At 39.3% G+C, this 53,333-nt stretch overlaps 3 protein-coding genes across 10 annotated transcripts in view; 2 read left to right on the top strand and 1 right to left on the bottom strand.

Moving 5' to 3' along the window:
- The first annotated feature begins 3,348 nt into the window (after nucleotides 1-3,348).
- Nucleotides 3,349-30,278, top strand: PLGRKT (plasminogen receptor with a C-terminal lysine). 2 transcript variants are annotated; one of them, XM_017808343.1, is made up of 5 exons: nucleotides 3,349-3,485; nucleotides 22,977-23,107; nucleotides 24,070-24,179; nucleotides 27,908-27,987; nucleotides 28,434-28,547. In XM_017808343.1, the coding sequence occupies exons 1-4, from the start codon at nucleotides 3,417-3,419 to the stop codon at nucleotides 27,985-27,987; spliced, it is 390 nt and encodes a 129-aa protein (XP_017663832.1). In that variant the 5' UTR covers nucleotides 3,349-3,416; the 3' UTR covers nucleotides 28,434-28,547. The 2 variants fall into 2 exon arrangements, with proteins under 2 accessions (XP_017663832.1, XP_017663831.1); XM_017808342.1 differs by lacking the exon at nucleotides 27,908-27,987 and having other exon boundaries at nucleotides 28,434-30,278.
- Nucleotides 30,279-35,366: 5,088 nt separating this feature from the next.
- Nucleotides 35,367-38,288, top strand: LOC108494040 (relaxin-3-like). The gene is made up of 2 exons (XM_017808108.1): nucleotides 35,367-35,598; nucleotides 37,788-38,288. The coding sequence occupies exons 1-2, from the start codon at nucleotides 35,382-35,384 to the stop codon at nucleotides 38,153-38,155; spliced, it is 585 nt and encodes a 194-aa protein (XP_017663597.1). The 5' UTR covers nucleotides 35,367-35,381; the 3' UTR covers nucleotides 38,156-38,288.
- An 11,855-nt stretch (nucleotides 38,289-50,143) lies between these two features.
- JAK2 (Janus kinase 2) overlaps nucleotides 50,144-53,333 on the bottom strand; it is an 85,704-nt gene continuing 82,514 nt past the window's right edge. For all 7 annotated transcript variants that reach the window (XM_017808225.1, XM_017808224.1, XM_017808223.1 and 4 more), the window contains one exon: nucleotides 50,144-53,333. This exon is cut by the window's right edge and continues 1,072 nt beyond it. The gene's annotated coding sequence lies outside the window, so the exon portion shown is untranslated.

Below are 53,333 nucleotides of genomic sequence, written 5' to 3'. Positions count from 1 at the left end.
ACAGGTGTAACCTATTTTCCATATTTTAATTCTACAGGCTATCTCTAGCATGATACTCTCTCTTCTTAATATGGATTTTGAAACTGAAGCACTTAATGAATTGTCTTATACCTAAATCATTATGGTAAAATTCAAACTGATGCATCCAAGTGTACTACATATAAAGATAAGAGAAAGAGTGCTTGTTTTCTTTCAAACATTTCTTCTGGTTCTTATTCTATGTTCCTTTTTCTTTCTCGTAATGTAAAAATCACATTTAACTTATCCAATAGACACCTGCATTGGCACAAATTATAATTATTTCCATTTTCAGTTTACTCTACTTTTTTTGGTTAAGTGCCACATCCAAAATTTTCAGGACTTATTTATTTTTGGACAAACTTCTGTGGAGAAAATACATCTTATAATTTAAGTATTTTTTAAAAGGATGGCAAGAACAAAGGAGACATGACTGCCTGGCTAATGGCTGCCAGCTTGGCATTAGTACAAAATGTCTTTACGACTGCACATGGGTCTTCTGTAAGGGCAGCACTACCTACAGCTTTCTGAAGTAATGAAATACTGCTTGCCTTCAGAAATACCAGCAATTTAACAGCACCATGTGTGCAGCAATATGTGATGCTGTCTGATTTTTTTCTGTAATCTCCATATTATGACCTGACCAACTGGGAACTGGAACAGGACAGGCAATGTTCCGCAGTGTGGTGCCATGAATATTTACAACATAAGTGAAACCAGTAACTCAGTTCATGTCTGAAGCAGCAAGTGAGTATCAGCAAGGAGAGACAAGACCTGCAGCCCCTGTTGCAGATGGACTCCTCCCCAGTGTCTGTAGTCTGGTGCAGCTCAAACCTGTCTTCCTTCTACATGCATAAACCACAGTAGCTTCTTATGCCCCATCGAAACTAGTTTCCATTCTCCTATGCTACTTCTTAAGTCCTTAATCCTTTCTCAAGAAACCAGTCCCATTTCCCTAGCAATTAGCCACAGTTCCTGCCCCCTCACTCCCCCTTCTCTATTCTTGTATTATTGAAATCTTCTGCCCCATTATCACAGAATATGCTGAGTTGGAAGGGACCCAAAAGGATCATCAAGTCCAACTCCTAGCACTACAACCATCCCCAGGAATCATACCCTGTGCCCTAGAGTATCATCCAAATGCTTCTCGAATTCTGTCAGGCTTGGTGCTGTGACCACTTCCCCGATGAGCCTGTTCCAGTGCCCAATCACCCTCTAGGGGAAGTGGTCATAGCACCAAGCCTGACAGAGTTCAAGAAGCATTTGGAATATACTCCCAGGCACATGGTGTGACTTTTGGGAATGGCTGCAGGGCAAAGAGTTGAACTCGGTGATCTTTTTGGGTCCCTTCCAACTCAGTATATTCTGTGATTTCTGTGATTCTGTAAAGAAATATCTGTCAGCGGCTGCCAGTGCAGTACTGCCATCTTACGCGGAACGGGAGTATAGCAAGAAATTTCTCCCCTGGAACTCTGCTGCATGAGAGACCCATGGAGAAATTAAATTCTTTTTCAATACTGTAAAAAGTCACAGGCATTTTCAAAATATCACTAAAAAAGTTCAAGTTCTTGGAAAGACTTGAAGTAAAAATGTTCAGAAATTTTCCACAATAGAAAAACTATTACTTTTTCCTTACTTTTCTCTCACTTTTGCTGTGCTGGTGAAAAAAAAAAAAAAGGGAAAAAAAATAGGGAAAATGGGAAGATGGCTGTCTTCTCAGTCTCTCTTTTTTTTTTTTTTTCAAACCCAGAACTTTTTCAAAAATTTGCATTTAGAAAATAAGTATTAACAAGAACAATATTTGGAGGTCAAGACATCAGCAGATATAAGTATTTAAGTCATACTCACTACATCTGAATCTTGAACGAGAAGACATTGTTTCTGGAAAAACATTCATTCTTGTGGTAAGGTGAGATGTCAGATTTCTATATGAGGTGGTATTTGAGGTTCCATATGTCTTCATAGATTCGTGTTTGAAACTTTAATACGACACTCTTTCATCATCATGGCGAGGCTTCGCGAACGAAGATTTGGGAAGGCTCTATCCACATTTGCTGCAGGCACGCTGGTGGCTTATGAGGCCAATACGTGACAGACATAAACGATTGCAAAAGGCACAGCAGAAAGACTCCTTAGGTGGTGTATTCTGCAATTTACGGTTCTTTCTGCGCTGCCTTTTTTCTTCGAGAGTGATCCTGCGTGTGTTCTCGAAGGAGACAGCTGCGTTATAGATGGTGTGTCTCCAGGCCTCCCGATTTGAGGCCAGAGTAGACCAGTTATGGTGATCAATATGGCCAAGGCTGAGATGTTGTTTCAGGGAGTCCTTGTATCTTTTCTTCGGGGCTCCTCTCATGCGGCAGCCAGTGGCAAGTTCACCATAGAGCAGGATCTTAGGGAGGCGGTGGTCCTTCATCCTTGAGACGTGCCCTGCCCATTGCAGCTGTGTTCTCAGTAACATGGCCTCAATACTTGTGACAGCTGCTTGCTCTAGAACAGAAGTATTGGTCACATAATCTGACCAGTGGATGTTTAAGATTGAACGGAGGCAGCGTTGATGGAAGCGTTCTAGGAGACGCAGGTGGTGGCGGTAGATTCCAGGATTGCTGGAAAAATCCTGGCAAGAATACTCTTGAACAGACTAATACCCACTATTGCAGAAGGAATCCTTCCTGAAAGTCAGTGTGGCTTCAGAGCCAACAGGAGCACCACAGACATGATATTTGTCCTCAGACAACTGCAAGAGAAGTGTAGGGAACAGAACAAAGGTCTCTATGTAACCTTTGTTGACCTCACCAAGGCTTTTGATACTGTGAGCAGAAAAGGTCTGTGGCAGATTTTGGAACGTTTAGGTTGTCCCCCCAAGTTCCTTAAAATGATCATCTCACGACACTCTTTAGTGCCAAAAGAATTCTGCAAATTCTATCCCTTATTTGTATCACTGCTTTAGAGTCAATTGACAGAGCATAATTTCTGATTCAACACTTTTACATTATGAAAATTTAATTTCTTCGGATATCAAACCCAGCCTTTAGTTATGGATGATGATGCCATGAAAACATTCTGACACATGATGAAAGGCAGAGCAAGATAAGAAGCGTGCCAAAGGCATTTTCAATTCCTCTCCTTGCTGATTTATACTTAGTACCCGGATGCATCACTCCCGCGTTGTGAGCCTGTCAGAGCCTGTGTGTACATTTATGTGGAAAGAACTCCTCCACTTTCTTGAGACAGTCTGTGTACACACGAAAAAAAAAAGGGAAGAAAAAAAAAAAAGGGCCCGGTGCCCGCAGGGCGGGACCTGGGGAAGGCTCCTCCCGGGAGAGTCTTTCCCCCGCCTCCCTCGCCTTTCCCGGCACACTGGCGTCATCTGTGCGGTGTCTGTTCCGCTCCAGGGCACCATGGGGTTCATCTTCTCGAAGGCCATGAACGACAGCCTGAAAGGGCAGCAGGAGTTTATGCGGCTGCAGGTAACAGAGAGGCCGGCGGCGGTGCGGGGGAAGGTCAGGAAGGTCACCGCGGCTCGCTGCCTGCGCGGAGCCGGGCTTGCAGCTTCGCCGGCTGAGCTTTGCTCTCCTGCCAGGGTTCAGGGTGCTCCAGTTCCGGTGTGGTTACCTAATGCAGCAGGTTCAGGTGTGTAAAACGCCTGTTCTCTGGATCCAACAACTTCCTCAGCAGTCTCTGTTAACAAATTGTAGAAGTGGAAACTATCCTTATGGTAACCACATCCTAAAAACACAGTTTTGGAAACCTACTTTGAAAAGTACACTTACACTGAAATTGTGCTTACGCTGAAGCACAGTTGGGCTACTCAGTTTTAAGCAACATGTAGATGTTAAAGTGAATCAGTAACAATGTGGTTACTAAAACATAGATACTATACTCTTAAAATATATGTTTCAGCTCTTCCACTATGAAAAAAAATCTTTCAAACAGCTCTTTCTTTAGGTTCAGTTGGCTAACTGGAGCTATTTGTTGTTCTAGAAGCCTCACACTAAATGGAGCATAGGGGATGTTTTATTCTCTGTCATAAAATAATAAAATATCAGCAGAGAAGAAGGAAGACCAATTCGACTAAGGTTCAGAAAGTTGCACTGACTAGTCATAGCTTTCTGATTAGTTCATAGGTATCTTGTGATTTGTAACTTATTTGTAACATTTATATAGTAAATGCTGGAATGCAATCTGAAGGATTTAGCTCGAATTTGTCCCTTTGGTGATGGATGAACTTCCAATTTATTAAATTGCCGCTAGATGTCATATTCTAGTTTTCAAAGCAGCATGCAGATGGTAGGTTTTGTAGGATCACATGTAAAGTGAACTCTGGAGGTGAGCCTGGAAATGTCTAAGAAGGAGAAAGATAGCATAAGGAAAGATTATATAATAAAATACTGGATAGCTCTTCACTGTTTAAAGAAAAGCAATGTTTTGCAAGGTTTGTAGACATCGTTTGCTGGGTTATATGTTTCTCAGACGCAACCACAAATTTGTGTACAAGCCTTTTTATTTTTTCCCCCATGCACAGAAGTGCTCCTCCCGTCCCCAGAGTTTTTGGAAATGCAGATGACAGGAAGGTTTTCAATAATGAACTTAAAGCAATCTGCTTCTCTCTTGTGCAGAAAGGAAGACAGAGCTGAGGAAACAGCTTGGATTCAGGCTAGCATTTGTAGGCTGCTGCAGACTTTGAATGGCAGCCTTTAGCTTGGTGCCAGATGCCTAATAGCTCTAGTTCTAACCCAAATGCTCAGGCATTTCTAAAAAATAAACTTTGAGGGCAGTAACACAAAAGCCCTTTCATAATTGCATATAAAATTTTTGCAAGTTGCTTTGTTGTATTTCTTCTTTTTGACAATAGTACATTTCTTTCTAACACTACAAACACCTGATCATATCTTATTCCTACTGTATTTGCAGAAATACCTGCCATGTTAGAAACCCCCCATCTTTTAAAAGTGCATAGTGTGCCCAGTTATGTCAGGTGTAAAAGATGCAGTGCGGGCAAGGGCATGACTAAATTTTAATCTGCACTGTGCCATGACCCTCTACCTTTTGCTTCTTATCACTGTAACACTACATATAGAGTATAAAATGTTAGTTTAGTATTTTTTATATTATTTGAAGACAACGTACTTGTATTATGCACTAATCAAAGTTCAGCTGGTCTCAGCACAATAAGGTCTTTAGCAAGCATCACAGTGTGTGAAGTCAGTCAGTTTCCTATTAAGAAAACACCCTGTTGGTCAAGGAACGTCACCGTCTAGAAATATTTTTTTAAAAGTTATATTTAAAGAGTTCTAATCCATACTGAGGAAAGAATAATTAGCCACAAACATGCCTGCATTCCTAGTTGCTAGCTTTTTTCAGGTTACCTTTTACATCTTAAAATGGCTTTCTTAGTAAACAGTTATTGAAATAGCTTTCTCAAGGTGTACATTTGGATTGTTTTAAAAAATGGCAAGGAATAAAAGTCTAACCAGAATAGAAAGTACAGAACACAGCACATCAACAAAAGAACTACATGAAATTTCTGCATTTGTGTTAAGAGCACCCACAGAGCTCATGAAATAAACTAGAGCTTGTTTAGAGGGGACAGGTCTTTTCACCTTGTCTGTTATTCACCACACATCCTGCTTTTCTAGGGAAGGAGCAAAATTTCACACTTCCTACCAACCACTCAGGAATTCAAACACTGTCATTTTAGATGTTAGGATTCAGTTACAGAATCTAAAACTATAGAGAGAGAGATAGATACAGATATATATGACTTCTGAGTGTTCTTTCAGAGTGCCTATGATTAAAATGTTGAAGGAATAGGTTACAATTGCTACTCCAAAGCCAATTCATGTGGGTCAAGAAGTCATCAAGATTGTTTCTCCTAGAATGCCTTCCCTACTAACAATGGTGGTATGACACTGCTGAGAAATAGACTAGTAAGTCTTTGGATTGACCTGGAACAGAACACAGCAGGTGTTGGTCACCTGTGAAGGCTTCTCCTGCTCTTTTTAGATGAGGAGGAGTAATAAAATTACTATAAAGTGCTTGGAACATGATTTTTGTGCTATCCATTTCCATGACAGAATACTTTTTTTTTAAGTAAAAAAAAATAGGTGTATGCTCTCCTCTGAATAGAGAGAAGATACAGAGCTGTTTAGTGATTGACTTATGCCCTGTGGAGGATTGTAGGTTGGAAAGAGACTATTGCAAAAATAGGAAGGCAATATCATGACAGAAGTTGATAAAGACCTCCAAATCCCAAACCTTGGTGCATGCTAAAGCTCAGTCACTTTAGAGTCACTCTGGTGTGTGCTGGACAGCCAAACCAGATCGACTACTTCAGAATAAGAAAATGTTAAAAGATGTTTTAAAGTTGTGTGCATATTTCTTTTTCTTTACAGCTTTCTTAAGATAACTCTGAAAAAAAGAGATTGTGACCTTGTAAACTATACCTTATTGTGTTTTTGGAAGAGTAATAAAAACTCAACTGTTTGCCTTGATGTTGAAGGACTTGCCAATTGTTTGTATTGTCTTGGTATGGCTCCAGAATGAAATACCAGTCTGTGTCAAGTGGAGACTGTTTATGGTAGAAGTTTGTTGAGGCTTCATTTTTATCATGAGCCTGCTCCTTAAAGTGTAGCTTGCAAATTCTTTCCAAACACGTAATATATCAGATCTACAGCTGAAGCCTACTATATGGCCTTGCTAAGCACTTTTAGTGCAGCTGAATGGGTTAGAGAAGGTCTCTGCTCCAGGTCACACACAGCAGTTATAGCTTCTCTAGTGCAAAGTTAGTAAGTTTTGCTTTATGTATTCCTAGAATCAAATTCCAAACATCCCCCTCTTCCTCCTTCTTCCCCCCACTTTATGTACTGAGCATGATGTCATATGGTCTGGAATATCCCTTTGGTCAGTGTGGGTCACCTGTCCCAGCTGTGTCTTCTCCCAACCTCCCATGCACCCCCAACTTCCTCGCCAGTGTGGCAGTATGAAAAGCAGAAAAGGCCTTGGCTCTGTGCAAGCACTGCTCAGCAATAACAGAAACATCTCTATATTATCAAATTGGTGTTCAGCACGAATTCAAAACACAGCCCCATTCCAGCCACTGTGAAGGAAGTTAACTCTACCCCAGCCAAAACCAGCACACATTTAAAATCTATCATAACTGTTTCCTGTTATATCTTTACCTAAAAGGTGTTTTTCATTGGAACTCCACAAATAATGGGTGATACACTGAATCCTTGAATGACTAACCTTTTTACTCTTTCATATATTAGCTTGCAACATCATTAATAATGAGATCTGAATCGATGACTAGTTTATAGTTCTTTTTTTTTCTAACATGAGATGACCAAAATTTGAAGGCAGTATCTGACTGATTTGTTTGTGGTATTTTTACATATAACATTCATATCTAAGGGATTAAGTCCTTCTCTTGATGTTGTCTAGCTATTGAAGTTTTCTCCTAGATATATTTCTGGGAAAACTGTAAAAAAAAACAACCACCAAAAAAACCAGTGAGAAGAGAGAGAAACACTGATATTGGTCAGAGATGGAAAAGTGTGTTGTATAGCAGCCTGGCTAGTGAAATGAAGTAAATGGGGCAAGTCAGCTCAAAAAAGTGACAATGGTGTATCCAGAGACTAAGCCACGTGGAAAAGATCAATTCCAAGCTTTATTGAATTGCTAAATGTGATACCAAACAAGTTCTAAACAATTAACTTCTTTCTCCAATAGTTTAGAGCATAAGGAATTCTCTAAGCTATTACAGAGAATTTTACTCTGCTTTTGAAAAAAGTGCCCCAAAACCCAGAAAACCATAAAATTAAAACCCTTTGTGTTTTCTCCAAAAAAACATTCTGCCATCCTAAAAAAAAGTTGTTCCTACGAAAGCGGCACAGTAGGAGCCTTTTGCTGTTGTAGCAGATGTTAAGTAAACAAGTCTAGACCTGGTCCTTGCAAAAGCTTTTATGAGACAATGTGCTGGGAGTTTCTGCAGTGGTGATGGTTCTGGAGGCAAGAGGCCTGTATGTGCTCAGACATACATGTATACAGCCTGAGAAACCAGCAAGAAAAAAAGAGCTGTTTCTAGTCACGAAACTGCAACGTCATGGGAATGACAGATGTGGTACGACAGCTCATGCGACTGGAAATCTATAATGGAAAGATACAAGCTCTTCAGGAAAGACAGGTAGGAAAGAAAAGGAGTAGGGATACATATGATGTTAAGGTGTAGCTTGTGGGTTAAAGTCAAAGAAGCCATGACACTGTGGTGGGAATATGCTGCAGATCACTGATTGGAGTGACAGAGTATATGAAGCCTTTAAACAACTGCAGAAAGCCTCTGGATTACTGACTGATTCTCATGAGACTGTAGGCTCCCTAACATCTGCTGGAAGTGCCATAAATAGGATATAAGCAATTGAGTATATTTCTGCAAAATGTCAGCAATAACTGTTTGATACAGGTAGGTACTAGGTGGGCCATCCAGGGCTCATGCACAGCAGAATTTGTTACTTAAAAATAGGGAAGAACTCATTTGGGGATGTAATATCAAAGGCAGACTTGGTTATAGCAAAATCAGTTGCAGGTGCTGAACACTGGGAGAGCAGATTTTGTCTTATTTGAGGGAACTGGAGGCAGGTCTGGAGGATAAAGTAGTTTAGGAAAGCTGACATGATCTAAGTGTCAGCTGAGTGTCCCTGGCAACAACACAGGCTGGGAGCTGACAACTGGGGAGCAATTCTGTAGAGCTGAAGGGGACACTGGAAGACAGCAACCAGAGTGTAAGTCAGCACTGTGCCCTGATGGAAGAGAAAGTCAAAAGGACCAACGTAGGTTTTATAAGCAGTAGTGAACCCAGCAGGTTGGCAAAAATTACTGTTGTCTTCTGCTCAGTGCTTTGTTAAATGCATTTAAATACTGCGTCCAGGTTTCCCCCCCCCTTCTCCTCCCACAGTGCAAGAAAAATGTAGATGAAAAAGAGCATCTTTGCAGCAGACCATCAAGATGCTCAAGGACTGGAGCACTTCTTGAAAGGAGGCCAAGTGAGCTGTACTTACTTAGTCTGGAGAAGGATGCCTTCTGGGGTGCAGGATCCAATAGCAGCCCCCCAGCAACTGTGAGTAGGTTATCAAGAAAGCAGAGCCAGAGTGTTCACAGTGGTGGATTGCAGGAAGCCAAGATGTAATGGGTATACATTGAAGCAGGATAGGGGAAGCAATTCAGCCTGAATGTAGGGAGAAGCCTTTTCCCCTGCAAGGATGATCCAGCAGTGGAGCAGAGACCCAGTGGAGCCTCTATCTTTGAAGGTTTTCAAGACCTGATAGGATAAAGCCCTCAGCAGCCTGGTCTGATCACATAGCTGACCCTGTTCTGAACAGGAGCTGCTGAGGTTCAACCCCAGTTATTTTATGATGCTCTGACCCCCATGGAAGCAGACACAGCCCACTGTATTTTGTAGATCCTATGAGGTAGTATTTCCTCACATCTGTTTCTTCACAGACTAGGGATTATGAAGAGTTACTTCTTGATGTCTGCACCCCTGCTGAGCACCGCACACGCAGCAGTGTCTGTTGAAATGAGGTGTGACCTGGTCTAACTTTTAACTGACAGTGGCCAGATAGACTTTAGGTATGTGTGAGTGATAATGGTGCAGAAGTAACATCACAAGGAAGGGAATTGATAATAAAAGCCTCAGTGTGCCCTGCATGTCAGATTGCAAAACCAAAGCAAAAATCTTGTATGTGGGAATAATTTACCTGAAAAGAATTGTGCAGTCTCCTGTATATTTTGAAAGTTTTCATAGAATCATAGAATCAGCTGGGTTGGAAGGGACCTTTGAGGTCATCAAGTCCAACCCTTGATCCACTACCGCTGCAGTTACTAGACCATGGCGCTAAGTGCCACATCCAGTCTCATCTTAAAAACCTCCAGGGACGGAGAATCCACCACTTCCCTGGGCAGCCCATTCCAGTGTCTGACCACCCTCTCTGTAAAGAAATTCTTTCTAATATCTAACCTAAACCTCCCCTGGCACAACTTGAGACCATGCCCTCTTGTCTTGCTGATAGTTGCCTGGGAAAAGAGACCAACCCCCACCTGGCTCCCCCCTCCTTTCAGGGAGTTGTAGAGAGTGATGAGGTCTCCCCTGAGCCTCCTCTTCTCCAGGCTGAACAACCCCAGCTCCCTCAGCCTCTCCTCACAGGACTTGTGCTCCAGGTCCCTTCACCAGCCTTGTTGCCCTCCTCTGGACCTGCTTCAGCACCTCAATATCCTTCCTGAACAGAGGGGCCCAGAACTGGACACAGCACTCGAGGTGTGGCCTCATCAGCACTGAGTACAGGGGAAGAATCACTTCCCTGGTCCTGCTTGCCACACTGTTCCTGATCCAGGCCAGGATGCCATTGGCCTTCTTGGCCACCTGGGCACACTGCTGGCTCATGTTCAGCTGCTGTCATTCAGTATCCCCAGGTCCCTTTCTGCCTGGCTGCTCTCCAGCCACTCTGTGCCCAGCCTGTAGCACTGCAGGGGGTTGTTGTGGCCAAAGTGCAGAACCCGGTACTTGGCCTTGTTGAACCTCATCCCATTGGAATCAGCCCAACTCTCCAACCTATCCAGGTCCCTCTGCAGAGCCCTCCTGCCTTCTAGCTGATCGACACTCCCTCCCAGCTTAGTGTCATCTGCAGATTTGCTGATGATGGACTCAATTCCCTCATCTGTAAAGATATTAAACAGAACTGGGCCCAACACTGATCCCTGGGGGACACCACTAGTGAGCAGCTGCCAACTGGATGCAGCACCGTTCACCACCACCCTTTGGGCCCAGCCCTCCAAGCAGTTCCTAACCCAGCACAGAGTGCCCCTGTCCAAGCCGTGGGCTGCCAGCTTTTTCAGGAGAATGCTGTGGGAGACGGTGTCAAAGGCTTTGCTGAAGTCCAGGTAGACACATTCACAGCCTTCCCCTCAATGACCAGGTGGGTCACCTGAGAGGTCAGAGAGGACCTGCCCCTCCTAAACCTGTGCTGGCTGGGTCTGAGCCCTTGTCCATCCTGTAGGTGCTGTGCGATTGCACCCAGGATGATCTGCTCCATTACCTTGCCAGGCACCAAGGTCAGGCTGACAGGCCTGTAGTTTCCGGGTCCTCCTTCCGGCCCTTTTTGTGGATCGGTGTGACATTCGCCAACTTCCAATCATCTGGGACTTCCCCAGTGAGCCAGGACTGTTGGTAGATGATGAAGAGACGCTTGGTGAGCTCTTCTGCCAGCTCCCTCATCACCCTTGGGTGGATCCCATCTGGTCCCACAGACTTTGAGGATCCAAGCAGCTCAGTAGGTCACTGTTTCCTTCTGGATTACAGGGGGGCTGTTCAGATTCTTGTCTCTTTCTACAAGCTCCAGAAGCCAGCTGTCCTCAGGACAACCTGTCTTACTGTTGAAAACTGGGACAAAGAAGGTGTTAAATACCTCAGCCTTTTCCTCATCTTTGATAACTATATTCCCGCCCATGTCCAGTAAAGAGTGGAGATTTTCCTTGCCCCTCCTTTTGCTATTGATGTATCTGTAGAAGGACTTTTTGTTATATATATATATAACTTTTGAAATATATATGACTTCTGAAATATATATTGCTGTATTCACAGTTAAGTTTCTCCTACACTGCTTAGCATTATTGTATCCAGCACTAGCACATACATAAGTCATGCAAAATTAGCAATTTTGATAAAAAGCTATAACCACTATTTAAGCAAAACTAGTTGCAAAAGTCTTGCTTTAAGATTAGAGCAGGTTGGCTCTGCCAGCCTTTCTGGGTCAGATCAGACTGAAAAAGTGGAAGACTAGAGGACTGAAATTCTTGAAAAATGTAAGTTTTACGAACAAGTTGTACAGGAGGAGTTAAAAATCACTGAAAATACTGGAAAGAAAAGAGACTAGTTAGTGCTTAGGGCATATAATTGTTTTCTGTGGCTAACAGGTTTTTTTGTTGTTGTTTTGGAATAGCAGCTCAGAGTGATTTCAAGGGGTTTTTTTTTAGACTTTTGGGTTGATTTTTTTTTTCCCCAGCAAGAGGATTCCTTATCAGACAAAAGGATAATCTTCTCAGTAGGAAAGCATAATTGCTTTCAGGAGTCATAGATATTCCTTCAAATTAATCTTTGGTGGGAGTTACTTAACCTTTAAGAAAATAAACAGGCTAGGAAAATAATATAGTTCTGACAGATTTTGTATTTACCAATCATAAAAATGTTTTATTTTAACCTGTATGCAATATGAATGTCTGGATAGTTTCATTCCCATTCTGTTGCCATCCTACTCTCTTCCTATTTTATTATGTCAGACTCTAAAGTGCATTCTTCTCCCCAGGTAATGTTGGATAGCAGATCCAATATCAGGAAAAAGCCATACATCTGCTTTCATAGTAGTTAGTCTTTGAGAGTTTATAGACTTGTCCGCTGTATGCTCCCTGTGTGGACATGGAAAAGGTTCTATACTCCTTGGTAAGAAGAAAAGTCAAGATCAAGTAAAGCTGAAAAAGTAAGGGGCTCTTTTTCTATTCTGGACAATGCAGTGCAAGTACTTTTTTTTTTCCTTGAAAACTTGCCAACTTTTCCTTGTTTTTGAAATATTTTCCTTCTTTTTGGGTCCTAAACATGATCTACGTTTATTTTGAGCCATGAGAAAACTACATTATCCTATTCCAATGAGGGCCAGATACTGATGTGAAAGATCCTCTGCAGCTTTGTACCTAAATGGATACTTTTATGCTTGCTTTCTTTCTCTTTTGTTTTTTTTCCCCTAAGTGGTCCTTTTTTTTTTTTTTTCTTGCTTTGTTTAAACAGCTAATTTGGGCAGTGGTGCAAATTAATAAGGGAAATACAAACCAGAGCATTTTTCCCTAATTAGTAAAAATTGTTGAGTAACTGGGCAGATAGTATAAACTATAGCTAGGGAAACTCAGTGCAATAATGCATAGTCTGCCTTTTCAGAGATGAAAAATAAAATAGCAGTTTCTTTTGTAAGAAAAATTCTTTTGACACAACACAGAAATGCCAGAAACATATTTGTCTCTAGCAGAAAAAATATCTTATTTAGTTCATTCAAATTATAAATCACAAGATTTCTACTTCTGAACAGGACTTTCAAGTGTTCTGCGCTTTTATCTGTTCTCCAGCTCTTGCCTATGGAGAAATGTGTGCATTTTACACTGTATGTAGAAGCTATGAGACAGGCATTCACAAAGCAGCAGTTGAATATTTTCCATATCCACAAATGGCTCTAAAGCTCTCAGTTTCATAACAAAATGCTTTGAAATGTTATTTCGTCATATATGGTAATGTATAAATATTAATTTAATGTGACTGTAATTTGATGTTACAAAAGATGTGTAACAAAAGTATCAGTATCTAGAAAAAAACTATCAAAAACTTACTGAAAATATGGATAAATACAACTTAATATCATATATTTTCTTTCCTTTACATTGTCGGTTCTTGGTTAGAGGCAAACCATAGCATGATTGTATTCCTTTCCTGCCAGGATTGTATTGCCTTAAGCGTTTTGTATTGAATGGTAATAAATGAAAGTAAAAAGGCAGTTTTCTCTTCATGTTCAACAATTTGTCCTTAAATCTGAAACGAAAGTATAGAAGTATCCTGTAGCATGCTTATTAATTGACCATATCCTATGACCAAATTATATTGGGATTTCTTTCTGAATTAAAGAAATAATAACAGTAAAAAAATAAAGTGAGACCTATTATAACAGATGGAAAAGGACTATAACATTTCAGTTTATATTCAGACACTCATGTGTTTTTTAAAAAAAAATCTGTCCATAATTCAGTGAAATGTTGTTTTTGTAAAATGTTATATTAGAGGCTTGGTTTAATATTCTGAATGTCTTGGTGAATTGGTTAATGCCTGAAGTAATAGGCAACGGTGCATAATAGGTATATCTGGCCTTGCACCTCATAAGCTTATCATTTGTTCTTGCTGGGGACTTAGTATCTTACACTTGTCCCAGCCCTTTATCTCAGGATGCTTTTTGAGCAATGAGCTAAAATTAGGAATGGAAAAGAGAGTATAAGAAAGCATTAGTAAGGGCAGGGGAAGATGACCTCTTTTATTTTTTGAAGATGATTATATTTACTAATACAATTTTGGAATTCTGTTGTTTTTTCTTATTAAATTCAATTAACTCATTACTCAGTCAAAATAGTACTGATTGTTTATCAGTTGATCTTAAAATGAAATGGTGTTTGAAAGGCATATGTGTGCTATGTTTTGACTCTTGGCAGGAAGAATGGCTAATGTTAATATGCCAAGGAGTTTCTGAACAAGTAAACTTTTTTCATGGTTTTTCACTTTCATTGACAAAAAAAGAAAGTACTGACACAGTCTTCTGCATAGGCTGATTTCTATAGAGTCCTTCCTGTGCCTGAGGAAAATTTTTTGTGATGACATTTTCTCCATTTACAGATTTGTCACCTTATCTTTTTTAGTAAAAGATCAACCACCTCCATGACGATACCTGAAAAATTTAATTTTTCTTAATGTCTCAGACACTGAGTCATTTTGGCAGGGTTTTGTAAGTCCCTAACCTTTTCCTCTCTAAAGTTTTCACTGAGATATAGTCAAAAGGATTTTTTTAAAAGTTCTGTTGAAACGAAAACAATTGTTCCCTTTTTTTCTTGTGAAGTAAAATGTAAGCAAGCTTTGCCTTTCCTGACTACTACCATCTTTTTCCCTGTGGGGAGGGAAACAGCTAGATTTGTTTTCTATAGACAAGATACTAGTAGCGCTTATGACATCTCTAATGCATTTGTCTTGAAGCATTACAAAAATTGTTTTGTCCCTTAGGTGATCTGGGCTTAATTCGGGAAATAAATGCTCTCTGGTGACAATTCTATATCTTTATTAGTTTCTGTGCATCAAATGGAACAGGACAAGATGAATGCCATTTGTACTGAGGAAGATTAGAACCATCTATCTTGCAGGAAAAAAACCAGTTTGGTTGGTATTAGCTGAGAAACTGTATACTCTGCCTGATCACTGTAAAGAAATAAATACTGTGGTTTACAAAGAACAGCTTTTAATAGCTATTTCTAACATGCAATGACTACCAGCAGAAAATGTAAAACAGACTGGGTGCTGCACTAGTAGTGAGACAAATATTAATTCAATTTGTGCAATTGTAGCAGTCCTTTTGCTGGAGAGTATCTGTGACTAGTACATACGGTTGTGAATGCAACTTGCAACTTTGGTCTTGTTTGGAGGTGCACCCTCAGCTTACCCTCACATGTTTGGTCTCAGTTTGTTGGGGGAATTTAATTGACTGCAAAGAGAAAACATCTTCTGAATCTCATAGCATTACTCCTGTAACACTATGAATTTTCTATAATTCCTTCCTCCTTAGCAGAGCAAACCTACCATTTCAGTCTTCTGTGGAGTCCATTGAAGTGAAATTTGGCCTTTTTACTTGTTTTCTATGAAATACTGTTTCCTGAATGCTAAGTTTAAAAAAAAAAATAGAAAGGGGGGGAAGGGGGAAAGCTCTGTGTTGAGTAGAACTCATAAATGCCCAGGAGGTACAATGGATATGTCAAGAAAACTTAACTTATTTTAATTCCGTAATAAAAATGGTGTAAAGAGAGATGCAGTAATTTTTCAAGTCAGAATCTGAAACAGAGAGGAAGAAATATTGTATTTGCAGATTTTATTGATATTATGACAGCTTTTAACTCCATAGTATAATTTTACAGTTATTTCTTGTGCGTTTCATTTTTTATGTAGCGGTAGAAGTCCTTTTTTGTTTGTTTGTTTTTCAAAAAACCCCAGGCTTTTGAGGCATATGAGGCATACAAGGAACATACATAGAGGCATTAGTGGGGGATAGAAATAACAAGTTGAATAGTTCTTATTCCATTATTAGTCAGATTTCAAAATTACTTGATATAGTAATGTTAACTCTTTGTCTTACACTTCTTGATCTATTTTACTATTTCTACCACATGGATACCTGTTTTTTACGTAACTGGCTGTCCAGTGACTTTGGTTGGTCTTTATAGAGCTTGTATAAAACTCTTGAGAATTCTGAACACTGTTAATAGTACCTTAAAACTTTGCTTACTCTTATAGGTAACTTTATTAAATGCAGGGGATGGACACCCTTCTTCACTCTGCTGCATGTCCATTGCTTAAAGGCTATACAGCAGAATCACAGGAATGCTTGGTTACTGCCAAGAAATGTTACTTTCATGCTTTTGTCTGTTGGATCAAATCTCTCCTCTTCACACCTCAAAATGGCACATGGATTTTGATAGGTGCTTTTGATATTATTTTCTTTTCATATGGCATGTAATTCCAGTAAGTTATTGACAACAACACGAATATAAAGGGTATGATGCTGATAAACATGAAGGTCACAGGTTCGATCCCCAATAGGCCATTCACTGAGGAGCTGGACTTGATCTTTGTGATCCCTTCCAACTCAGAATATTCTGTGATTCTGTGTGACTTTTTCAGTACAGTTTACATTCTGACTTGTAGCTAATACTGTGAGACTCTTTTTATGATAGCACTATGTTTGTAAATAATTTTCAATCTATCTTTGCAGGGAAGGTTTAAAAAACTAATTTTCTTTTTAAGGAGTGTATTTTCATGCAGTGCTAATAATTTTAATTGCTCTGTGTACTTGGTGGGAAAAATATTTGCAAACAAGCTTTGCAAACCAGCTTAAAGCATTTAGGTCTTATTTATTTTAACCATTTGATCTAGAGGCCCATTTCCTGACACATCTATGTTCATGCTGGTCATAGAACCAAGCAGACACCACATAATTATTACAGGTTATCATCTCTGAATTGCAATATGGTGGCTTACAATGGAGGTGCAAACATAGGTATCACTGTTCTGTTTTCCATTTGTTTTTACCAAACAACCATTTGCAGCACCTTCTGGTTTTGCCCATTGATTAGGAAGGATGACACCCAGGATAGGTCACATAAGCCTTTAATCTCTTGTCTGACTGTGAAATGCCAGGTGCATTGCTGCTGCAAGGGGTTTGTGCAGTTATGTAACTCTACTACCTGCACACCAACTTGCATGTGTTTTGTAAGTGATTTGCAGATTTTTGTATGTGTGATTTTCACATTTTTTGAAAACCTAAGCCGTATTTTTCATTGCAGCTCTGAGTGCTCAGAAGTTAGAAGTTAGTAGTTGTTTAAAGAACACTTTCAGAATCTCTGACCACTGAAAAACTGTAAGTGAAAATAACCTTGTATTATGCGCCCTATAACAGATGTGTTAGCCTGTGACAAAACTAGAGACTCTTTTAACATGAACGTAAGGGTATTCCAACAGTTTCTTCAAGTTTCGCTTTTCCTAGGTTTAGATACTGAGTTTCAGACCTTAAGCAGTGATGGTGTTCAGCTGATCATTCCTTATAAGGTAGATAATTCCTTTCCTGTCTGAATATCTGTTTTCCAGGCTGTCAGTGTAATTATATCTTAATGATGGTGTCATGAAATACCATTCTCTATATAGGTTACTGGCATGACTGATCTCAAGGTAAGGTTTGTCCTACCCACTGTTTTTAACAGATTGGGGGAAAGAGCATTTCTCCCAGGAGAGCCATTAAATATATAGGGTTGCAGATTGAAAAGGACTGGTTTCTGTGTCTTTGTCCCCCTAGATACGTCTCAACTTGTACAAAATACACCAAAAAATTTGTGTTTAATACACGGGGACAATGAAGAAAAGAGCATTTTGCACTGGCTCTACTTTCCATTTCTGTTGAGCCTTTTTACATCATCTTGCATCTCATTTAGGGGTACAAAACCAAAGTAGCATTTCCACCTACAGCATCTGAACATGAAATAGAAAGGCAGAAGAAAGAGAGAAAAAAAGCTAAGAGTTTAAAGTATGACAAATTTCCAGTCTATCTACCAGTGAAGATGTGGTGTGTAGTCCAGAGAGGACTGGATTTTTTTTTTCAAGTTGTCAAAGTTGATTAAATTATTTCAGATGAGAATTTTCTCCCACTGGATTTTAATCAATGAAATGATGGTATAAATGCTCTTTTATGTGGTTTGACATCATTGTGGCAGTCTGAAGAACAGAAATGATAAGGATGGTTACCACTGACTAGTTTATTAGCATTATCAGTTTCACAGTAACTGACCTTTTCCCTCTCCGCCTCACTTCTCTTCATCTGTCATGATTCATTTTGTAACATTGATTTCCTTTTACTGTATGAGTTTGTATGTGACAGACTTCAAATCCCAGTTTTCTCAGCCTTACAGTGTCTCACACAGTGTTGAGAAACTACTGGCTGTATTTAAAGAAAAATGGGAAAGTTATTTCTAATTGAGTCCTCCTGAGAGTGTTATAAAATATAAAATGTTACTTACTACTAATAACCATTTTGAAATACTAAACTTAAATTTTAAAATTATGCAATCAATATTTTTTACCAATTTATAAGTTGCTACTGTCACTTAAAAAATCTGTTTGTTATGGAATTGAACTCCCAGAATTCTACGTAAATTCTTTTTTTATATTATTATATTAACTGTGTCTCTAAAACATGGTCTGATTGTTATAGGACACGATTTCTTAACAGTAATAGAAAAGCATGCTTGGATGTGTACCCATGCATTCACATCGGAGTTTCAGTTCTCTTGTGCTATGCACAGCAACTTGGGTAGGAAAGCTACAACATCTCTTCCTCCTATGGTAAATCTGCACTTCAGACCCTTTATCTATAGTTTTTATACAAGCATAGTGATGTAAATCATCCCTACTGAAGTTTTTACGGCTGTATAGATGGGAGATTCATGTATTTAAAATGAAATAGAATTTATTCCCTAAGACATGGCACTTGGATGGTGAACTGTTTTTCATATGTATGATGTGCGCCTCTGGCTTGTTTCCTCAATAATCAACTTTTCCCGTCAGTAAGATTATTCTAAATGAATTATAGCACACCTCTGCTAAATCCGAATAATATACTTTTTTTTGTCTTACTACCTATAAAGTTCTACATGTGATGTTATGGTTTGCAGTTAAAATTAATACTTTTTAATTCTTACTTCTGCTCTGCCAAAATGGGAAAAGAAGTAATCTTAAACATCATTGTAAAGTAAGTCCTAAGGAAGTAAGACTTGGCCTTTATCATAAAATCTGCATGTTAATAGATCAAAAGTCTTTCACTATCCCAGTGTGACTGGCATTTTCAATAGGACACATGTGGAGGAAAATAAAACACAATTACTAAGAAATTAACAGCTGAAAATGGGATATTGATTTGAACTGCAGTCAAACATGATTTGGTTTTCTTTCATCTAATATAAAATCATCTTTTGTGGTGGACTCCTGAGTCTTTCCTTATATTAGATATGTTTTCAAATCCTAATTTCCTTAAGGTTACTGTAATCTTAATGCAATAGTTTTGCCTTAAGATCTACTGACAGTTGTTTGCCAGTGTAAGGTCAGCGTATCAGGGTATCTTGATTATTCAAAACTATCCAAGCTCAAGATGCTTCATTTAAGATTGGCATGTTAAATGAATAAGCACAAGGATATTGTGCCTGAATTTTTTAAATTTTTGAAAGACCGAGATACAGAGGAGTTGGCTGAGTGCCCATGTAGGTGCTTAATTTTGACACTTAGAGCATCCAGATTTCATCTAAATGCATATACACTTTTAGGGTAATTGCTCATAAACCTGTTTGGGTGATCAGACGTCAGGTCTGGATGCGGCTAAAGCAGTCTTTGATGGCACAGGGTAGGCAGTTGCCCTGCCTTTTGTCTCCTCTGTCAGAGTATGCCAGAGGGGTGTTTCCTGCTGTGCAGCACCTTGACTACAGTGCTCCCTGAAAAGAGCTCAGGTTTCTCCAAACTGGTTTTCCTGCAGTTATTCCAGTAAGTTTAAATTGCCTGATGAAGAAGTATGTAACAGGACAACTTTGGCCGTAACTGTTGCTCAGTTTTCCCTTTCCCTTAAGGAGAGCTTGAAATGCAGTGAAGTCAGTGTGGAATTGCCTTGGAACACTAAGATTAAGCCTCTTGGTTATGCAGAGTCCTGTTGCAATCCTAACAGCTACAGCACTATAGTCTGTTGTTTTGCAAGGTGAAACTATGCCAAGTGACAAAACTGATCTTGGAAATGGAAAACATGAACGAAGATTTTTTCAGAATAAAGGAGGATAGAACAAAGGGAATTTCTGGCCTTTGAGAGAGGTAATCCTGGGTTTGACATAGTATTGCATAGACTAAGAGAGATTTTGGAGCATGTTTGTGTATTGTTACTAGATTTTCTCAATATAACTTCTGAGTAAATAAAAATTGGTTTAAAAACAAACCTCTGCATCAGTATTATAGATTACTTAGCATCCCCAAACACATCCCAGGGTTTTCTTGATACTACACTGTAAGTTTATGGACAAAATAGATCTTGTAAACTCTTCATTGTAACATCATGAAACTTCAGTAATAGCAAGAATTAAATTATTCTTTCAGCTAAATGTCACTAGATCTACTTTTTACTGCCTTCTGTGCATCAGTACTCCACCCCAGTAGCTACTGTCTTTAATATACAAAACAAGTTGCTTTCATTTATACTAGGTTGTTTATATAAACTACTTGTAGATATACATGAAAGTACACTTGGGCTTCTGAAATTTGATATGACAGTCTCTACAGAAAAGTGTTAGACTTTAGTGTTTGTTTTACTTTAGTGTCTGTGACTTATCTTTTTCTTTCAGCACTTGGGTTTTAAAGAGCTGTCCAAGTATAACATTTTTAAGGGGCTTTTTGGTTTTTTTTTTGGTTTTGGTTTGTTTGGTTTGTGTGTGTGTGTGTGTGTGTGTTTTGTTTTTAGAGAAGTCATGTTAGGATCCTTTTGTTTACTCTTAAGTTTAAACTTACAGCCTTCTTTTTATGCCATACTTACATTTTTCTAAGCCCTGTGCATATTAAACTGTCTGTTTTTCTTCTTCTCCATTGTTTTCTTTCAGCAAGAGCCATATTTCATCAGCATACCCTTGTCCCACTTCCTTACCATGTGCTTCTTCAAATTGAAGCTTATTTTGCATCTTGGAAGCCTAGGCTCCTTATCTGTCCTGACAGGCAAACAAAGGATCCCTTAATACTTTTCACAAATGTGCAAACTACACCTATAATCACACTGAAGAGGAAAATAGAGTCATTAAATTGATATTACATGTCATTATTTTATCTTATCATGTCAGCCCTCAGCAATTTACCAGGCTTAGGATATTGGGAAACAAAAATGGGCAGTGTGCTTGTTTATTTTAGAATTTCCAAGTATCTCGTAGGTGACAAAATAAAATCTAATTATTTTGATATTTTATTAAGTGTCCTGTTAGCCATTATATAATTACTTCTTATGAAAAAAAATGACTGTCTGAAAATTATGGCTATCAGGAAGATAAAGCCAGTTGATATTTTTTTTGCGAGAACAACAATTGCAATGTAAGTCTTGAGGAAAGAGAAACAGATGAAACAGTACTGTGAGTCTACAGTGAATGTTGTTTTTCCTACTGTGTACAATTATATGTAATTAGATATGTCCTTTTTTCATTATGCTGTCTCAAAAATTAATTCTACCTAGCTAGGTACTGAATGAACTGGTAAATAAGATAGCAAGACCAACATGGTCTGAAGAAATAATTAGTAACAATTTAACAGATATTGTTCTGTTTGGGCTAAATCAATAGTAATGGAGATGAATAAATGGGTGGAAACCTTAAGTAATTACAAATCCTTTAAATTATTCTTGAATTAGAAAGCAGGAAAAAAGAACATATTTAATTACTTTTACAGATTCATTAGAAGAGAATTTTCTGAACTCGTTCTTTGTTCTTTCTTCCCTAGAATACACTTTTTTAGGCAGCTGATATTCTGTTTCCTGTACCTTGTTGGACTTTTCATGCAACTTGGTTAGCTAGGCTAGACATAGCAATCCAGATACTCTGGTTTTTTCCCCAAAAGATGAATTATAAATATTACTGTGAAGAAGAGATTTCTTATTGTGTTAACGAACTTCTCTACTCTGGTTTAAGACTGTTTATTTTTGTCACTGTTCTTGTTTTTGCATCACTCTAAGAAGGAAATACTACTGTTCTTTTTGGTGTTCTGTACAGTCAAGAGGAACTTTTAAGAAATTCTAAATTTACCTTTACTTAGTGGAAATGTATTGGTATGTTTAGATGGGGCATGTAATGGGAAAAAAAATGGAAGAATCTGCTTTTTTATTCTTGTGCATCGTGGAAAGTTCTCTTTTTTATTCTGGTGTACCATAGAAAGTTCTATTTTAATGTGTGAATATACTGTCTAGACTGTACTTTTTCCATTACTGTTTTTAGTTCTAGTTACAGAAGTATTTTCTCATGGACTTCTGATATGTATTCCAGTATCTTTAAAAGATCTGGAATCTTCACAATGTTTTTTCTATATCTGTAAACTGTGGTGTTGCAGAAGAGTTATTATGCCTTATGGTGCATCTTGAGGAAGAGAAATCCTCAAAGAGCAAAGAGGTGTCAAGAGTGACTCTGAAGTTACTATCACCTAAATTAAAGTTAATTAGAATGAATTGGAAAGCAACTAGATGGTACAGTATGGATCACCATGTAAATGCAAAGGTCAGAGAACCTTAAACTAGGGAGTACTGCTGAGACTTGTGGAGGTCTCAAAACATCAGACTGGTATTTTGCTTTTTTTTTTTTTAACTTTGAGAAGCAGCATTAGAGAGATTCTGCATTAAAGCATTTGCTAATTGATTTCTTGGTATAAACTATGCTGAGTTGTTACTGAAGAAGACCATTTGCAATCAAAAACAACGAATGACTGCCATATCAGTTAGTGTTTTGGATTTATAGGTGAGAGATTGACTCAGTCTTTAAAATAAATAGATGACAATTTTATTTAACCTCTCTCTCATCTTTAGCTGGAAAGGCAACTGGTGCTGCAGAACCTGATGAGAGAGAGACAAGCAGCCATGCAGATTGCTTCGACACGGGAATTTCTCAGATATTTTGGGACGTTTTTTGGACTTTCTGCTGTAGTTTTAACAGCTGGGTAAGAAGTTTATTTCCTAACAGAAAATATAAACATATTACATGTGTATTTCTATATTGCTGGATTTTCCTTTTGCATTACATCGAGTAGTTATTTTTATCCAGTAATTGCTCAGAAGTTGATCACATGACAAAGGGACTCTGAATTCTGTCTGCTTCTGGATGTGTTGTGGTTATGTCTGTACTGAAGACTTATTTAAAAGCAGAGGCATGTGAGCTGACAATAAAATAATACATCTGAAGCAGCAAAAGTTCAGTGAAAAGTAAAAGTTGTGTGTGGAAGAGGAGAGATTTTTTTAAAGCCAAGCTATTTTCTTGTCTGTACTGTGATTTAATGTACTATTAATGAGCAACAAATTTTCTATTTATGTTTTTTAATGCAGTGAACAAGTGGACGTATTCTTAAGTCTGCTTACTTAAATTTGAATCAACTGACCCAAGGGAAAAAAACCCCACCTGGCTAGTAAAGCATAGGGAAGAACGTGCCTTACCTTACTTTTGTTTGGTAACATGTTTTGCTTGTGATGTAACATGATTAGAGGGAATGTAGGAAATATTTATGGTTTTGTGTACATCTGTACATAGTACAGATTAAATGCACCTTATTCATTATGCATTCGCTTTTGACTCAGATGCATTTGGAACTGAGCACAGTTATCTACACTGTTACATATTACATGTGGCTGGGTATGTGCATGTGCACATGCAAGCCACATGAGTTAGATAATCCCATTTTTGTTAGGTATATTCAAAACTCACTTTAAGTATTTTTTTAAATATCCTTGGGTTGAGCAAGAAGGCAACCAGAAGACAAATGCTTCTGAGGAAATTAAGACTTGTTCTTTGATTAGAGATTGTAGGAGTATACCAAAGTCCTAGACAGTCAAGGTAAACCTATACTAACAGTGCTGATATGTTGAATATCCTAAATAATATTTTTTTTTTTTTTTATTTTAAACACAGAGCAATGAAAAAGAAGAACCCAGCATTTTTAATGCCAATAGTTCCATTAGGCTTTGTATTTGCCTATAATTGTGATATGGGCTATGGGACACTGTTGCAAAGGGTCAAAGGTATGTAAGTGTGTCCTGTTCACACATAGAACCAAGCTTCAGATAACCTGCTAAGTGTTTTTAAAATGGCTGGGAGAAAACTTGTAATAGATTTTTTTTTTGACAAAACTCTTATCTCTCATTTTTTTCTCTTCTCTGTTAAAATCAGATATTTTCCCAGTAAAGAGTACTCACTCTACTTTTACAGCCTTTCCCTTCAGTTAAGACTGTTTTCTCCTCTTGTTTCAAAAAATTTGAACTCTAAGGCTATAAATACAGCTGAAGTAAGCATTGCATGATTGCGAGAAATGACAGATCTAGTGATTTCCTTCTGTATTCCACTCTGATGCTGCTGTTTTGGCAGGGGTTAAGGATTATAAGAATAGATAAAAGGATACAGACAGGAATCATGTCCTTACACTGTAATGACCAAACACATCAGCTGATCATCTTTTTGCAATGTCCTGCCAAGGTTAAGAAAGGTGAGTCCCAGAAAGTGGGATCATCCCCCGTAGTTGCCACTGATTTAGTTACTCTGATTCCTAGTGAAGCAGACATGCTCAGTGAGTGTTCATTGTAAGTGAAGACAGTACTGGCCCATGGTTTGTCACCTTCACAAATCATCTTAGTTACCTTGATTTTCTTATCTGTTACTGGCACAAGTATACTAAAACAAAATAAAAATCCATTTCAGCTCTTGGTCTTTAGCCTTCAGATCTAACAGCTAGGTTTCCTAACTCTGTATGTCTCATTGAAAATAATGGTTGGTTAATTCAACAAAATCTGTGGTAGTTCCTTCTTCATACAGGTGCAAATATATTTAGGTGACACAGGAACGTATATCTGTGAACATTTCCTCAACCTCACTAAATAAATTTCTTTGGATTTTAATATGAAGAGGCAGCTAAGCACAGGGAAGAAACATTGGTTGGCTCTTGGAAATCAGTGTTGAAAAGGAGAGTAGCACACACAGTGCAGAAGGAGCACTTGGAATTTAGGATTTGTATGTAATGTGTTTACAATGCACCATGTGGTTCTATATAGGTTGAAGAGGGGCAATGTGGTATCCTATTGCTTTCCAAATAGGAAAAGTCATCTTCATCACTTCAGATCCATTAGGGGAACTTCAGCAGTATGCAAGGCTTGTGAAAAGGTTTTGGAGAAAAACTATGGAGCCAAACGGAGAATAAGCTAAAATTAAGTATGCCAAACTAATTATATTTTTTCCAGGAAGATTTTTTTTTTTTTTCAAAAGAACTATGGTAGATCTACTATAAACTCATGACAGCATTTGGTGTGGTATCACATGAAGATTAAGTTATGTGAAGGACATGGAAATTAGTAGACAGGTAAGCATGGGAGTAAAGAGAAGATGTCAAAGGTTTGTGTTTAAAAAGGAAGGTTAGGCTTTAGCAGGGTTACTAACAATATTCCTCAAGATTTGGTCTGGATCTGCTTTTGGTTTGTATTTTAAATTATGAGTATATTATACTACTCAAATGTGTGGGTGACAAACTTGATTAGTTTCATCAACAGAGATGAAATAAACTGTAGTACAAGAAGAACTGAGTGGCCTGAAGAAATGAGACAATAAAATAGGATTCCATTTGATAAGGTCAACAAGAAGCTAGAAACTAATAGGGATTTCTACCATCAGTGCTTACCAGCTGGAAATGAAAGAAAAGAAAATTATTAAAAAACTTGAATGCATTAAAAGATCACAAAATGAGTATAAACCAGTAGTGTTATGAAATTGAGAGTTGAGCAAAGTCTAGAAACATCAAGTGAGGTTTCCTAGTATCACAGCATGGTTGAGGTTGGAAGGGACCTCTGGAGGTTGTCTGGTCCGAGCCCCATGCTCAAGGAGGATCATCTACATCCAATTGCCCAGGAAAATGTCCAGAAGGCTTTTAATACCTCCAGGGATGAATATTCCACAACCTTAGTACAAATAGAGCACAGATGAGATGGTATTGATGCAGGAAAATACTTTCTGTGGAAATTTACATGTAATTTGGACCACTTCCATAAAAAGAATCTGAAATTATACTGAAGAGCTGAAATTATTATGGAATGCCAAGCTACCTTGCAAGAGAAAACAAAGTGATTGGTTTATTTAGCCTTGTAAAGAGACATGAGAGATTTGGATCTACAGATCCTACTTACAAGATAGAATAAAGGAAAGTAAGAGAAGGAAATTAAACTAATTACCAATATCAATAGTAAAATAAAAGGAAGTGGACTAGCCAAAATGAATCTGATTTGGAAATCAGGAGTTCATTTACACTTTAAGAATAAAATTATGTAGTTGAAGAGAAGGTTTTATGACAGAATTGACCTGCAGCCATAATCCTTGCTTTCAATACTCAGCTGATCACTTTGTCCACTCCTGTACCTTCTAAACCACTTCTCTGCTTGTCCATCTGTTCTCTTTGTGTATGCCATGCTTCATCCTTCTGGTGTAATAATGAATGTATTCTCTTTATTGTTCCTCCTTTAACTGGTGTCTTTCCCCCACGGTATGCCTGTCTTCAGCTTCAGCCAATTCCCTGTCCTAAGCTAATCTGCAGGTTTTTTTGTGCTGCACAGTGAACTTTGTATTTGAACCACCTTGATCACATAGGTCTATATCTGCTGTCCTTCATACTTTGGAATCACATTACACCCTTGGAAGGTTTCTTTGTTTCTCTTTTACCAGGCATTTTGTCTCTGATATTCCTTACAGTTAATTTTTTCTTCTGTCTTTAGCCTACGTGTCCAAACATTATCTCATGACTCCAGTGTTCTTCCACGGTGAAATCAAAGGGGTATTTTTTCCTGCTTTACAGCTTGGGCTAATTAAAGCCCAAAACCTGAGGACATAGGGGGAAACACTTGTTTTGAGTTCTGCTTGTGCTGTTGAAAAGCCCAAAGTGTGCCACAGTCATATATCAGAATCTTTGGGGGATGGCAGGGTTACAGAACAGCCCCTAGATGCACTATCTTTTCTGATGTCTGAGGACACAACAGAATCAGTCATGGACCTGCTATCTGTGTTCTTGGCCTTGCTGTTTTGTTTTTCCTCCCAGTCCAGGCACAAACTGCTTGTGTTTTTCAGACAAATGATTAGAGGAGGGGAGAGATTATATAGCCAGCCTCCAACCGAACAGAACTTCACTAAGCAGTGGAACTCTGGCTACCTTTTCCAAGATTTAGGTAGCTCTGTCCTCATATCCTGAGCCATGTGAAAAGGATGGTGGCTGGGCAATGTGCTCTAGTGGATGTGAGTGGCAGGCATAGAGCTATGCCTATCTACATCTCTCTGTCACCTAAGGTCTCTTGCTGTTTCATAATCAGATGCTATATGCAACTGACTGACGTTATGTTATTACGAGTTACTGGGAGTGGTAAGCGGTGTTGGATATTACTGATGTGCAGAGGTCCCAGGCACTGCAGTACTATTGAAACTGCAGTTGGAAGATTTTGGCATTCAGACCTGTTTTGAAGAATGGCCACAATCTTGACTGCATTGCAATATTCAGTCAGGCTTATTGAATATAAATACAATTTCAAATCACTGCTGCAAGGATCATCAAAGCAAGGAGTTAAGCAATAGGTAAACAAGATCGTTGGCATTGTACCAAATGGGCATCAGTCAAAACAAATGTATTCTTTGCCTAATCTTCATAATTTCTTACATACAATAAGGTCACCACAACTTATATGTGGTGTTCCATCTGTGTCTTTGTTTTTTGGATTCTCTGTCCTAGATGTTTTCATTCCAGCCTTACTGAGAGCATTCTGCACCCTACAACTTTTCCCTACTATGCTGTTAAGACTGCATGTTTAGGTAACTGTCTTGACAAATCTTTTTGTGAGCAGTGTGCTTTGACCAATGCTTCTGCAAGTCCTGTGCTGCCCACTTTCTGGCTTTACCCTGACATCTTTTAGCCGAGGCCTGAGACAAGAAGAGAAGTTGTGCCCAAATATGGCATACCTACAATACTGTACAGATTTACTTGTTAAAGCTTACGTATGCCTTTATGTACATGTCTGTCTCAGACTCCTAATTATCCCACCTGTCCACAATTCCTTAGAGACAACCTTACTGTTATATTGACATCAGTTTGTTTTGTTTGTAAAATATATAGCTGTGATCTGCTATGTTGTTATTCTGGTCCAAACAAGAATAGCTAAATCAGTTTCTTAATTTTTTTTCCTTCCTTTGCTTTCTCACTTTAAGATTGACAAAATTTACTCAACTTTTTTGGTTTTGTTTATTTTGGTTTTTTTAAGGTGAAGCAGAGAACATACTTGACACACAGAGTACTTTGTTAGAATTGCCAAAAGGACCCGTCACTTTTGAAGATCTGGAGAAAATCAGATCTCAGGCAAAATTCTTCAGAGAAAAATAAGAAGATGTTAAAGTTTCATTAAAGTTGCATATCTGAAATGTGATTATAATACTGGATTTGGACATAAATTAATAACGAAAAATTTGAGAAAATTATGAGCTTTTATACAATCAAAATTTAATTCATTTTTTAAATCAGTACTTTCTAGGTAACTATGGTTTTCATATTATATGTATCTCTTCAACATATCCATTGTTGCTGTAGTATATTTTTCTTGTTTATAATGAAATATTGAATTTCCATTGTCTGTTCAGAGTCTGAAAATAACTTTCACCTGTAGTAAAAATGTCTGGTACTGACTAAACTCAGTATCATCAATAAAGATAAGTTAATTGGTAGTTATAAATTTTTATAAATATGGTCATAATTTTCAAATACATTTCAAGATGCACAGCTCAATTTGAAGTCAGGAACATTCAATTTCTTTGAAAAATATGACACTTTTTATTAGCTGTTCTTTAGGCAGTAAACTTACCATCTCTGCTTCAAATTCTGGAATAAACAGCTTTTATCAGAAGCAGGTTCAGAAGTAAACACGTCACTTGCTAACTGTGTGTTTTAGGGGAAACTGTGTTAAAAGTATGAGCAGAGATAGTTTCTCAAAAAGAGAAAACAAATTATGTAGTTATTTCCTGAATCTTTTTCATGCTTGTTTGACATTTTGAAACTCAGGATAATTTGTTTACTTGAAATCAGAGTTTCACTGCTAAGATGAATATTAACTTAGGCTAACAGCAAGCAAAATTATTAATGTGTGGTTTTGTAATGAGTAGATCCAAGTGACCTTACAAGTACTGAAAAACTGAGGGATTTTTTGCATGCCTTTACTTTAGCATGGTATATACTAAGAATATAGTTTTAGTACATTTTAATGTTCTGATATCACACTTGTAAAAAATGCATCTTTCTGTATTACAAATCTTGTTTAAAAACAGATGATTTTGTGTCTTGGATGGAAATTCTTCTAGCATTAGTCTAATTGTGGAATGAAAAACAAATGCTCAAAAATTAGGCCTAAGTCTGTACTGACAAATTATTGACTTAAAAGTTAAAGTCCAGCTAGACATAATGCCCCAAGTATGATTTTGAAGACTACTTGACTAAAATTAGAATATTTTTACAATAAGACAGGTAAATATATAATGAACCAAAAGCTTCTCAATGTAGAAGTTAATTGCACAGTTTGTGTGGCTGTGTAAGTTTGATTTCTGAAAGTGCATTCACTTCTGCATTCAGTCATTCTGTAATGGATTCTGTCATTTGCATGTTAACAACATACAATCTGTAACATTTCAAATGTGATGTATTTTAATATGCAGTAGAATAAAATGGGTTATAATGGCTTGATTGTTATAATGGCTTGGTCTACACTTCAGCTGTTCAAGATTTAAGGCAGTGGTATTGTCTAGGAAGGTGTGCCTCAGCTCAGCCTGTGGTGCTACACACGTTCTGTGAGCTCACAAAACACAGCTCAAGACTACTTCACATTTTTGCCTGTCTTATAATCCCTCACCAATTGCTGCTGTATTATGTGCTACTCATAGAACATAAGCACTCTAGTTATTTGTTTTGCTTTGAATAATAGATCATCTGCTGTGTTTCCTCCAAGTTCTGAAGTCCACCATCTTTAATTTTGAAGAAGATCTGTTTCATTTTGATCTCTGTCATCTATTTATACTCTTTCTTCCAAGAAAGTAAAACAATTAAACCATCTTGTTTTGGTATTTGTATGTCTCTGTCTGTGCCTTTTAACTCATCTTTTAAACCTATGAAAGACATTTCCACAAGAGAGCAGTTTTAATAGCCCATACAACAGTTTTACTTACAAATCCTAGAAAATTAGGAAATACCCTAATTATATGCACTGTGGATTAGGAATCAATATCTGTGTGTTTGTGACATATTGCTGGCTATGGTGCTGGATCAAAAGGTGGTGTTAAAGGAAGAAGGCTAAGCAAAATAATGGCCTAGACAACAGTTCTAGGAGATAATGAGGTCACTATTTATTACTCCATCCTAGCCAAATTTGATTTTATTTTTTTTCTCCCAAAGTTTGAACTTAGATCAGTAGTGTTAATCCATTGCAAGACTCCACACTAAAAAGTGACAGAAATGGGGCAAGTTTAATTCAGCATTACACAGTAAGTATCAGTGAAAGTTACCAAATTTGTAAGGGAAAAAATACAGTCTCTAAGCAGGCCGGAATAATGCAAATCCAAAAATGGATTTAAATGGGCTACATAGAATGTGCCAACGATCATCAAGAAGTTAAGGGTTAGTCACCTTTATTGCCTTTATTTTTTTACTGTTAGCTTTGCTTTTTTTTCCTTGATAAATGCATGCTTTTGTTTTGAAGATGCTCATTCTTCTTTACAGGGTGTTTATTCTACTGCCAGTGTATTAATCAAAATGTTTGCATGTGCCATGCCCAGTCATATCGGTCACACAGTGACAGAAACAGAGTAGTTTAATGGTATGATTTCCTTCAGAGAACAGTGAAAGAAAGCAGGATAGCTTACCTGTGACTAGGTTTACTAAAGGGAAATAGATGTTTACAGCACAAGTTGCCCATAATCATCATACCTGTTAGGGAAATTAAAACACCTAAAACATCCTGCTCCTTTCTGTCATTTGGGCTTAACTGGCCTCAGCTGTTAGACTTACTTTAATATATCACAGCAACTGTCTCTGTTTCCATGAATCACTGGGGAAAAAAAGGAGAGTAACTTCAGGGGGACCTTGTTCTGGCCTGAAGGCACTAGTTTTAGCACCTTAATCCTGTTGGTTTTCCTGATTATAATGTCTGATAACCATGTATCCTGAGTCAGTATCACTTGGAGCAGGATTATTCCAGGAAACTGACAGGTCAGTCATGATTAGGATGTCAAAACTCCTTGTGTTCTAATTATGGATATATTTTATTTACAGAACCCAATAAAGTGCGTGCCATCTGTGAGTCCCAAGTGCCTGCCCCACACTTCTCTTGTTAATCTGATTTTGATGGGATACATGAGTATTGAGGAGAAACAAACAAAGCCAGTTGGGGAATCCAGTTTGGTACCCTTCCTTACAATAGGGAAAGTTGAAAATTCCAGCCCCTTTCTAAATATTTTGAAGTTATTTTATGGTTGTGACCACACATCACTGCTTTTAAAAGTAGAAAAGGAAAGCACTTACATGGACATATACAAAAAAATTGTTTCTGCATTATTATTTATTTGCAAGGCTAATCAGTCTTAGTCTTCATTATGCAATAATGCATGGATCTCTTAATTTTTTAATTATAAGCCTTCTTAAGGTTGAATTTCTTTCTAAACCCCACAATGAAGATAACTGGATAATGCTGGTACTTGATCACCAATCACATGGATACAATGGTATTTTTCCTTTCCTACAGAATCCTGTGTGGTGCTAAGCAAATAAGAAATAATTTAAGAAATATTTTAAATTCATGTTTGAGCAGCTTTCAAAAACTAAGTAGTTCTTGCAGTAGTGAATTGCATGAATTTGAAACAAAGTCTCTGGAAAAAATCTAATTAAGTCTGTACATTTCTGTCCTAGCACTGATTTCCTGTGTAGATTGTCTGTCATTTAACATGGGAATAAGTCTTCAATGTATTCAAGGCTATTGAGGTATTGTTAAAGCCATTTAATTTAGCCAGCAGTTTTTGTGAAACATCTTCTACCCTCTATAAAGTTTGCTATTGCACAACAGATTAATAATTTAGTGGAAGGAGAGAAATAGTACAATTATTTTTACCTTGGTTTAGGAAACTGAAAGATACAAAATACTTGCATTGAGCCAGTACATTGGATGTACTGCACAATACATGAGCACCCTACTAATGAAACTGCATTAAGGATAGTAACATTAAGCAATGTCAAGCTACTGCCAGCTCGTTCAGATATGATCCTTAATAAAACTCATTAACTCGGTGCCTGGTGTTGCAGTCTTTAATGCTAGGAAGAGAGCATTCACAGCCTATGCTTTTCAGCAAGAGTGATGAAGAATGCTGCAGTGAGGCTTCCCTGAGGCATTAGGAATGTCTTGAAAAGGTATTCCCTCCAAGGTCTCTTTGACAACTCGTGCTCTATCAAATACCAACAAGCTTAACGGAAAGCTCAGGAAGTATTGTCTTTTACATTCAGTAGCCCTGGTGAAGAAGCAGCAAGGTCAGAATAGCTGTTGTGAACTATTTGTTTTCCAGTCTCTGTAAGTGCTTGCATTTAGCAGCTGCCATTAGAGGTTATGTTCTTCAGATAGTTGCAAAAGTGGTGTTCTTAAAAAAAACCATCATAATGTCTGCCTTTGCGTAGGGGGAGCTAGATGGGATGCCACAGTAACTGATGGTCCAGTTAAATTTGAAACTGAAGCATGTGGAGAGTCAGGAATTTTCCAGCTAGACTGACAAATCAGCCTGCTATCTGGGAACTTCTCTTGAAATTTCCTGGTAAAAACTCTGAGATAGACACGTTTTACATTTTACTGCTTTTAGAGAGTGGAAAAAATATTGGACATGGGCATCAAAGTAGGGTATAAAATCAATTATATTAGTTTACAAGCTAAGTGAGTCATCAGGCCAGTCACTGCCCAGCTCAGGAGGCACTTTCCTTATTGCCTTGTCCTGGTAGTGCTTTTGCACAACTTCAGGTTTCCAGTCACTGAAAACAATTCCCTTATCTAGAACACTGCTTACAATCAGTAAGTAAGTTCACTAATGGGATGGCTATTTTCAGAAAAAGTCACAAGACAAACAAAATCAAGGTGCTGCTCTCTCAAAATGCAAGGTGTAGTTATCTCTGCACAACTTGTCTGTAACAGAATAGTAGGTAAGACTTCAACTGAGGGAAAAACAGGTCAAGGTTTTGTTCTTCAGGAATTTCAGATTAGCAGTCTCCACTTCTGCAGATTGCATCCTACTAACATCTGGATGATGGTGCCTACTGTTGAAGACATACCACTGTCTAAACACTTAAGACTGGACTAAAAAGGAAGGTCAAATGTAGACAACTGTGCTAGTTTTGGCTGGGGTAGAGTTGATTTTCTTCACAATGGCTGGTATGGGGCTGCGTTTTGGATTTGTGCTGAACACAGGGTTGATAATATGGAGATGTTTTTGTTATTGCTGAGCAGTGCTTGCACAGAGCCGAGGCCTTTTTTGCTTTCCATGCTGCCACACTGGTGAGAAAGTTGGGAGTTCATGGGAGGTTGGAAGGAGACACAGCCAGGACAGGTGATCCCAAACTGACCAAAGGGATATTCCAGACCATATGACATCATGCTCAGTATATAAAGTGGGGAGGAAGAAGAAGGAAGGGGGGGGATGTTTGGAATGATGGTGTTTGTCTTCCCAAGTGACTGTTAGGTGTGATGGGGCCCTGCTTTCCTGGAGATGGCTCAACACCTGCCTGCCCATGGGAAGCAGTGAATTACTTCCTTGTTTTGCTTTGCTTGTGTGTATGACTTTTTCTTTCCCTATTAAACTGTCTTTATCTGAACTCATGAGTTTTCTGGCTTTTACCCTTCCAATTCTCTTCCTGATCCCGCTGGTGGGGGAGGGAGTGAGTGGCTGTATGGGGCTTGGTGGGTGGCTGGGGTTTAACCACAATAACAACTTCACAGTTTGCTCCCAATTTTAGACCTGCACAGCCTCATTCTAGATCCAACTCAGTGTAAAACACCAAGTCCTCCTTGAAGAGGTGATTGGAGACTATGTCTTCACTGCCAGCACAAGTGAATCAGTCACTTTTGTACACACAGTAGGAGTCTGCAGATGCAGGTCTTCTCTTTGCCCTCCTTCTAGATTGAGTTTTGAAGGGTTTTCTTTCTATATGCTAACAGTACTCTGGGGATAGAAAGCATAGCCCTTATGCAAAAGGATCTACAGAAAACAGCTTCAAAATACTTTAAGAGAGACGAACTTTCTGGTTCTCCACAGTATGACTTTTTATAAAAGCAGTCACTTCGTATCCTATTGTGCTGGGGGAAAAAAACCAAATCCCGAAGCAAGGTTTACTTTCACAGGGTGCATAGTTGTGCCTGATGGTCTGAAGAACACCACCCTTGCCAGTGAGAGCCTGCTGGGGCCTGCTGGTGAGACATACAGCTGTGGAACTCTACATCCCCAGGACACACATGTTGGAGCCAAGGCATCTCTGACACTTGGTTGCCTATGGCTGCCACTGAACTCAGGCCTCCAGAACAACAAACTTGAGAGGAATCCAGGCTATGAAATCCCACCTCAAGTATCCACAGCTGAAGTAATCCTGTGGAAGAGCATTTATTTTGCTTTACTTGCTTCTTTTTGCATCAGGCAGTTTTAGGATGCAGAAGTTACGAGACCTGCTAGGGAAAAAAACAGCTGAGCTGATGTTTTTCACATTTTCAGAACAATTCGAGAGGGCATTGGCAACTACCACCTGACCACAAACAGGAAAAACTGAGGTGCAGACCCAGCAGAGGGGATGGGGTGTGTCTCCGGGTCGGTGGGGGGCCGGGAGCCCGAGGCAGGAGGCCGAAGGTGAGGGGCATTCACCAGCTGCGTGAAGAGCCGCGACAGCTAGCAAGGGGCAGGAACACGGAGGAGCGCTTCCCGAGAGCTCCTCGACGCCGGCTTCAGGCACGGTGACCTCCTGACGAGAGACGGCAGCGGCGGGACCGGAGAAGGGGAGGGGGCACGGAGTCGGGGCCGGGGCGGTGACTCAGCGCCGCCCGCAGCGCATAAAAGGCGGGCAGCGGGCAGAGGGTCTGGGCTGGACGCCGCGGTCGCGGGAGTGGGGGCAGGCGTTGGGTCGGCTGGGAACGCGCCCGCGGGACGGGGACGGCGCGATGGGGGCGGCCAGGCTGCGACTGCTGTGCGCCGCGGTGGCACTGGTGTGCGCGGCACCGCCGGGGCATCCCGGCGCCGCGCTGCCCGCGGGCGAGGGGGACGCGTACGGGGTGAAACTGTGCGGCCGGGAGTTCATCCGCGCCGTCATCTTCACCTGCGGCGGGTCCCGCTGGAAGCGGCTCTCCCTGCTGGCGGTGGATCCGGCGCCCGCGGCCGGTGAGTGTCCTGAGAGCGGGGCCGAGGGGCGAGCGGACGGGCGGCGGCGGCTGTCGGGGCGCTTCGCTCGCTCCCGAGCCAGGGCCTGTGAGAAGAAACGGGCAGGATGGGAGGGAGCGGGGAAGGGCGAGCGCCCCTCGATGCCGCTTGCTCTTCCCGCCCTGAGCCGCGGAGCGTCCCCGTCCTTCTCCCGCTTTTCTTCTCGTTCCTGGTCGGCATTTCCCGTGAATTCTGGAAGGACACCCTCGTGATTCAGAGAGAAAGGCACGGGAAGCGCCGAGGCGTTATTAGCCGGGATAACCCGCAAAGTTTTTGGTCAGTTCGGATACCGCGCTGCTGCTCAGGGCTGCTGGCGGCCAAGGCGCTTGTACTTTAAAATCCCACAAAATCACACATTTCCCCTCTCTTGGCCATGCAGGGAGGGCTGATGCGCCCTGGGGAGCGGTGGGGAATGCCCCTCGCTACGGCTTTGCTCCTTCCCAAAGCTCAGTAAATCCTCGGCTGCGGGGGGAGCCCAGCTCGGATGTCCCTCCCTGCCAGGAGCTCTGACGCCGTGGTCCCCGGCAGAGCTCCCGGGGGACGTGCGGGACCGCCATGGATGTGGAATTGCGCGGGATTTTGTCACTCGCTTATGCTGCTCTACACCAAAGAGTTGGCACGTTGGAGGATGGGTGGGACACTCTGGTGCTTCAGGTTATGGTTTAGACAGCAAGAACTGCTTTAGGGGTCTGTGGTGAAACACTTAATGGGTAAAATATTCCTTAGAGTTTTGCTGTCGCATATCCGATGCCCAGTATGTTAAGAAAGTGTTAGCAGATCTCTTTTGGGCTGTGTTTGCAAACTACAGTAGCAGTAAGGTAACAGTAATTTTAAGTGGTGACTCTCATTTATGTCGATATTTTGAATTGTGAAACTACTATTTAATAAGGATAAAAGTTGGTATTAAGGCTAAAATGTGCAATGGAAGAGGTTTTTTTTTTTTAATTAAACACATCGTTAATGAAATAACCTAAGACCTCAGGTAGGTAATGAAGCTAGTATTATGAGTTTCCTGGGTGTTGAGTAAAAGATAAAAGTTACCTTTGTAATTATAACAAATTATTTGTCTACAGCCTCTGCGAGGATTATGTGCTTTCCCAGCAAACTTTGTTTTCCTTTTATTAACTGCAGCTTCTGAGAACAGCAGTCACAGAGGAGCTCCCACTGTGCTGCATGATGTCTAACTAAAGTTTTCCCCACCCCAAAAGACTACTAAATAGCAGTCACTGTCTAATTAGTAAAGTAACTACAGCCGCTTTTATTTTTGTACATACTCAGGCAGCTGTTCTATCTGAAAGTTAGCTACCATATACTAATTACCCATATTAAAGTGAATATAACATTCACTGGATCGTCTCGTTTTCTTTCAGCTTTCTGAAACAAAAAAAAAAACATATTAGCAGTATTAAGACCACAAAAAAAAAGACTTACTTTGGATTCTTTTTAAATTAAGGATTGAATAAACCACTTTCCTTCACATTAGCTGTAGTAAGCAATGCCACTTCCCTTGGAGAATTAAAATAAAGAGAAACAGTATGAGGTGAAAGAAGTAGAGCTAGATTTTTGAGAACACAGTGAGATGAAGCACATCATAAGTAAATTCTGCAAGCCTCTGCTATGCCTTGAAAAGAAATGAGTGAAAACCATCAGCTAAAAATAGCTATAGAAAAATGCAATCTGTAAGAAGCAGTTTACATATGATTTTTGCTTGTTTAGTCCTTCCTACGTTTGTTCTTCACACAATGCTAGTTTGTGTGGTTATGCACAGGGGAGGAGTGGTCTAATGTAATTCATGTGCCACACGACATAGCTCTGTGATATTTCTGGATACGTGTCTTTACAACAAAATTTTGTTTCTGTGGAAAAATTGAGATTTCTCTGTCAGTAACACTGCAGTTGTGATAGGATGCCTTTACTTTAGTCACAGTTGTAGCTGTGTACTCTCTTTGTCTAACAGGCAGCACAGACTTTAAAACATAGATTCCTCTAAAAGTAAGCTACAGGTAAGGCATAGTGTGGAGACTCTGAAGTGCCTGATAATAGTACTTCACTTGATACTAACTGAATAGGTTTTATTGCTGTTTCTTAGGATTGTATGCTCTTTTAATGCTCCGACAGTCTGAACTTAAAAATGTCTTCTCTTTAAACAGGTGCTGCGCAAACAGCAAGTAACAAACTACTTGGAAGCTTCAACCTGCAGTCAGTTTTAGATCCTGAAGTGGAACAGCTGCAGAGAAGCAGCCCAGTTCTTGGATGGGAGACATTTAAGGACTTGTATAGTTTAAATTACTTTAATGAATATGTACCTGTGGCAGACAACTTCAAAGAACTTGTTCGCCAGGTAGAGGAAGTTGATCGAAAGGACAGGGGAGGAACAGGAAGTGCAAATCCCATGGAATCAAGCAGTTATCTTTGGGCCAGGTTCCCGAGAAGAAAACGGGAGTCTCTGGGTTTGGCAGGAATGTGTTGCAAATGGGGCTGTACAAAAGCTGAAATCAGTACTATATGTAGAGTTTAAAATTCTCTCTGCACTTATGCATGCAATCAATGTTTGTTGCAGTGCTGTTTGATTGAATACTGTACGGAGGAAGAAAACTCTCACTGTATTTTATCTTGTCTGTATGTGCCAGTCAATATTGCTGGTTTTCTTTTAAAAAAAAACACAACAAAAAAACCCTCAAATGTAATTGCAATGACTTTGTTTTGCTGCAGTAACTTCTAATCTATATTTTTTACTAAGTCTTTTCATTTTAATGTTGAGCCTTAACACTTATATTACAGATGTATTATATCTTTGTAACACTTTAGGAAGAATTTCAGTATTTCATTAAAATGTAATTATACTAAGTGTTATGGAATTACTCTTCGACTGTTAACAGGACAAACATAGAATGGCTTGTGTTGGAAGGGACCTTAGAGACCATTCTAGTTCCACCCCTCTGCCATAGACAGGATCACCGTCCACTAGATCAGGTTGCTCAATGCCCCATCCAAACTGGCCTTAAACACTGCCAGGCATGGGGCACCCGCAACTTCTCTGGGCAACCTGTTCCACCATCTCACTACCCCTGCAGGGAAGAATTTCTAACCTAAATTTCTTCTCTTTCCATTTGAACTTATTACTGCTACTTGTGTCACTAAGTTTCTAATGAAGAGTCCCTCTTCAGCTTCCTTGTAACACAACAAAATTTTTGAAAGGGGGTCCATGTTACAAAGCTCTACAGAAAGAATATTTTGCCAGTTGAAACTCCACTTGACACTGACTCATATTGCCAGTTAGTTTGACCCCACTTTTTACATTTCCTTGTAATTGCTGAATTGTTTTTATACAGTATTGTCTTTCTAGAAACTTTACCATAACATGACATTTAAAATATAGATATTTCTTCATATTCATGAATGGAGTTAAATAGTTAGAGTACTAACACTTCTGTTATTCGTTGTTTACTTCCCCATTTTTCCCTACTACTGCTGAGTGAGAGTGTGGGATGTGTATCAAGCAACTTACTGTACAGATATTCAGACCTATTTCTGTGTGGTCTTGTGGTATGCTAGTCTACACTAATTCAGATTTTAAGTTGCAAATTGTTGCTGTGTTTATAGATGGCTAATTTCATCTTTGTAGTTCCTAATCCTTTTGCCTTCCTGTCTGTTTTTCTCAGCTGTATCAAGTAGCATTCTAGCTATATTGTTCAAGACATGAGGGTTGGTTTTTTTCTGACCTCTATAATGCCCATGGTAACTTATCTTTGTAGCAGGAGTTGACTCAGAGTATGCTACATGGCTTAAACTGTGGAGTTGTTACCTTTGGCTTTGTTCTTCAAATTGTCTTTTGACAAGTATTCCTTGATCGGACTACTGCTTCCTGCAATTATCGCATCACTTCTTTATTCCTTTTCCTAAGATGATATTGTTACTGCAGCAATTAGGCATCCATCAATCTTTTAATTTTTTTAAAGACATCAAATTTATTCAGTAGAAAGAGGGCAGAATGGATATTCACTATGAAGGCTGTTATCTTCCAGATGAAAAGCACCATCTCTTCTGTCATTGTAACAACAATATTTATGAAGAGATGAGTTTTCTTCTTAAACATCATTGTTGCATCTACTCTAAGATGCTTTTTGCCACTCTGAGTGGAAAAACTGTGTAAAATTCTGCTATAGTTTTGGGAGGCTTTTTTTCAACAAGTTAGCTAAACTTCTATAGGTTGGGTTCCACCAACTTCACCTCACAAGTAGTTTTGGTTTTGGAGACTCCTAGTTTATATTAGGATTTCCTAAAAGAATACAGGAGAAGTTTGAGGGAAGTATTCCTTAGTTTTGAGCAGGATCAAGGGCTTTTGGAGGTAAGATTTCTTAGTAGTAAGGTGAAAAATAAGAGTTACGTAGGAACCCTAAGAAAAGGAACAATGTGAAAATACCATGCTTGATGAAACTGAAAATTAGCCTGTATGCATTGTTTGTTTTGCTAGAAAACCATCTCCCAAGCTTTTAAAAAGGAATACTGGGAAAGGTGAATATGGTGATAGCAGGCTTGAGTGAAACAAAGATGTAGTTAAAACCATAAATTTGTGAGCTTAAGTCTTGAATGGAGCAATCTGAAGTTTAACTTGCTGGGTTACGTTTCCAGTGGAAATCAGTGTTTGAGAGGAACTGTTTCAGGCTAAAATGAGATTATAAATAGAAAAATCAGCCATTATCTAAAATAAACAGGCTTTTTTCAGAGGTATGAGTCAACCCAGAGAAATGGCAAAATTTATGTTTTCATTTGATTTTTTAATAGGCATCACAGTCTGTAACAGCTTTAGCAGGTCGGCCATGGCACAGGCAGAGGGCATAGATAGAAATTAAGTCTATTTCAGAGTAAGGAAGTATTTATGTTTTGTAGTGTGCAAAGGTTTTCTTTCTTTTAAAGCAAATCGAGTTTTCAAAGACTGAAGATCTTTTGTGATGCTGGGCTGTATTTTATAGTGGTTTCTTTGCAATATAGCCAAAGGTGACAATTACATGTCACTTGATTGCAATAGGTCTAAAGGGGGCCATCTGCTTACTGCTCACATGACTCAGTGTCCAAAGATACTTTTTTAAGACCAGAAGCAAGCTTTTTATGTAAAATGAGGTGTCTGACTAGCAGGTAGAGGAAGCAAACACGCTTTGAAGCAGATAGCTAAAAACGTAAAATAATGACTGAGTTGGGTGTTAATCCACATAGCAGACCACAAGGACACTGTCTTGGCTGAAAGCACCTTGGGGAGTGCTGCCACATGTATCTAGCAGCATAAATGTGAGCGCAGCAGTTCAAGGCAGCACACTGTGCTTACCATCACAACTGTTCAGAAACATACACTTTTTTACAAGGCAGAAGTTGAGGTTTTTCACCCATTTCTTTCACAGAGAAATTAGGTATTGAGAAAAGTATTGTTTGAGCAACTTGCTGCTTACAGAGATTGCTTAGAGTCCTGTTGTTGTAGTCTTAATGCACAGGAAGTGCCCAATTTTTGGGTAATCTAATAAGATATGTGAGCCATCTTCTGAGCAGTATTTTGAATTCATGAGTAAAAAATGGTATACCAGCACATTTCCATATTAGCAGTGCCATTTGTGTGTTCATGAGTGTATTCTGGGTGGTTTGGGGAATTTTTTTCACTATGGGAGTATTTGTAGTGTGTTATTTGTGGGTGTATGTGTAGTGATTCAAGTCTGACTTTAAGCTCCTTGAACAATGCCCAAAGGCATGGGAATAATTCACAGCAGTACGTAACAACAGGTTTTCCATCTCTGTTGCCTGCTACTGCCTTCTTTTAAACCTCATGGAACTTTCATGTAAAGCATTATGCAATGTGTTCATTGTGGTATAGTTAGAGCCAAGGACCTCAAACAGTGATGATGTGTAACTCTGACCATAGATAGAACACTAAATGTGCCTCAGAGAACTGTCTAGCAAATCCCAGAGACCTGAAAGGTACATCTCCCTCCTGAACTCTGGTCCTGTTTGGTCCATTCTTTACTTTGCCAGTTGTTTAAACCAGAGAGTAAAACATCTAAATTCCTGAGTTATTGTGATATGTGCTTTTTTTTTTTTTTTTTCTTTTTACCTTCACTGACAGGCAGGAAAAAAATGTCTTTATTTCTACCTTCTGACAAAGCTGGAGACAGACCTAGTATTAGCACTCTGAGATTTAAAAAGATTTTCTGAGCATACTGTCTTTCCTCCTCAGCAGGCAGCAGAATCTCAATAGATTTCCTACTCAGCAGAACAGAACCTGGGTAAACTTGTGTCACATCTGCTGCTCTGCAATCACTCACACATGTCAGCAAGTAGCTGAAAGAGGGTCCTTTCCTCATTTGTGCCACACTGCCATTCTGTCATTGCACAGCTTTTATGTATCTTGGGAAACAAACACCTGAAATGTTGGCTTCTTTCCCTGGATTTTAGTTCCAACAGACTTATTTGATTGTTAGACTGCTTTGTGCCACCTGCTTTGTGGTCAGGTCTTGATATTAGATAGTTCACTGTAACAGTATGCTTGTCCGGTCCTCTTTCTTGCCTGCAAACTCCAGAGAACCAGCACTAATGTGAAGGAAAGTAAATTCTCTAGTCTGTGCATCAGCCTCTTTTTCTTCGCCTAAGCTCCCTACTACTTATATTTTTCCTCGAAGTTTCCTATACTTGATTTGCATTGCTAAATGTTCCTCAGCTGCAGCCTACTTTCTTATTTTAACCTTAGAGTGTGTAAAGCCAGAGGTTTCTCCATGATTTTTCAAGAGCACATCATTCTTAACGCAGCTGAGTGAGGTAGTGTATCTCTCATGTACAGAACCTCAGATGACAACAAAAACCTGGCTGTCAACCTTTGCGCTTTGAAAAATTCTGGATACCACCCTTCAAAGTAGGCCAGCCAAACAGCCTCCAGACAACTATGCTGCTTTGTCTTTTCTGGGTCACCTTCTGTGGATTGTAATGTTTGACCTGAGATGCTGCAGCTCCTTTCAGTTTCCGTGAGATCTCACCAGCAAGTGATGCATCACTTCTGGCACTGAGGAGTGCCTCATCAGGAGCTACTTTGTCCAACAAGAGGAAAGCAGAGTGCAGCAAGATCACAGTTCCTGCCTCTGAACCAGAACAGGGTCACCATGATTTCAGCTCTCCTAATATAATTCCTCAGTGGCTTATTTATTGAAATTGCTACACACATGTGACAGCAATTTGGTGTAGTTTGCCTCTGACCATATGCTTCTGGCACTGCAGAAGTCATTGAGTTCAGCAGCAACTAGTCTTGACCAAATGCCACTGTTGAAATACTTCTCTGTCTATATAGCTTTGCATCTTTTTGTCCCTGTGCTGAGAGATGAAATCTGAGGTGTTTCCCATGCAACAGCACAGTGCAATGATACACTTTTCCTCCTGCTCGTTTTTCATTTGAGATCGTAGCACTGGGCTGAAGGCTCCCATGCAGTGCCATGCTGCCCACAGCAGTCTAGTGCCCTCTGTGCAGAACTTCTGAGAGGCAGAGACTTCAGTAGGCAGGTCAAAATTCCTGTCCTGCTCATATGTGGTAGGTGTTGGCCCTGGAGCCACTCAGTAACATTAGTAAGTGGCTGGTATGTTCTATGATGGACTGATGACAACTAGGACACCTTCCTGGCTTAAGGGATGTTAAGATTCATCCCACGGATCCTTCCAGCCCTGAACAATGTGGGCCAACTTACTTGAATAGCAGTGCAATTTTTCAGAACCTCCTAAGGTTTGTAGCAGTATTGCTGCACTTCCATTGCTGATCAGAGTTGGGTTCTTTCCACACCTTGTCAGACTTCCTACATTTCAACATTCATCCTAAGTCTCTCAGCACTAGTTCTTTTGGGTTTCTTTCACCCTCATTGAGTGCTGCATGGTGTGTGTGTGTGTGTGTGTGTGTGTGTGTGTTCAAATTAGATGGAGGCCTGGTCTTCTGTATTGTTCCAGTTGTCCAGCAACCAGTCAGACCTTATTTGCCAGATGTGAGTGTAATTTAGCTTAATTTTTAAGCTTTGTTTATTTTTTGCAGGCTTATCCACCTAATGAAAGAGAAGCATTCTCAGCTTTGCTTTTGGAAACTTAGATGGTTTCCAACCCAGCACTGAAGTGTGTAGGTACAGCTTCCTGCCTGTTCCCTCAGCTGCTTGTCTGCATTGACTCTTCGAGCTGCGGAATGCAGATATCTTCAAAAAGATACACTCAGAGAGCACTTTTTGTTCATTGTAACCTTATCTTTCAACGTCTACATGTCCTCTTTCCCAAGATTTTTAGACTACACTGCAATTCCTAGCATTTATATGTGGAAGCACACTTCCAAGTTCTTGCTGTGCCCTTCAGACTCTTCTCTTGGCAGACCCTTAGTTATTACAGCTTTGTCAATCCAATCTCAAGTACACGCAAGCTTTTTCTCTTATTGTGGCTCCAAGCTTGTCCAAAATTTCACTCAGGCAACAGCAGCCATCTCAAAATTCGTCAGTCAGCTAAGTTTGAGTTTGCAGAGTTCTAGGCCACACAGAAGGGCCATATTGGAAGTTAAAATCATTATTGATCAGGAAACAGCCTGTTCAAAAATAGGTTCTAGTGATGATCGGAGCTATGCACCTATTCTAAACTCAAGCCTCATAAAATCACAGTGACTTGGACTCAAAAAAAAAAAAAAAAGCACCGGTCCTGTTCATGGTATAATTTTTTTTCATGGCAGTGTGTGTCTGTCACTGGTGTGCATTCCTAACTTGGCTTAACTATTGCCTCTTTCAGCCTTGCAGCACTGAGGTGTTGAGGAACACATTCAGCGCAGGTAGCTTGGTGTGTGGCTGCAGAGCGAGGTGCAGATTGAGCTCTGGATTGTGGCAGCCAAGACAAGAGGCCATGAACTGGTGCCGAACTTTTGTCTAATAAAGGGCGTGGGGGCTTGTGGCACCAGCCAGGTGACTGGACACTCAGAGACAACAGAAGCCAAGGAGGAGGACTGAGACCTTCTAGTGCACTGACTGTGATGGTATAAAAGCCCAGGGATTCCTGTGTTCAAGGTTCTTCCTTGGAGGCACCAGCTTGGGCTTTGACTGTGTTACTGATAAGAAAACCTGGTCTGACTGAGTGAGAGTGGGTCTGTAGGGAGTGAGGCAGGACACTCATCAGCTCACTGGAGCTGCCCACTGTAAAAGGGCTTTGGTCCCCGCAGTGAAAGTCTTGGGTGGTGAGACTGATTGCCAGAGTGGCTCCTGAATGGTCAGACACAATAATAATGGCCAGTCTTCGCGAGCGAAGATTTGGGAAAGGTCATTAACCCTTCGAGCCTGCGCAGTGGATTTTTTAGGTGAGACCCAGCGTGCGCTGAACTGAGCCCACCCTTTAATCCTGAGGTTCATCTGCCGGGGCCGAGTGAAACTCGGACAGTGGCAGTGAGGGTCTCAGAACGTAGGTTTGTTTAGAGTGACCTTCTCTTAGATGGATTGCCTCACAGGGCTAATGAGCTCCATCTGCCCGGGGGGGCCGGGAATCGAACCCGGGTCACAGCGGTGAGAGTCCTGCACCCTAACCACTAGACCACCAGAGGCCCCTGGTCAGACATAATAATCTCTTAAGTTTTACCTTTGAGTCTAAATTTAACCACAAGTTTAGATTGTGGCTAAACTAAATCAGTTGACCTGAACGGGTAATTGGAGGATCCAAAAATAACCCCATGACACAGCCTTCTGCTATCAACAAAGAGGTCATCAAGGAGCAAGGCTCTTCATTGCTGCATATGGGGAGAAGATGAGATACAATGGTGATGAAGCAAAACACCAGAGGCTCAGCTGGCAGACAAAAAAGAAGCCTCTAGCCCATGAGGAGAGCCTGGCAGCAGGGCTAGGATCCAGGAAATCTGTGCTGCCTCCAGCCTTGAGGAATTTTTAGGCCCTGTCCGGGTAATGCCTCAAGGAGCCTGGTAGGACCATACAACTGATCCTGCTGTGGGCAGGGTGTAGGACAGGAGCCTTACTGAGGTCCTGCCAACCTGCATTCCCCTGAGATTTCCCCTGCAGGAGTGCAGACCAGGATACAAACCATGGAGCCACATAGAAAACAGGAATTTATATAAAGACTTATATGTGGAAGGAAGTATTTTCCTGATGTGGTAAGCTGACACATCATAGTTAACTATATGTAAGTATTTATTCATTATATGCTGTTGTTCATTATATATGAGCAGATAACTACCTTATTTATACCTAAACACACACTAATTATTAGTTTATTACATAGTAATGCAAGAGGACAGGAAAGAGGAATGGCTCAATGTCTTAAATCATATTCAAAATCATGCCCTAGTTGGCATGATAGAGATTTGGTAGGATAGTTCACACAGGCAAATACAGTCTGTTCAGGAAAGATAGCTAAGACTAAAAGGCTATTTCAAGGATGTTTATTCTTATTATTTAGTCCAGAAGGGCTTTTGGAATCTAGAGTGACTAAGTATTTCTCAGTAAAAGCAATATTGCTGTCACGTAGGGGATTATGGTAGGCTGTAAATAAAGTTGTTAATGGAGATGATACTTTCTCTGCATGATCAAAGGACTTACCAAAAGCATAAAAACTTCACACTAATGGGAAATTTCAATTACCATTTTGGTGAGAAAGTGATACAGAAGGACACAGACTACCCAGAAAGTTCTGGAAAGGTGTTGAAGCACTCTGCATGACATGGAAAAAACACCTGGAAGGTAATGTATTATTTAATTACAACCACTACAAAAGATATGGCTGAGAATGTGAACACAGAGGACATAATAAGAAAAAAAAAGACCAACATATAGTCATAAGTTTTAGAAAATAAAGGAGTATTAAAACATATAAGGATATACATGCAAAAGCTGCTGTACACAGACTAGATATTAAGTTTGATTTACCTTTTTAATTGATAGATCAGTGTTTTTGAGAAGCCAGTTCTAATAGAGACCTGGCTGAGAGTTTTAATAACATAGTTAGAAAAGTCTATTGATCTGATAAGAGCTCAAACATCTGTAGCTCAGGCAACACACCAGCATCAACATTTAACAGCTGCTTTTTTCAACTGCTCCTGATGTAATTGTTCACGTTAGTTGTTTCATTGTTCACGTTAGTTGAACTCAATAATACAATTGTGAGTGTGAACTGGAGTTCTGGCTGGGAGGAAATTACTGCAATTTTAAGTGAATTGCAATACCCTTGAGCTAGGTACTCAGATAAATTTAACTAATTTAAAGAATTGATTGGATAATATTAAATTTTCTAATGAAGTTTTCTAAAAATGATGTAAAAATTATTACATATACATAAAGACTAAGGTTAAAATTAGTTGTCTAGGTTCAGTAAAAGAGTAGACAATATTATAGTGGCAGAGCAAAATCATTAATAGCTATTACATTTGTAGGATTTTTTTTCATCTTAAGAAATCTATAGTATGATTGCAGCTTTATTATACAGGGAATAAAACAAGATATTCATTTTCTTCCATCATGCACCATTAAATCACACACCACCCAGGTAAAACTGATTGTACATACCTAAAATATTTCTACAGATCACATATTTTGAATTTAAACAAGACCTTTTTGCTATCCTTGTTTAGGTAGTCTAATTTATGGTACTTCTGATACAACACTGCAATAGTATCCTTTTTTTCTCATGGGATATTTAATCCAGCTTTTGGTTCTCCCCATCTTTCCAGTTCTTCTGAGAGTCTTTTAAAGGTGGCAGGTATATTTATTGAAGTCATCTGACACAATTACATTCTTATCGTCTATTATTAAAAAGAAACAAGTTGAGATCTCTTGTCTGTATAATCAGGTGCACTAGTTCAAGACTCAAGAATGTCTGAAAATTTTAAATATTCCATTCTGTCATTTGTTATGCAAGCAGAGTACGTTTGACATCTTCCTCTTTGTTCAATCATGCAATTTGAAGATCTCAAAATACAGGCATAGAAAGCAAATTTGGATTAAAAAAGTGTTTTGGAGAGATCCAAAAGTTTTGCCCAGGTGCCTAAGGGAGAGGTACTTAAAAAAGACAGAGTTCCCATTCTAAACTTAAAATCCTTAAAACTGGTTCTTAGTTGAATCTTAATTTTAAAGCCATCTTGATTTCATAGAAATTCCTATTTCTCAGTGCCTATGCACTCCTGTGGCTTTTGTTGTTGCCCCAAAGCATTGGTTGGACTTGATTATCTTAAAGGTCTCTTCCAACCCTGATGATTCGACGATGATTCTATGTTTTTACTAGTGCGTTGCTTGGTGGCTGTTTCAGATGGCAAAGCCCAGTCTGATGCCAGAGAACTGTTTATTTTCCTACTTGGCACCCAGTGGCTCTGCCTTAGTGGCCCTTAGCTTGGTGAGTGAGGTTGGCAATGGGAAAGTCACTGAAATGAGTAGTATGCTGCTGTTTGGGTGGGGCATCAAACTATTAGACACTGCTGTTTAATATATTAAGCAAAGCAAGCATGGGACAGGCTTCTCGCTCTCTCATCTCACACACCTATATAAAATTGTCTCAGACCAGTCCCAATCATCACCCCTGGCAGAGTTCAGTCTAGGGACCACATCCCTTCTTCCCACCTGCCTTACTGTAGGGCTTTTAGGTGGCAGCTCAGTTCCAACATGGAGCAGCTCCACCTCAGTCACATCTACCTCAGCACATCCTGCCTCTGTGTGCTGCTGGACTTTGATAACCCCTTCTGTATGCCTTCCTGCTGGATCACAGCACAGTATGCTAGTGCTCTGCTCCCTTCCTGTCTCAAAGCAAGGCTTCACCTTCTCCAGCACAGTCACAGTCTTGGTTGGGCTTCTCCAAATCTGTGCACACTTACCAACCGAGCACGCTGGTGGGAGATGCTGACTGACAGGCTCCACAGCCACAGGTCCCCAGGGGCCCAACAGTCCCAACACAGGAGCTAAAGCTCCTCTAGGGCAGGATCATTCATCCATATCATATTGTTCCTTTAATAGCTTGGTTGCCCAGACCCTTGCAACATGGGATGTCCCAAAAGCTATTGTAAAGAGACCATGATATGCCCATATCAACTGCTTTATAGCCCTTGAGTTATATACCTTACAGCAAAGTAATAAAACCTTGCTTAGACCTGAGAAACAAAGAGCATATCCAATGCCTTGATGGCGTGCAAGTGTTCTTTACTGAGATCTTCACAGATTTGAAGTTGCATCTCATAAAGACCTTTTAATATTGGATACCATTATGCTTTCCATTTATTATTCAATTCTTCTGCAAAGAAAAGAATTCTAGTCAAAAGTACGGATGCAAAAAGTAGGGAAGCTCGATTCCACCTATCCAGTCATCAAACTCTGTGTTCATGTTCTAAATAAAACCTCATTCCTGCAGTTCTGGGTTACAAGCTCAAATACACTTTCTGTAGTTTTTGCTGATGTTTCCTAGCAATTAAAATTTAGTTCAATTAAATAATCTTTTTTTAATGACAGCATTACAAAAAATGAATTAGCTATGTCACCAGTCTTTACCACAGCCATGGTGCAAAAGGATGCATGCCAAAAAGGTGAGTCCAGGGCTCGTAAAGGCCCCATGGAAAGGTCCTCTATTCAATGCCCTTGTAAATGCTTGGTTGTCACACAGCTGCTTAAGAGATGCAGGGATTCCTCCCCCTGTACCCTGCCCCAGCCCTTACACCTCCTGTTGTCTCTGACAGTGAGTAAGCCTTGTTCCCAAAGCTCCAGACTATATGTGCCTTGGGATCTGTGTATGGCATCGACCCAACAGCAATAACTGTGAACAAGAATTACTAAGCGTGCAAACTCTTTTCAAAACCCCCTTGGAGCACAGAATAAAATCTTCAGGCAATTTGCTCTGAGAACAAGATACCTTTTATGTGTGGGAAGGGATAACTGAATTAGTTTAATCATTACTTCCATTACAGTAGAGGAGATTAAGTATATATGTCTGCATGCTTGTATTTGAGTGTGTATTTTCCATTTTGCCACTGAATTTCTCAAAATTTAACTAGAGCATTCAACTCTGTTCAAGGAAAAGTGGTGGTGATTTTCATGTAAAGTTACAGGAAAGTCATATGGAAAGATGACAAAGTAATGCAAATCAAGACATTGGAATTTCTAACAAACTCTTAAGAACTGTAGCCTCATAAAAGGCAATCTCTCAGCCATCTCTGCCTTACAGACTCACATCTCTCTAAATACTGAGAACAAAATGAAGTGCTTCTTCATCCCAAATTAATTAGCTTAATGAAAACATTTTTTTAAAAAATAAATAATTAAACTCCACCTGTCTTATTGTTTAGGGAACACCCAATATACCATCTTTACTTTGGTACAGCTAAGTTTCTTCCAAAAGATAAACACTTCATATGGCTATCCTAGGAAGGTCACAAAGTTGTATGTACTGTGTTCTATCTCTTTAAACAGGTTTGTTCTCTTCAGCAGGGACTTAAACACCAGTAACAAATTTTAGGTATTGTATAAAAGAAAATGCTGGCAGGCCTGTGCCATTCATTGTATTTAGTTTTTTTATTTTCACTATCCAAACTCAAAAGAAACACACAGTTAAATTTCAGGTATTGATACACAGTTTTCTGAAAAATATCCCTTTCATGTTCTCTTCAGTAAACCATGTGCTCAAATGTTTTCAGTTCAACCATAAGTAGCAGGTGCCTTCTCTCCCCCCACTTCCCCACTGCCACGGGACTTTCTCTACTTTAATATAAAGTACTGTAAAACTCTTATTCAAAAAGAAAAATTCAGAAGAAAAATTCTTAACCAAACACCTTTTCAAAATTGTTGTCTGGCATGGCACAACATTAAGCAGTTTCTTTTGGTATAGTAATTCTTGTAACTTTTTCAGTCAGGTTACGTCTCTGTGAGTATTTTAGACTTAAGGCAGACAATATGCAGTTTAGAAATACATTAGCACATATTTGTCATGGTATGGCATTTTCAGTAGACATCGTTTTTTCATAATTCATTGCGCATTTCACATTTCAGAAAACTTCTTCAGTGCTGAACTTCAGCCTTTTTCCTTTAGTCTTCTTGATCTTCTACACCTCTACTTTTGCTCTCAGAACTCTATCCTCTGGATGTTTGTGATCCTGCATTCCTGAAAAGTTAGCTTGCTTTACAGAAGAGTCACATTTCTTCATATTTCATACAGTAACATCTTTTCCCACACATTTCAAGGCAACATCTCAACTAAATGCAACGATTAAAAACTTAATTTTGGGAAAAAACACAGTTTTTACATATATTTTTACAGTTAAATTCACCTGCACATTTAGGAACAACTATCTCAACTATGGAAGCTTTTAACCAATACCAGGACTTGACAACAATGTGGGTTTTCTGAAAATTCATTCCTCCTCTGGCTTACTACATGACTGTTGCAAGTTTGTGGAATATCATGTGGAATATATTTTTAAAATAATGTTGAAACTTAACATCTTTATACTGATAGACAACAAACCAATATTATACTACACAATACTTGATTTCAGAGATTCTATAAGATATATTGTGCACTTATAAAAAATTCTTTCACTTCAAATGTAAGTGCAAAGCAATAGTTAATATTTTAATTCTACATTGTAGGAGCAGTCATGTATACATAAACCAGCACTTTTTCTACAAAAACAAAAAACCAAAACAAACAAAACCCAAAACAACAACAACAATAAAGCCCATCCATTTGCATTTTGGGTAGCGTAATGATTACACTAAAGTATGACAAATGCAATGCCAACTGAATAAAGTTTCTAAAACAAAGAACTTAGGCTGTTAATAAAAAGGCTATATAAAAATATGACATTAACAATGCTACTGTAGATCTGAGAGCTTTCAAAATACACTGTTTTTTGTGGGTTGTTTTGTTTTGTTTTGTTTTTTAAAAAGTTACACCATTGGCAGTAGCAAACTCAGCAAAATCACTGCATTTACATCCTCAACAGGTTTTTGAGAAAACCATTGGGTCTGCTCTGGGATCTCAATATCAACACTGCAGATACATCCCCCTGGAGTCCTAAGTGCTACTTGGTCCTATTCACCCAGCTAAGAACACTCATACACTCATCACAAATGATCAAGCCCTCTGCACAGGCCTCTGGTTGTTACAGAAGACTATATGTTCCTGACCAACAGCACAAAATTATACTGCAGTGTAAAGATATGGCTTTCTCTAAAAATGATATAGTATCAAAGTAAAAAAAAAAAAAAATTCCACAAGACACTTAAAAATTATTGTGGTGTTCAACACTACATTTATGCAATCAAATAGACTATGGAATCAGTCATACTGTAGTAGAACAAGAAAAAGACCTTTTATTCACTTGAAAAAGTAGCAGACTGGAAGATTTCTTCATTGCATTACACAAACTTCCCTGAGATTTTTACATAAATTAGGCTTAGTCTACTACACATTGGAAACCAGTTAGCTACTGAGTGTCATACACTACAAATTTTACATATTTCCTGCATATGTTATCCAGCTAAAATGCTGTTTCAATGCTTTAAAGCTTTATCTCCTTTTGTTACAAAAAACATGAACACACAACTGAGACTACAAATGCAAAGACATTTTTTGCACAAAATTTCAAATCTTCAAAGCAATGTAGAGAAATTGAGAAAACACATTAAGTTGAACAAAGTACTTCAAAGTTCTTCGCAGCTTAAAAACTGACTGAAATTAGTTTCAAAAATCATTTGTGCAAGTGCTTGGTGGCAAGAAAACCAACAGAAATACTTTTAAATGCAATTGGCAGAAAGAGGGCTGATGCTGTTCTCCCTATTTAGCACTCTCCCAAATCTTCGTTCACAAAGCCTAGCCATGAATGAATGAAATTAACTCTCTCGTACTATAAATTGTAATTTTGTAGGAGTGATTGTGGGAGAGAAACATCATAGTGGTACAAAACACTGCTATACTGGCACTATGTTACACTAAATAAGGATTATTTAAAAAAATTTTTAAAAGTTGAGGTTCTTAAACTTCTGATAAGATGGATGTAGTTAAGCACGAATCTTAAGGACACCCCACAGTCAAAATAACTCCTCTGTTTAACTGATTCACTGCCACAAATTTTAAAAATGAACACTTGACTTTAAATACAAAGCTGGATGTCAGGTCAGTTTGCCAAGTTGTATATCCCCTTAACTGAACTTCTCTCAGCAGAAGTCCAAGAAGAACAAGGTTTGTACTTTGCAAACAATAATGCTTATGTAAAAACAAACAAACAAACATGATTATTTGAACTAAAAATACAAAACCCCTGCAATTTTACTGCTTTGAGATATGAGATTATCCCCAAGTTTCATGCCTGAAGGCAAAACCGAAGCGCTGTCTTGTCCATACATTTTTTTTAGACTTATTCCAAAATCTGAATTATAGAGAATTCAGGTAGCTCTGATCTCCTTCCAGTTCTCAGTAACTGGAATCATGTTCTTGCCCTGTGCTGATTGTGGAGCAATTGCACTTGTAATTCCTCCTTCCCAACAGTCTCATGTTGGGTATTACCACAGAAAAAAACAGGAGGTAACTTGGGCCACTTCATGACAAAAGAGGCTTGACGTGGTTGTGACTGGCCGTATCAGATACTGGGCCATAAGTATTCTTTTTCTGTACTGGAAGGAAGGTATAAGGTGACCATCTTAACAGCAAAGTAAGGAATTGTGAAATGGAGGGCATTTTCTAGA

The sequence above is a fragment of the Lepidothrix coronata genome, unplaced genomic scaffold, assembly GCF_001604755.1.
Source record: "Lepidothrix coronata isolate B3197 unplaced genomic scaffold, Lepidothrix_coronata-1.0 Scaffold22, whole genome shotgun sequence".
Lineage (NCBI taxonomy): Eukaryota > Metazoa > Chordata > Aves > Passeriformes > Pipridae > Lepidothrix > Lepidothrix coronata.
Note: the sequence above shows the minus strand (reverse complement) of the source record. Positions and strands in the feature narration are given on the sequence as shown.

What these genes read in the sequence shown, in the direction of transcription:
- PLGRKT (XM_017808342.1), top strand. Translation starts at nt 3,417, where the DNA reads ATGGGGTTCATCTTCTCGAAGGCCATGAACGACAGCCTGAAAGGGCAG. An exon ending in AGGAGTTTATGCGGCTGCAG is followed by an intron (nt 3,486 to 22,976) that starts GTAACAGAGAGG and finishes TCTCATCTTTAG; the next exon opens with CTGGAAAGGCAACTGGTGCT. An exon ending in GCTGTAGTTTTAACAGCTGG is followed by an intron (nt 23,108 to 24,069) that starts GTAAGAAGTTTA and finishes TTTTAAACACAG; the next exon opens with AGCAATGAAAAAGAAGAACC.
- LOC108494040 (XM_017808108.1), top strand. Translation starts at nt 35,382, where the DNA reads ATGGGGGCGGCCAGGCTGCGACTGCTGTGCGCCGCGGTGGCACTGGTG. An exon ending in GGATCCGGCGCCCGCGGCCG is followed by an intron (nt 35,599 to 37,787) that starts GTGAGTGTCCTG and finishes CTCTTTAAACAG; the next exon opens with GTGCTGCGCAAACAGCAAGT.